The following is a 72,089-nucleotide window of genomic DNA, read 5'->3' as shown; positions in this document are numbered from 1 at the left end:
GAAGAGAATTTAGGTAATCTGATGGAGAATGCTTTGATATAAATGAGGGTGGGGGGGAAGCTATCTACAGAAGGTGGGGGTTGTATTTATCTTTTCTATTTATCATTTACAGGTTAACTCTTCCTGTTTGTTCTCTATTGCAGTTACAATGTCTGCTGGGATTTACCTTGAATTAAACTACACAGAGCCTGGAGAATTTGTACCAGTTATATACAGTTCTGAATAATTCAGCAGCTTTTGTGCAGTGCCTTTACTGAAATTAGAAATTGGAATGAAAGTTCTCATACAGCCCAAAGGAATGTTAAGATTGGAGAATAAGCTTTTTATGGTGCCATTTTTGTGTAAGCAACAGAAAATGGCAATAAAACTGAAAAGTCTAGCAAAAAACCCAAACCAAAACCATAAAAAAACAACTAAGAAATGAATCTTTAATGTAGCTGAAGTTCAGGAGGTAAAGCACAGGTATTACAACTGAGGCAGTCTTAGAGTCAGCTGGGAGTACAAACAAAACAACTTTTTGTTTTAATGGAAGTACCTTTTTCAAACATTTCTTGTGTTTGGTTTCCAGCCAGCCCAGAATATCGCAGTTGACTGATAAACACTCAAGCACCAAACACAGCTGTCAGGTGGCTGAAGGAAAGAGGCCCAGCAATTTGGGTGAGCATGTCAAAAGGTTTCTCCAAACATTGTTGTTCATAACTTGACTGTGAATCTGACTTGACTATATTTGCCATTTTGGCTAGAATCAAAGTTTTTAGACTGATTTAAAGATTTCAGATAGGTTGGGTTTTCTTGCTTGAGACCTCACATCTTTATCACAAACACAGGCCAGATGCTTTGGACACATGTAGCCAATAATTCTCTCAGGCTAGGTTTTCTTTTAGGTATTAGCAATTGCATCCTGATGTAAGATTTATAGAAATTTGCTGTGTACTTGTCCCCAAATAAAACTAAATTAACAAAGTGTAGACATGAATTCATGTGAATTCATTGGTTTTTGGAAACTGCTTGACCATAAAGTTATTAAAACAAGCTGATATTTCTATACAGCAACTTCAACATCCAGGCTCCAAAGGGTATTTACAAACATACAATTCATCGTGCCTTGACTACTACATTCAGAAGATGGTTTATATCCTTGAAAGCTTATTTACTTCCTTCAGGAATGTAATTTGTTCTAATAAATTACATTCTCTATTTAAAGCCTATCTGCACAATATATTTATTTTACTCTGACCGTGACAATTGTGTCTCTGTCACCAGGGTGGACTTTGCCAGTGGAAACTGGAAGTCTGCTCTGCAGCAAGCAGTATTCCTGCTGTTTAAACCATGAGTCCTGTAAAGAGCCAGCTGGCCTTCTCTTTATGATTTCAGACATGTATAGAAACATCTGCTACCAAAACATAACCATTTGTGGATGGATTAAAACAAAGTCTCAGTTGTCAGCAAATGTCTATTGATCCCTTCCTCTGGCTTCCAGACACTGTAAAGCTGGGGCTGCCAGATAAGACAAAATGAATGGGGACTTTTTTTCCCAATGTTAATAGCACCGTGAGGTGGCAGACTTGTTTCCAGCTACTCACTCTTCTTATTCCTTACATCCTCTGCCCCACCTGTTGTTTTTGGAGACTTTGCTATCACTTGTAATGCTTGGTCCAAAACCAGTGCATGCAAATTTGGCACCTTAATGCAATATGGAGCAGGATGCTGAAGCCAGAACTGAAGGCCTGCCAGGGAACTCTTGTCCCTGGCATGCAGGAGGGCAGTGAGAGCAGGCCTGAGTGAAGAACTGGTGGTATCCACCACTGCTTGGGTCCACTCAGAATGAGAGCCAGGCAAATGCTGAAAGGAGCATCTCCCATGAGTGAGCCAGAAACACTCAGCATGTTTTACCCATGTGCTCCTGAAGCAGCTGTTCCTGTGTTTGACTCTGAGCAAGTGCTGTGGTGGTGGGGAGAGGGACCTGGCAGATGCAGAGCAAATCCCAACATGGAAAAAAACTAAAAAAAACCCAAAACAACCCTGTCATTGCTTTAGTTTTTCTTCATTACAGATTTACCAAGTGATCACCACGCAGCATTTTCCAGTTCTAAAATGTGGTATTAACAGTGACACTGGTGCTCCCCTTCTGCAATTGTATTAGTGTGAAAGAACATTTGTTGTATGAGAAGGTCAAGTTATTCTGGTAATAAGCAGCTTTACATTGGAGCACCTGTATCTCAGTTAAAACCCAGAGTGATGGTAATATATCAATGTGGCTGAAGAGTCCTCACTGCAATGGATAGTGGTAAAAATATGCAGTGTAGTCCAGTTCTTAACTGGTAATTCTTCAGCACATCCCATCAGCTTTAAATCAGTGCATGTTCATTTGACCTGGGAAGCAGGTGGAGGAGGCCAAAGCTAGGGACCATGACATGGGAAAAAGGAAATATTTTCACTTTGGCAAGATTTTGAGTCCTTGCAGGAGGATTCATAGATATGTTAGCAGTGGCAGGACACTCAAAGCTGCTGCTCTGTGAACAATTGAATCAGTGTTTTCCCTCATACAGCGAGTGCCATGGTCCAAGGCAAGATAAAAGAAAAATAATCAAATTTTGTGATCTAGTAAAGAAATTAAGTGAATGAGAAAGGCACTGGTAGTGACAGCTAGTTTTGTTTAGGCAAAGATTACTTGTGCTTTTTGTTTTGTTTGCTTTTGTGCTGTTTTTCTGGTTGTTGTTTTGTTTTTCTCCCCCTAAAAGACTTTTATTCTTCAGTTCCTCACATGACAGTACCTTTCTGGTGGCCACTCAATGTCCTTTTACAGTAAGGAATTGGTGTATGAAACCCTGTTGTGTGCTTAGGGAATTTATTGTGCTGCAGAAATGTTGAGACTGTAGCACCTGAATGTTCAGGGAAGATTTAGACAATAAAATGTATTATTATGCTAATGTCTGTGCACCCCCAGATTTCCTTCCAAAATAGTGCTGACGACATATAATCTGAGAAAAATTAAAAATATTACCAAATAATGGATTTGTATTCTTAGGCTAGAAAAACTTCTCAAGCTTAATCTGGTAAAATAAATCTCTTTTCTTCTAACTATCTTTTATTTGTTGTTTTCCTACATGAGAGATCAGACACACACTAGGAAATTTACTGCTAGTTTCAAATAGAATAAAGTTGCTCACCTAGTGGTAAGAAGTGTACATATTTTGGGAAGGATAAAATGTGTGCTTCATGTTTTTCAGTTACTCATAAAGGTTATTTATAGATCCACAGCAGAGAAATTATGTTGTTCAACTGAAACATCCCAAAACTGACAGAAAATATCAAGCTTTACACTTTTAAAAAGAAAAAAGCTTTCAAAATAAGACAAAAGAAAATTTCTTTCTCTAATGCCCACTATGTGTGGGAAGACAGATGAGAGATGTGTGGGAGCAGAGTTTATTTTGGTGATTTTTCCTTCCTCAGGCACCTGTGACAGCTTCTGCTGGGAGCCTTCAGGAAGGCTGCGGAGAAGGGAGATATTCCCTGGGGTGAAATATGGAGAAGGAGGTTGTAGTGAGTCCTATGTATTGGATAAGTGGGTCCTAGCTATTCTAAATGAGCTACAGCTGCAAAGTCCTTAGTTGGGCAGCAGCTGTGGCTCGTAAAGATAACTGGGATAAAAGGGGTGGGTCGAGAGCCCAGGAGGAGCCCATGTGAAGCCATGAGGAACTGCACAGCAGAGAAGAGTGGCATGGTAGAAAACCAGCTAGAAGGTATGGACTTTAGATATGATTGTAACAGTATGGGTCTCTAGAAATATAATAATAACAACAAGATAGCGACAGTTGGTGACCCCAATGTGATGGAGGTATGCAGCCTGAGAGCTCTAGCAGCCTGAAGAGCTGTGGAGATGGAGGCAGGAGCCTGAGAACTGTAGCAGCCTGAAGAGCTGTGGAGGTGGAGATGGAGGTATGCAGCCTGAGAACTGTAGCAGCCAGAAGAGCTGTGGAAGATAGGTGTAGCAGCCTGAGAGCTGTAGGACTGTGGGAAAGGCAGCCTAGAGCTGCAGAAAAACATAGCTATTGAATCAAGGAGCTGTGAGAAATATGGCCTTTGAGCAAGAAGCTGTGTGTGTTGTACATGACCTTTGAGTCATGGGGGAATGTGTGTATTGTACTTGTGTGGTGTACGAGGCCTTTGAGTCTTGGGATAAAACATGTAATGAATATATTGTATTTGAATATCTGTTTGTAAGAGAAAAAGGGGAAATGTAGCGAGAGTCCTATGTGTTGGATAAGTGGGTCCTAGCTATTCTAAATGAGCTACAGCTGCAAAGTCTTTAGTTGGGCAGCAGCTGTGGCTCGTGAAGATAGCTGGGATAAAAGGGGTGGGTTGAGAGCCCTGGAGGAGCCCCTGTGAAGCCATGAGGAACTGTGCTGCAGAGAAGAACTGCATGGTAGAAAACCAGCTAGAAGGTATGGACTTTAGGAATATAATAACAACAGTATGGGACTCTAGAAATATGAATACAATAAGATGACAACAGGAGGTGGTGAGCTCAGCAGCTGACCTGTTTTGGACTCCAGGTGGGGTCAAAGGACACATACAACATAAGGTTGAGTCTTCTTCCTGCCTCTATCCTTCTACTTGCAAGAGGAAATCAGTGATTTCTGTTTCCTTTTGGGGGAAAAGCTCTCTTGTTTGGTGAGTGTGCAGAGCAGTGGCATCAGTCTGAGACACAGCATCTCTGTACCACAGAATACATCCTCAGTGCTAATTTTTCTTCATTGCAGTGACATGAGACATCCCTTTTAAATGAGGACCTGTGTTAAAACATGAGCCTTTGCAGAGCCAGATCATGAGCCTGGCAATGAGTGTGGAGGCTGCAGCCTCAGGGATACTGTGCTGTCCCAGAGGTAAGTTCAGATGGGTATTTTCACTTTCATTCTCAGAACCTGGAATTTCTAGTGACTCAACAGCTCTAAAATGAGTAGTGTTAGTGCTGGGCTTAGGGGTATTTATTCATTCAAATTTGTTTGATGACAAAGAGCCATTGAAAATAATCCATGCATCTCCCCTTGCAGACACACTCACATGAGTTTTGTTTACTGCTGTTTTTCATGCAAAAAATATTACAGGTTACCATGCAGATAAAAGACTTTAGTGCATGAGTCATGAGGTCATATAATACCAAGTGGGAAGGGACACCAAGGACCATCTGGTCCAGCCTTTCTTGGCAAAAGCATGGTCTGGACAGGATGGCCCAGCATCCTGTCCTGCTGAACCTTGAAAATGTCCAATATTGGGGAATCCATCATTACCCCAGGGAGATTATCTCAATGCTTGATTGTTCTGAAAAACTTTCTAATTGTGTTTAATTGGAACCTCCTTAGGAGCAGCTTGTATCTATTTGTCTTGTACATTGTCTTTTCCATGTGACTCCTTGGAAAAGGAAGTCTCCATTTTCTCTGTAGCCATGCTTTAAAAACTGGAACACAGTGATAAAGTCTACCCTGAACTTTCTTTTCTCAAGACTGAACAAACCCAGTTCTCTCAGCCTTCCTCATTTGGCAGGCTGCCTGGTCCTTTTACCTTTTCTGTGCCCCTCTCTGGATCCTCTCCAGCCTGTCCACAACCTTTTCTGCAGAGCAGGGACCAAAACTGAACAGTGTGCCAGATGAGGGCTGACAATCACTGAACAGAGTGGGACAATGATTTATTTCTCTCTGCTCTGATGTCCCTGAGCAGCGTCCTGTCGGTTTCCTTTGCTGCAGCAGCACAATGTTCACCCTTGAGCTGTTGTCCCTCAGGGCCCCCAGGTCCCTTTCCCAGACAGGGAGATCCCAGCCTGTGCTGCACTCCTGGACTCTGCTCTCCCAGGACCTTACACCTGCCCTTGTGGAACTTCACACGGTTCTTGTCAGCTCACTTGTCCATCCTATTCAAGTCTTTCTGCAGGGTGTCTCTTCTGTCTTGTCCCTGTTTTTTATTGCTATGCATTCCTGGCTGCTTCTTGCTCATTGCTGGAAAAATTTGCAACTACATCAAAGAAACCCCAATGGTTCAATGGTACCTGTGTGTGTGATTGTAATACTGGTAGATAGTAAGTAGAGATAGTGCATATATTTGAAGAAAAACAGAATCATCTTGCAAGAAATTAGTGAGCAGGAAAAACTGCAGTCATTTTGCTCTAATATTCTGTATTTAAATTGAGAGAACTCTTTGTAATAAGTATATGGTAAACAGACAAGGGAACATCCCTTCTTGAGTTATTTGAAATATGCAGTGTGTTGTGAAACACTGTCTGGACCCATTTGTGTTTACATTCTGTACTTCTAGTCTACAGATTATTTACCTGCTTTTTGAAATGCTGATTTGGAAGCTTTTTTATCATTTAAAAACAACTTACTCTCATCAACAAGTAATGTGAGACAGAGTTCTTGCAGAATATAGCACCACATTATTAAAGTTGTTAACTTACAAAATGACTCAGTTTAAGGGAAGAGTTTTCCTCAATGCATGTGCAAAAATTACATATTTGATAAGTTTGTCAAAAATCACCCCTTTTGATGGAATGTTAAATTTTAGTCTAAAACCAGCTTGTGACAACTTCTTCAAAATCAAATTTGGGGGAAAAAAAAGGAAAGAGGAATTAACAGCATTATTTCAATTAAGGAATGAATACAGAGGGAATTTAAAATATACTCTATCCCATTACCCTGTTGATCTGAAATGCAGGGTTGTTGCACCATTCTTCTCTTGTGCTGTAGAAGAAATTACTTTCCAGAAGATGAAATTCAGATGTTCTCATAAAAATATATTCATGCACAAGGTGTATAGAGATGTGTCATGTGTGAGGTACCTCAGTTTTTGTTCTGGCCTTACAACTGTAACATTTACATACTGTAAATATCAGGTATTAATGTTGCAGTGCTGCAGGTAGAAACCAGTTGTGGTTGGAGCAATGATTTTTTTTTTATAGGATCCTAATTCCACTTTTCTTTGCACTTATTCTGACAGAAAAGGAAATATTTTCATTGGTGTTTTACAGATTTTTGGCCACTTTTGAGATGAGAGTTCATGCACGGTGGGTGGATCGGCTACATTACTGTTTGATTGGTGTAAAGAGCTCTTCCATTACACCCATGGGTCCCCAAAGGTTTTATTAAGTACATTTTCCTTTTGAAAAATGTACTCAGGAACAACAATTGAAGATGATTCAGGCTTAATAAGATGAGAAGGGCTACAGAGAAAACAAAGGCAAAAGCTAGTGAAAATCGATGTGGAGAATGTTGACTTGTTCTCGTGCCCTTGGGCTATATGTTCAGAAAGTATCCTTTTCTCTCACAAATCCCATCTGTCATTTCCAATTTCTAAGAGAGGGTCTGGCAAGGAAATGTGAAGAATCTCATGAGTGCTAGAATTACTGGTGTTGTGCAATGGAAATAGAACAGATAATTTTTTGACAGAAGAGATTCATGTCAGATAAATGCAGTTCAGTTAAATAGAAAGCTGCCAAAAATGCAATAAAAACGTTTAATCAAGATATGTCCATGTGTTGAAAGAAACTGTTTTCACAATATCAAAATATATTTACCTCTGTGTCTAAAATGTTTAGTCAAGGTTTGTAATTTCAATTTTTTTTCCTTATTTTGGCTTTGTACTGCACTAGCAGCATTCTGATAATACAATATCAGAATGTAATATTTAGCATACAGTGTATAAACATTTTCACAATGTGAAATTTTAGTGTTGCTAAACTAAAGATTCCAATGTCCTATATTTAGATTTGACACATTGCAGGGAAGTTTCTAAAATGCAGATTAGTTTTTCCTTCTTCCTGCATCTCAACAGAATGTCAGGATATCAGAAATTCCTAGAAAATGTTATATATTTTGTAAAGGTCTAGTTAAAATTAATTCAAGTTAGTCAGTTTTATCAAGGAAAAAGACTTTAAGAGATGAGCGAAGGCCAAACAGTAAATGGTTGATTATTAAATGAATTGTGATCAGCTCTGAAACAGAAGTCCCAAGAAGATTTTGAATCAGGGGAGCTGAGTTGTGGTTCCCCACCTATGCAGTGTCACCATTTTATGCATGTACATCACAAATTTGTTGCAAAATATACACAGTACCTGATTCTGATTTCTGTACCAGAACCAGTCTAAGACCAATATGGAAGGAGAACTCAGCCACGTATTAAACAATGGTTGATTATTTATCATATTCATGGTGCTACTGGTATATCCAGCTCTGTTGTCAAATAAACCAAACCCCCCTGTAATGAGATATTGACAACTGCTTTTAAAACTCCAACCATAAGGTGCAAAACCATTTCCAAATACAGGATAAAATAATTAATTCCTTTATTATTTGTATGTATAAGATCTGATAATTTTGCATTCTGGCCACATTTATGGGTATGTTTACAACTACCACCCGACCTCACATGTATGGTAGTACCCATACTTACTGCAAAATAAAGGAAATCTGCTTTGAGATTTGAGCTATTTTTGTAAAAGTAACTATCTTTTTATGAGACTAGTGAAATACTGAAGTATTTCTCATGACTGGAGTAAAGTTTTAGATTTGAAGAGCCAGAGCCATTATGGTTTCCACTCTGATCTTTAGTGCAGTGCTATTTTCGGTCAGGATAGGAATTTTTATGCTGATGTGTAGGAGGTGTCCCAGTGATTTGTGGCCAAGTGTGACTGTGGATGTTCTGACCAGGGAAGTGGTTCCTTTTCCTGGTGGTTCTGCTACTGTGTAGTCTCAATAATATGCACAGAAGCTTAAAGAAAACAGTAGGGAGGACTGAGCAGGTAAAAGAGCATGGGGGAGATTAGATGAAGGTAAATGTTAGCATCATTGATGTCATAGGCAGGAACTCCTTTCTCAAGGTCACCCAAGAGAAGTCCCAGGGTGGTTGAATGTTCTGCTGCTGCCAGAAGTGAGGAGCCCCTGCCTGTCCTGTGATTAACCTGTGTTAGTTACAGCAGCACCTTGCAGTGGAGCTTGCAAAAGCGATGAAATCCTCGTTACTCATCAGGACAGAACAATTGAAAACTACAGAGAATGGTAATAAAGGTTTCAGCAGCAGCATTTCCCATTCATCACTGAGCTTCCTTTCATCTTCTTAGCCCTTATTTATTTTGCCCAATGGGATATCTTGGATTCTGTAGTTTCATCTTTGAGGACACTACTAGTGCACACAATGGATGGTGGTGTTCTTTTCACGTTGTGCAAATGGGCTTATGACTCCGTCCTGAGCAAAAAGTGAATTAGTATGCAAGATGTCAATACAATGTTAAATTAAACAGCACATAGTAATGAAAGGCATTTAGTAATGTTCAATGAAATCTTAACTGAGCAGAACCGATTATTGTATAAAACAGAATGGATAAAAGGCTTGACTCATCCATTGTCTAGACAAATCACTTAGAAATATGTGGGTTAGCTTTAGAGCCATTCAGACAATGTAAAAGCTTATTTGTAATCTGTTTGTCAAATTAAAAATGTTTCTTCATTTTACTCCTTTGTAAGCTATGAAGAAATACAATGTGTTGCCAAACAGCTTAAAATAAGTAGCAAGAAGGCAAAAGACTTGCCCAGTGGCAGATGACAGATCCTGAGTAGGGCCAGGAAATAATTTCTGGCAGGTTGTTTGTCCTCCAGAAAATGTAGTTTTGATTGACTTAAAACATTTTGTAGATTCCACTCAAATTCAGCAAACACTTTTGCTAAGCAAAGCTAAAGAAGACAGGCAAAGAAGGAGATGCTGAAAACAGTTTGTCAAGGTAGGGTCACACAGAGGTTTGGTCTTCTTTTTTCAAAGGCAACAAGAGTAAGACCACTGTCCCATCACTTCTGAAAGCAGTGATTTCAGCACATTTGATGAAGAGGAAAGCACATTTGATCTTCTCCTTTCTCTGATCTATAGTGGAAGTGTTTACTGATAAAAAATTACTTTCATCACCACAAATGTGCATACTTTAATGCTTCCACTCTATGCTGGCTGCGCAAGCAGGATACTGGCTGGGAAATACCACATCCTGCAGTGCCTGACTGCCTTCCTGGCCACAGGCAGTACTGTCACTGTCCCAGGAGATGGAGGGAGCAAGTCCAGAAAGGCTTCAAGCTGAGGGAGTCACTGGCAGCAAGGGGCTCTGGGGCATCCTCCCACAGCTCTCAGTCCTGCAGGGTTTAATGAAGTCAAATGTCCACAGGTTGCCTCTGTGGGTAATTGCAGAATTGTGAAAATATGAACTCTGCCTCTGCTTCTGCCTACACGCCTTCCTCTCCTTCATCTTCTACCGCTCACTGCAAGAAGGAAAACTATAGCTGCATTCACAAGAGCTTCTGAGAATTGCAGGCTTTGCTGAAGCCTGTATTTTTCTCTCTGCTGCCATGTTTTCTAGAATCGATGAAAGTTTTTTATTTCTGTTTCAATGCACTGCTGAATTGTTTTCTTCTTTTGTTTCCCAACAAGTGTTCTTTACAGCTTTTTAATAGAAAATATTACATATTCTTTTTTCTTCATTAAGCAAACATATCGGAGTACTTTTGACCATAGCAGCAGAACAATGAATTATTTTATTATATTCCTCATTTTGAGTTGACACAAGAACAAATATTAGTTTATATGAAAATAACTTTTATTTTTAAATGGTACACATTGAATTGCTACACATGCTCCTCTTTCAAAGAATTAGGAATGATAGCTTGTAGAGAGTATTATTAATCACCATTCAAACTCCAAGCACAGGGGAGGGCTGCAGGGTTGAATTTTTAAAAAGAAAACACATAAAACAACATTAAAAACCTCTGCCCCATCAGCCTTAGATCTGTCTTTGTGTCTTGGCTAACAAAACTTAGGAGACAGTCTGCCCATTTCACCTCCCTCTCTGCTGCCACAGTCTTGGTCTTTTCTTCAAGTCAATTATTGGTAACAAAATCATTTGGTAGTGATGGGAGTGTTCACCTTTGGGAAGGCCAGGCCCATCACTTCACCAGAGCCACCAGCAAGACCCTCTGATAGTACCATTACCTTTATCTGCCTACTTACCCCAGTACCATTTAGATTTTTCTGCTGGGTCTCCCACACTCGAGCTGGCTCTGGGGAAGCTGCTGGGGAGCAGCACCAGGATGTTGTGGCTCCTGCAGGAAATCACTTAGAGCCAGTTGTGATAAAAGCCAACAGTGGAAGTACAAAGGCAGACAGAGCTGAGAAATGCCAGAGCTGAGATCACCCATGCAAACTGCACTCAATCACCTTGTGCCTATTGACTATGATACAGCACCTAATTACATGTGCATGTGCAAATTTTTGGATCATTTTTGGACCATAATGTATATGCAATTCCTAATTTTTAAGTCATTGTCTCTCTGCAACTGTAGTAAGTCTTTTCACCTCATTTTTTGCTTTTCTTTGTACATGCAACCACATTCAAAGCTTTTGATGGCAGTGTTTAAGAGCAAGAAACAGAATTCCAGTCCTTCCTCAAGAGACAGTGATGCTGTAAACAAGCCAAGGTTCTTAAATCTTTTACAGCATCTCCAACTCCCATCCTATTCATGGCTCACTGATATGCTTAATTTGAACCCATCTGTTTGCTGCTTAAAGGGAAGGTTGCATTTTATTTATTTGCAGTCATTTACATTAAATCAGAGATTTGGCTGTACTCCTGAGTGGTCACTTAAGGCAGGTCTAATTGTACAGGAAAACAGACTTATTAATGTCAAATGGAAAGCAAGGCCAATTGAAATTTGCAGCAAGCTATTACCAGCCCTTTAATAAGGTATTAATTAAAAGCTCTGATACAATAAACTGACTATGTATAAATTTTGAACTTTAAAAAAACCAAAGTAGCTAAGAGAGGAAAAATAAACTGGGAAAAAAACTACTTTGAAATAATAGTCTTGGAGAAATATATAAATATGCTGGAAACAGAGACACATAAAACCAGATTTGCAAGGTGAATGTACCTGTTACAGTCCAGATACCCATCTCAGTTCAGATATTTCATAATCTCTTGTTCCTAATATACCAATCTGAAGGAAGTTTCATGTATTGAGAAACATCACACAAAGCACGGAGATGTAATAAAAGAAGTAGACAATTTGTTTCTCTAGCTTTACAGGGACCTTTCTTTTACCATATTATTGGAATATGTATCCCAATATTACCAGTTAGATTGTGCCTGGGCCAGTCTGACCCTTGCTGCTGGGCCAAAGGCGGCAACTGTGGTGTAATCACCCCAGAGATACCTTGGCTTGCTGGAGATTGCAGCTGGGCACTGAACAAGTCCAGGCTTGTTAGGAACTCCGTTTACCTCAGGAGGAATGGCTTCTGGCGGTGGTGAAGAGAAAAAGAGATGGATTCTGCTGGAGGGTTTAAATCCAGAGGTTTATTCCATGGTTACAGAGGTCTGAATGTAGGCAACTGCTCCAACAGAATCCGGCCGCATGGTCCGATTCACCTTTTAAGCTCAGGGACAGGGGGAGGGGAGGTACAGGTGAGCCACCAACCAGGTGAGAGGGGCAGGGTCTCAGGGGAAGATGACACCCAGACAGGCCAATGACCCCTGGGCCTGAGGGGCATCCTTTGAACTTGACCAACCACACGACACCTTGCTGGAATGTTAAGCCTGATTGACAGGACTCACTCAGCATGGGGGCAAGGGGGAAGGGAGAGAGGTATAGGCACACCTGGGGAAGTGACCTGGAAGTCCAAAATGGGACATTACAGCACACCACAGCACCATATCAAGGGGTTTAAAAGACTCATCTGTTGCTAGAAATAGCAGCAGTGGGCAATGAACATCTTTCATGCTGAAGCTCAGATTCACTCCAGCAGCTCATAGCTACACACACAAGACACACAGCAGTGCTGGGACCAGGAGCTGCTGCCACTGCACACAGAGGCTTCCTGCAGGCAGCCAGTGCCACAGCTCCTCTCCCACAGGCCCTGGTGCTAACAGCCCATGATATCAACTCATGCCCTGCTGACCTTCAGGTATGCTGGGGAGGTGCATGAGGTTGGTGCTGGTGCTATGGCAGCACCACCAGATCCATGCTGGGAACCACAGTGTCCAAGGGAAGGCAATCCATGTGTTCTTGATGTGTCAAAAAGCTGACTTTATTGTAAAGCATGTTACAAGGATAAAAGAAGGTGTGATTTGAAAACAGATTTGAAATATTGAGCTATAAAGGATAAACCAACATGTTGCAGTAGCTGGATTAATTTGCCAAAGAGAGTGTGCTGGATCTTCCAGTGTGATTGTGATGTTGCTGCACTAACCAGTAGAAAACTCCTTAGATTTGGAAAGCCTAAAGGATTCTTTCAGCAAAATCTTTCTTGAACTTACTAAAGCTGGCTGTGGTAAAGCATTCAGAATAGCTGCTCAGACACCAGTCTTACACTGGATGACTTGCTCTTTCTGAAGTCCAGAATGACATCATTAATTGCTTCCCGTCCTTCCAGGTTATCTGCTTCCCATTTCTTGTGATTGGCACAAAGTAATTACATGGTGCTTTTTCCAAACAGAACCTTGTACTGCCAGTGAAGAAGTGATGTCCATGCAACTGGCTGAAAACTTTGACCCCACAATACCCAAGGAAGGGAGAAAGAATAAGATATTTCCATTCTCCATCCTCCTTTAGGTCCCTGATTGACTTTTCTATAGGACATTTTGATGATATGTTCCTGTCTTAAATGGCTTTCCATAGTCTGTATCTAGTCTAAAATAAGTGGTGAAGCGGTGTGTTAGATGCTGAGATCTTTTGTTGGATCTATCACAGGTCCAGTACTGCATGTGTCATTTAAAACCCAAATATGACACAACAGAGAATGTGTGCTTATACTGAGTATAAGCAGATTTACATGTGCTCAAAGATGTCCCTGGGCATTGACGAAAACTGACAACTGGCCTCCCTCTCTTTTAAGAAGTCCTTTTAATCTGCAGTACTGGTGCTGCCTGCAAATGCTCTGTTGGGAATTGTCTCTGATGGCCACATGTGGCTAGGAAATGTCCATGTTAGCTGGTCATTGTGGGCTGGATCTGTGCCAGACATGCTTTAGCTATTTCTTATTTGGTCAGTCAGAGTCAGGCCCCTAGACTTTCTTGAGCTTGCCTGTGATTTTGGGAGAAGGGAGAGGGCAGATGCAGGGCTGTGCTCAGTGCAGGCAGGGTCTGACTGCCCCACAGCCTGCCTGCAGAGAGGCTTCCAAGTCCTGTCTCTGTACTAAGCACCCTTCTCCTAGTGGAATCCAATCTTATCTCCCTAGGGTTGGCTCCTAACCCATTCACAGTCCTTCAAGCACCACTACTGCCCACAGCTCTGTGGGGAGCAGCTCAGTGCATCTGACAGGAGGACAGAGGTGCTGGCTGGGGTTCAGGAATGTAGTATGAGCCAGAGTAGTGCTCAAGAGGAGCAATCTCTCTTCCCAGACTGGCACAAAGCCACTCAGGGGTAAATGCCCTTTCCCAAAAAGTGATCAACAAGGGAGGCAAACCTTGAACGTGGGCATTTCCTGGGGACTGTGGTTACTGCAGGTCCCTGTGCGGCACTGTGGGTGCTCTGTGCCACCCACTTCCCTCAAAAGGAGCCAGTGTCACTGGGGACCCACTCTGAGCTCCACCTACACTTTGTGGACCAAGCCCTGTTGGGGTTCAAGCCCCACCCCGCGACATTGGCAACCCCACTAAATGCAGCCCCTGGCCCAGCAGGGACGCCCAGCAACCCAGGAGCCCTTTGCTCAGGCTGCAGGGCTTGGTGTCTGGCTAGGCCTCCTCCTCCACCTCCTCCTGCTTCTCCTCCTCCTCCTCCCTGAAGGAGCCTGTCTGAACCACAGCCAAAACTTAACACAACTGTCAGCTCAAATCCATGTGTTGTTCTCTGAGCCAAAGCACTGACACAGGGAAAAAAACCCTCTGTGTTTCTTGTTGGGTCTGTAGGAATTCAATTGCCATCACATATTGCTTCCAGCAGACACAGCACAGCTTGACCTGTTCTCACAGGCAACAGAAGTTGAATTTAGGAGCCCCAATAATTGCAGCAATCTGGTCATAAATGAATTATAGGGCAACAATTAGCTACTGAAATTTTTAGATTGGAGAAGTTTTCTTTTTGTGGATAAAAAATGAATTAATGGAATAAATTATTGCTGCAAGTTATTATTTCTGCTCCCGTTGTTTGCCGATCTGGGAGACATCTGATACAAACATTCATCAAGCAAGCCTGTGTCACTCTTTTCAGCTACAAAAACAAAAATGCACTGCGCATTTAATTCATTATGATTTCCCTGACCATTCTTTGGATCATTTACGTTTGCCCAAGTGGATTTAAAATGCTACCAGATCTCCTCTAACATTTCACAGGCACACTGAAAGGTGTAAAGAGCTCTGAAAAGGTGCAAGACGAGGGAGAATAAAGCACAAGGATTTTAGCAGCCACACTAAGTAAAGTCTTTATAAGGACAGATCTGGCATTTCAAAAATAGTTTCTTCTCAACCTTTTGAGAATGTGCTGAGATTTATCATCTGAAAGGAGCTGATTTCACCTTTCAAACAGAACAATGTCCTGTGTGCCTTTTTGTAGGTATTTGTTCTGTAAAATGGACGGGGAGGGATAAGGGAGGGAGAGAAGCCTTTTTGGAAACAGAGGTCTTTGTGTTGATCGTGCTGGACCCTGTATTGATTTCTTATCATTACCTAGAAAAAAACCAAAAGGTCACTGGAATGAATTGTTGATCAAAGAGGGTAGGATCTGAGATGGTTAAATCTGAGGATTTAAATCTACAGAACTTTTCCCTATGCATATGCAGTGTGACAAAATTTGAAGCCTAACTTTTCCAGATCTTGATTTTGTTTTGTAAGATTGGGTAAGTAATCCCATCTGCATTTTCCCCCTGTGCAAGTATGTTACTGCTATTAGCATCTTAAAATTTATTTTGCTCATGCCAAGTTATTTAGCAAGCAGGAAAGCCTTATTGATGAACACAAAATACTGAGGGTTTTTCTAGGTCTCCAAATATTTATTTTGTCTCAAGAAGCTTGCAAGTATCAGAAAATTTATATGTGCCTGGAAAAAAATTCAAGGGACTTCTTGTATTATACCCAAACTATGCAGCACACTCAGGAGCACATGAAGGTGACACTGGCCTCCAGATGTTCACAGTATGACACTGGGTAGATTAATAGATATCACTCTCTTCCTGGGACCTGATATTCCCTTTTCCTGGGTATGTGACACTATGAGCACATGCCATGCCAAGATGAGGTCTGGTGCACAGCCCCTCATTAAACACCCATAAGCTTCTGAGACAGTGTAGCAGGAACACTGGGTACTCAGCAGGCTCCCCTGGCTGTGGGACACCAGCAGGAGGACAGCAGGCACACCACAGATCTCACCTTTCTCCCTGCATGGACACAAGCCTGGAGGAGCAAACAGTCAGCTGGATTTGCTCCTCTCTATTCCCTTCTACTGAGAAGCTTTTCAGAAGCCAGTAAATTTGAAACGATCATAACTTGCTGGTGCAGATAATTCTGCTGTGGCCAAAAACAGTTAACTTATGAACTGTAGGTTTTCCTGGACCCACTAAAATGAACTGTAGAGTCAGATTTAATAATTTAAGGGTGGTAGGTTTCCTGCCTGTAGAGGTCTGGGGGGAAAATGTTCTTCAAATCCTGGAATTCAGAGAAAACAAAGTTAAAAGGAAATGCTTGTTATTCTACTTCTACTTTTAAAGAGCTGGATGTAGTACAAAGCATTGATTCTGGTAAGTAGCAGTCACTGAGAAATCATAATAGATGTAAATTACTCAAACCCTCCTCAGACTCAGCTGACTACAGGTCACAAAAACATAGCTAAAAGTGAGGACCCAGAGCTTTGGGAAACATGCACAGAGTGTAGGGGAGGTTTTGCTCCACATCTGCAACAGAAACTTTATGGTCTCTGCTTCTTTCTCAAAGACACCAGTACAAATCCAAATTAACTCAATGTCCTGATGCAGGACAGAGATGCTCTAGAGTTGCTCCAGTCTCACTGAGAGCAGGATTTATGCCATATGTTTATTCCCAAAACACAGTATTGCTTCTTCTGGTTTCTGCCTGGAGAAAACATTTGTGTGTCTCTCTGAGCTCTGGATGACTTTATACACGATTAAGCTTTGCATGTGATAAAGAAAAATGTTATAAAAACTCCTTAAAGTTCCTGTCAGCATAGAAACACATCACTGTACCACTGGGCAGGCGTATAAATAGCTGAGAAGTGCTTTCCGTGCAGCTGGTGCTTTGCTGCGTTTCACCAGGAGAGGGTAGAGTTTGGAAAGGACTCCTGGCAGCCCAGGCTCCCTATTGTGCTGGGAAACAGCGAAGGGAAAACAAGCACAAGTTTCTCCTCTGCCTGTTTGCACCGACTGACTATGTGCGAGAGTCAGCAGATGAACTCTGGAAGACCTTAAAGTAAACAGAAAACGGAAAGAGAAACAAAATTCAAAAGCAGCTTCCTAGGGAAGTCGGTGGAAGCGAAGGGAGAAGCCGCGGCAGCTCCCGTGGGCTCGCCCCGCCGGCTGTCTCAGAGCTGTCACTCACTGCACCGTGCCTTAATCAGAGCTCGGGATTTATTTCTCTGCCGTGATTTCCAAGCTGTGAATAGATATCCCGTTTAGAGACAGAATGGGACCTGAAAAGACTCTCGAGCACTGAACAGAGTGGTGAGTTTTATTAAATGGTTTCTTCTCTTTCCAGTCTGCTGGAGCTTTCTAACACCCTGCTTGCAGGCACAGCAGCCCGATGACTTGTCTTTTCCCTGCAGCTTGTTGCATTCCTCACCAGGCTTTCCCGACCGCAGGTTTCTGTCAGTAACCTTTCCCATCAGGACTCCAGGGCAGTTTGGTGACATTTGTAACAGAGCTGGCTCAGTGCTGATTTGCTTTCATGAGAGATTAAAACCCCAAAGCTGTGAAACCAAACAACGGGCTAAAAATCAACCAAAATCCAACACAATTATAAAATGGCAGGTGACTCTAGGTTTCCAGATGTGGACAGTGATGGATCAGTAAAAAGTGAAGAAATGGAGATTGTAGTCAATGTCGGCGGGGTAAGGCAGGTGTTCTACGGAGATAACCTGAACCAGTACCCAGAGACACGGCTGGCAGAGCTGGTCAATTGTTTATCGGGGGGATACGATAGCATATTTTCCCTCTGTGATGACTATGATCCTGGAAAGAGAGAGTTTTACTTTGACAGAGATCCAGATGCTTTCAAATGCATTATTGACGTGTACTACTTTGGGGAAATTCACATGAAGAAAGGAATATGCCCCATATGTTTCAAGAATGAAATGGAATTTTGGAAAGTGGATCTGCAATTTTTGGATGACTGCTGCAAAGCTCACCTAAGTGAAAAAAAGGAGGAACTGGAAGAAATAGCCCGAAGGGTGCAACTCATTCTGGACGACTTGGGAGTAGATGCCTCAGAAAGTCGCTGGAAAAAGTGCCAAAAATGCATCTGGAAATTTCTGGAGAAACCAGAATCATCCTATCCAGCTAGAGTGATTGCTGTACTGTCCTTTCTGTTTATTTTGATCTCCTCTGTTGTGATGTGTGTGGGGACCATCCCAGACCTGCAGGTGGTAGATGCAGAGGGGAACCGTATGGAGCACCCGACCCTGGACAGCATCGAGACCGCCTGCATAGGCTGGTTCACCATGGAGTACGTGCTGAGGCTGATCTCCTCTCCCAACAAACTCCACTTTGCCCTCTCTTTCATGAACATTGTTGATGTGCTAGCAATACTTCCTTTCTACGTCAGCCTGACCTTGACCCACCTGGGAGCCAAGCTGATGGAGCTGAGCAATGTCCAGCAGGCTGTCCAGGCGCTGCGCATCATGAGGATCGCGAGGATTTTCAAGCTCGCACGGCATTCCTCAGGGCTCCAGACCCTAACCTATGCCCTGAAACGCAGCTTTAAGGAGCTGGGGCTGCTCCTCATGTACTTAGCTGTTGGAATATTTGTCTTTTCTGCCCTAGGTTATACCATGGAACAAAGTCACCCCGAAACTTTATTTAAAAGCATCCCTCAATCATTTTGGTGGGCAATCATTACCATGACCACAGTTGGATATGGAGACATTTACCCTAAAACAACACTAGGAAAACTGAATGCTGCCATCAGTTTTCTTTGTGGAGTGATAGCGATCGCCCTCCCCATCCATCCCATCATTAACAACTTTGTCAGGTATTACAACAAACAGAGAGTTTTAGAAACAGCTGCCAAACATGAATTGGAGCTGATGGAACTAAACTCTGCTGAGGGGAAAGCCGCAGGCTCCAGAAGTGAACTGGAGGATCTTTCAAGGGAAAGCAAAGAGGGTCCTTTTTATAGCAGCCGGATAAAAGTCTCCCACAGTGACACCTTTATTCATCTCCTGTCAGAAGAGAAACACCATAGGACCAGGCTTCAAAGCTGCAAATAAACTGTGAGCTGTTGTCAGCGCTAAGCTGCAGATCGGGACAACCTGACAATCAGCTATGGAAGGGACTCACAGATCTGTCAGAGTTGGGAGGGAGCACTGCTTTGCTTTTCCAACATGAATATAAATTAACCCCATGGCTTCTCCATCAACAGTTGGTAAGACTTTACCATTATTAACCCAAAATAAAACAGTAGGACTCCAGCAGTCTGAGATAAGACTGCTTATATTGAGTGTGTTCTGACAAAAACCATTTGTAACCATTTCAGAGACTGAAAAATCCTTCCTGATCCGTAAATGTTCAATGACCCGAATGTGCAACATTGCCACATCAGAACTTTGTACCTGTGACAATAAAGAGCAGCATCACACAGATTGTGTCTTCCAGGCTCTCTTCAATGCCTTTGCAGCTAGGGGAACTGCTCCTTAAAAAAATTAAAGCAGCCTCTCATTTGTATAAGATTCAGGCTTACCGCAAAATGTTACAAGCAGTCTGAGCCTAGAGATACTGAAGGTATCAGCATATCGTGTGCAGAATAATAGAGTGAATAAATGGCTTTGTTTTGTAAAATGTGCTTTGGGGTCAACTTTTTGGATAGGTTTCTGTTCCTATTTCCAGAAAAAGTGTCATTTTCAATGGGACATGAAACTATATTTTGAGCAGAGATACAGAACAGATCAGTGTATTTTCAGGAGCAAATTTAAAAATATTTGTTCTAGCTATTAATTGCTGGGTGGTTTATATATGCAGGGATCTTTCAGGAAGGATTTATAATTAAGTAGCTTTTTAAAACTGTAAGTTAAATCATGGTATCTTAAATTCCCTACTAAATCAAGGGAAGTTTATAAGGAAGTTAAATTGAGTAATTCTAAATAAGAAACTAACTCTTTGAAAGTAAGTGCACAGAAAGTTTCAGAAAAAATAGTATAGTCTCCAACTGATTTTTAGTAAAGATATGTAGCTGAATAAAGATGTTATTTTTTTAAATGACATACTCATCCCCTACAATAACTGCAAACTCTGTAAACATTAGTTTACAGAAGCAGTAGGTACTGATCAGTATCTTATTTATTAATTAGTATACTAATGAATCAACATCAGTGTATAAGGTACTATCCTTTTCAAAAGCAAGTGCCATCTACATAAGTCTAAATTTGGTTGGTGTAAAAACTGCATGTGTAATAGGTCTGGTGCCAGAGAAATCCATTGAAACTAGGAGTTTTGCCAGCTTGGAGGGAAGGGGAGCACTGGCACACAGATATATTTATATAAATTGGAAGCAGGATCCCAAATGTTTAAAGGGCTAGAGTAGCTATCTGTATTTGTTCCCTGTTGTGCTGAGCAGCCCCTTGCCCAGGTGAAATGCAGCAACACCAGCCATGACCTATCCCTGGGCACCTCATGCCCAAGATCCCCCTACAGGTCTTTGGGACATTTTTCCTGGGACATGGGCAAGCAGCGGGCCTGTGGCATCCACCCCACAGGAGCAGTGGCTGGAGGGGCGCAGAGCTGAGGGATGGGCTCTGTGCTCCTTTCTGGCTCCTGGTTTGTCCCTGTTCCCTGGCAGAGTGGTATGTGTCTGCTGGTGGGGAGCTCCCTGTCCGTCTGGGAGCAGAGAGCAGTGGTGGCATGTAGGGGTGGGCAGGTGTGCAGTGAAGGGCAGCACTCCTCAGGAACATCAGCCACCCTGTATCTCTCCTAGCATGGAAATCAGCCCCTGCTTCCCCAGGCTGAAGGCCTTTCCCAACATTACACCTCAAATTGCTGATCTCCAGGGACACCTACTTGGTACCCCCATGTCCCAGCCCTGTGCCTGACCTAATGTCCTTTCCCTCAGTTTGTTACCCTGTCCTTTCTTACATACCTCCATCAAGGAAGATAATTTAAACAATGTCTAAACATTTCTGTACCCAAATCCTTCCACCAGCATTTGTGCCAAATTCTCTCCTGCCTAAGACGAACAGCCACTGTAAGTACCTCCTCAGCCCAAGCACCCCTTCACATCCACCTTCCCCTCCACATCCCTGCTCTTGGCCTCTAGAACTGCTCTCTCACTCTGCCTCACTTGCTGAGACCTGCTCCTTGCTTGCCAACAGCATCAGCTCCTCTCCCTGGCTGCCTGGCCAGGACCACAGCTGGCTCCCATCTAAGGGACAGGATCCTGTCCCTGCACAGCTTAAGACTTCCAGGTTACAAGTATGGGCTGCAAACCAGCAAAAATTGACTCAGCTGGGGTGCTGAGGGTAGGAGAAGAGGGAATCTAACACAGCTGTGTGAGCCCAGCTTTATCTATCAGCAGGAATATTACACACTCCTGACTTTGCTGGTGACATGCAAAGGGTAGCTGAGAGTGAGTTCAGTTAGCAAAAGCACTTTCTTGAATGAGGAAAGCACTGTGTTAAAACTAAGCTATATGGTTTAGCACTGCAAGTGCTAAATCTTCACTGCCATGCTTTGTCATTTATTTAACCTGACATTAAATTTTAAAAAACCCTCTCTTTTATCAGAAATTATTTTATGGGCTAATTTCTCCAATGAGTTATGCCTTTGAGCACTGGGCTCTGCTTATGCTCTGTCAGTGTGGAAAGAGTTTAGAGACAACCTTGGTGCTGCTGTAGCCCAGGCAGGTCTCAGTGTGTCTTGCTGCACTAGGGACCTCATTTGTTGGATTTTTTGCTATAAATTATGTTTTCTTAAAAGGCTGTGTGTGGGCAGGATGGATTCCTGCCTATTTGCCTTGCTCATGGTGTGGAAACCCTGCAGGAGCAGGGGGAGATGTGGGCAGTGGTGGAAGGACAGGGCAGGCTGGCAGCCCATGGTGAGACTGGAAAGGAGCAGGGGGTCTTGAGCACACAATCCTGATGGTGCAAAACAAGAGGCTTCCTGGGTCCCTGGGGAGACATCTCTTGCAAATCAGGAAACTACCACAAACCACTGGCTTTGAAATCAGGGCTGGACAGAGGGCTCTGCTCCTTAAAGAATGGAGTGATCTAGGGGTTGTTTGTTTCCTATTGTTTTAATATCCTACACAACTCAGCAGAGCTGATTTTCCTTTATTACAAGGCAGTATAGAAAAGAAAAGGATTTAAAAATCTGGAAGTCTCCAGGGTTGAAGGGGAGGATTAGAGAAGCCCTTTCTCAGAGAGTAAGCAACACAATCCAAAGGGTCTGGTGTCCCCACTCTTTGACACAGGACTTGAGAAAGTCCAGATTTAGGACAAGCTCTGAAGTCTTTCCAAAGGGGAAACTGCACCATGCTTGTTGCAGGTTTCATTTCTGTGCTCTGGGTGAAGTGGGCACAGGCTGTTCCACTCAACCCAGCGGTGCCTTCCCCACATCCAGCTCTTCCCAAGCACTTTGCGGACACTTTGGCTGAGTCTACTCAATTCAATTAAGGAATGCAAAGCATTCCAAGTGAGACCATCTCCAGACACAAATGGGAAACTGTAGCACAACTGTCTCTCAGGGGAGCCCTGTCCCTAGTGTTTAATACCCTTCATCTGGGAACCAGGACTGGGATAGCCAGAATGCATCCAAGTGCGGAAAAATCCCAATAAACTACCTGGGTCTCTCCTTACTCTTGCTGCACAAGGACTCTACTTTGGACTCACGGGTGTATAAAGGAAAGGGGTCACTGTTTCCATAAGAAATTGGGAGTCTGGGAAAAAAAAATGTAGTACTCTTCTATGGAATGATCTTCAAAATTCTCTTCTTGACCAGAATTATGGAGAACAAAAGAGAGCTACTGTAATTTTAGGTGATATCCCTCCTCATACAGAAGTTCCTCAGCTCACCATTCAAGCAATTTCAGAGCACAGTGAGCAGCTCAAACTGTCCTTTGGAGAAGTTATCCTGTGGGACATCTGCCCTAGCAGCCAGTCCTGGCTGCTTCTAGAAAACTTTGTATCTTTAAAACAGCCTTAAAACTCTTTATAGAGTTAAAACTTGAAGTGAAAATCTTTTAGTTCCTGAATAACATCAGTCACAGTTGTAAATTCAGGATTAATTCCAGGTTTGACATCAAATAGCTGCTAGCAGAATCTGATTCAATAGCCTTTATTTAATAACACAGCCAATGGTAGATTGGTGAAGATTGCTAAACTCTAGGTACAATGAAGCCTGTTTCTACCTTCCTGGACACCATTAGCAGTAGAATTTGATAGAGTGGAAATTGCTGCTAGAAGCGTGGGAGATGGCTGGAATATTTAGTGACACACAGCATTAGTCTTAGGGAAGTGATGGGTGTTTAACACACCAGCCCACAGCACACTCTGGCTGGCATGTCACAGCCACCTTCACTTTGAGCCAGGCTCAGGCTCAGGCAGAAACAGCCATCAGCAGCTGGGGTTTCACTGCTGGATTGACATGTATATATGATTTGAAGAGACTTTATAAAAAAACCCACCAAAATGATGGGAAATAGTAGAGCACCACTGTTTTCTGCAGTTGTGCACGTGGGAGAGGCTCTCAGTCCTGCAGATGTGGCAGTGCCACACAAGGTTAATTGCAATGGCCCCTCTGGTCTGTGCATGGGTCAAGATGAACATGTGGAGGCAGAGGCAGCTCCTATCAAAGAGAAGGAGGGCTGAGGACCAGGCACCATGGCCCATCTGTCCCTTGCTGTGCTAGGGGCACTCATCACTTTTTGCAGGTGAAGCTGACAGCGATGCTGTTTCAGTAACCCTCTGGGCAGATTTGTTTTTGTGTTATGTACTATTTGAATGTAGCTGATAAAAATGCTAAAGAGGAGAAACCAAGACTGTTTTCAGTCTCAACTACTCTCTATATATGGATTTTTCAAATAACTACCCAAAATGCTCACCTGAGACTGGAAAAAATAGTCACAAACAGGTGTTTTTTTGAAACAGAACATTCAAATATCCATAAAAAGTAGAGGTTAAGGAATAGAAATGAACAATTAACTACACTGAAAGACAAAAATCCGCTGAGATTAGCTCAGTTGGTTAGAGCAGGGTGCTAATAATGCCAAGGTTGTGGGTTGGATACCCATACAGGCCTTTCACTTAATAGCTGGGCTTGATGATCTTTGTGGGCCCCTTTCAACTCACAATATTCTGTGATTCTGTGAAAAAACCCCACAACCCTCTTCCAGTCACACCTGCATTGGCAGATATGCTCAAACAGATAGAATAGAGTCCCCTGTGAATGATGCCAGGCAGAATTACTTCCTCCCTTTCAATGCAGCCCTCGGTCCTATATCCACCAAATCCCCTTACAATTCCTTACTTACACAGCTACTGGGCACAGGCACAGGAGAATGCACTTGTTACCCCCCCAGGTTTCTGAGGAACTGGCTTGCTCTCCACTCAACTATTTTATCTAGACTGTCCATTTGCGAATATCAGTGTTTCCTTCCACACCAGTTTGCAGAAGACATTTTCCCTTTGAGACAGAGGGCTCTCAATGATGTGGGTAATAAGTTCTGCACTGCCTGTGTAAACCAAACTTCACTGCAAGTTGCAGGAACATAACACTAGTGTGAGAGTCAGCTCAGGACAATATATCTTAAATACACTTGCTTCAGCTGTAGATATCTCACTAAAACCAAAATTGGTTTCCCTTCCTGCAGTGAACCGTATTAGGCTTGAATTCAGTGGGAGCTTTGCCTGCCTTAGGAATTTTATAGGGGATGATGGAGCCAAGCAAGCCAGGCTACTGTACAAGGCAATCTTGTATAAATTGCTAAGAGGAATATAAAAATGATGGAAAGGTCTGAGAGCTCCAGGAGAAGCTGTGCCATTTAATTGTTTCTTTTCTTGTTGCTTTCATATGTAGATGAGAAAGCTGGCAGTGTTTTAAAGTTGCTTTTTTTTCTTCCCATGTAAAGGTAACCTTGAATATCTTTTTAACATGCTGAGAGCCAAGTACTGCTAAATCCTGCTGGTCATTTAAAGATATATAATAAAAGCAAAAAGGAAGGGAAATCTTTAGAGGAGTATAAGTTGACAAGTTTGTTTTTTTTAAAAAATAATCTCAAAATGGAAAGAAAGACTGAATGTTATGCTGTATGTCCCTACAAAAACTCTCTTATTTTCAGTGAATCCCTTTACTGATTTAATTGACAATGATGCACACAAATGCTGACCTCAGTGCTTTGGGTTTTAAGTACAACGTTCTCTGATTCCCTATTGTATAAGGAAGTAACTTGTACACTCCACAACAGTGAAATGTCTTAAAAATAGGAATTATCTATATTCATTAGAGTCTGTGCTAGAGCTCACAGGTTCTGTGGTAGGGCTCTCAAAGCTGTGAAAACTCAGGTGAGCAGTCAGTGGAAGAAGGCAGCAAATTGCTCAGCACTGGAAAGGGAAGTTTTAGTGAACCTTCTGCCAGCCTCAGACTGTTTTACTGTGCAAGAAACAAACTGCAGCTTCAATTACTATAAGAGCATTACAGGGAAATTCTTTATCAGTACAATGCACTCCACTGGTCCCAGACAATGTTTCCAGTGCATTACTGTTATCAGCTTTACAAAGTCAATGTTTTCCAGGCTTACTAGCATAGTAAATAATGGCTATTTTACACAACATCCAGAATATGAAGTAGTTGTAGCTAGCTATTGGTCTCTGTTGATTTTTTCCTTACTATTACTTTTGCAGCAAAAATGATACACTACAAATGTTCCTTCCATATTCACATAGATGATGTATTCATTGTCTTACTGATTTTAACTACTCATATCCCTGAAGTCTCAGCTTGCCCATTGTCAACCAGAAAAGAATTCTCTCATTTGACTTAGTCAATACCAGATTAACCACCATGAAATGCTGCATGCCATTTTGGTTTCTTCCCTTGTTCCATCCAGATTACTCTAAAATCAGACATCTCTCCTTACTGGCATGTTTTTATTTTCATTCAGCCTCATTTCTTATACTTTAATTTCATTCTATTACAGTCAATGTTTTGTTTCAGAAAATGGAAATGATTCATCTGTCTTGATGCTCACACCTCTGACACATCTGTCAAATGACTTGTGTGATCCCACTGAGTGCAGCTCTCTGAACGGTGCCAGTTCAGTGGGGCTGGCTTAGAACCTGCCCAGGAGAGAAAACAAACTGGATTGAAACTCCACTTGGACATTGTCCCCTCAGCCCCCAAACCCTGCATCAGAGGAAAAGTCTCTCATACATGAACACTCAGAAGATGTGAGGCCCACATGCAGCAGCCCTGTCTGAATGCTCAGCCCTAGGTGAACATTTTTGCACATGTTGAAATGCCCCTCTCTTTGAGAGGACTGAAACACTGAGGCATTTGGCTGGAAAGAGATTGCTTTAAATGTACACTTACATGCTTTGCTGATCAGAATGTGCTCGTGTTAAACCTTACATGGCAAAAAAATGGAAGTTTCTGAACTGCATCCAAGCAGGCACCAGCAATTTTCTGCTCATGGCCACCAATCAGGCATCAGCACAATGGGACCTTGATTGGTCCTTACAGGGGCTGCTGCAATACGAATGAGAATTATTTTCTGCTCATGAATAGCAGATAAAGTGTCATCCTACTGCTTGAGAAGTGAAATATCAAGGAGACAGCCTGACTTTTACCTCCCCCTTACTTACTCACTTTGTAGAAACGTTACTAATTACAAGTCTGGTTTTGTACAATTAAAAAAAAAAAAAAACCAAAAAAAAAAAAAAAAAACAAAACAAAACAAAAAAAAAAAACCAAGAAAAACCACCCTAATTCCATCACTGTTTAGTGGGCAGAAGTCAAGCAGAGAGGAGATAAAACTTGCATCCTCCCCATGGCTTTTGCTTGGCAATGGCCATTGGCCAGCTGGACACTGCTCGCTTGTTTGCAAAGGAACAAATCACACCCTTGTCTGCCAGCAGGTCCTTCTATTTCTACTCGTTGTCACAGTAATAAATCAATTGTTGCTGCAAAACACAGCTCCTCTCCAACTCGTGGGGAATCTGCAAACTCTCTGCAGCCCAAATGTCAACCAATTGCTGGCTGGGCTTTCAGGCTGGAGTGGTTATTGTTTGCCAGTTCCTTATTTACATTGGAACAGTAAATTCCATTCGCACAAGCCTTTACCATTTGAACTCGTTTGCCTTAGAAACAAATTAATTGCTGCCGTACAACATCATCCCTGCTGTGACTCACATAGGGCACATTTGTACTGCCTTGGCTGGAGGAGTGAACCTCAGCTGCCAGCTGGACTTCATCCTTGCACACTGGAGCTGCTATTGTACTCCTCATGTTGGGATTCTTACTGTCACAGCTGCTCACATGAGACCTGAGCATCTCAAAGGTGCATCAAAGTGAGATCTCCCAAATCTGATGCAACTCAGCTGCACAAACGTTTCTGAGTTGGAAAAGAGGTGTAAAGAAGCTATAAAGATCTTCAATGAGCATCTGGGGGCTAACTGGGGAGGGTGCACGCAGGCTGGGCTCGGAGCAGAGCTTGGCTCTGTTGCCACCCAGGAGTCATCAGGAGAGGCATCCAAGGCCCTCTTGCCTCCACTCATCTGACTGCCCCTTAAGCATTGCTTGGCAGTGAGCAGGTGGGTGGCAGAGGATGGTTTTGTCTGATATTCCCTCAAAAGAGGTCTGTTGCTTCCTACTCCCCATACAGAAAACACTATTGCCCAAAATTCCATGAGGTTTAAAGTACAAGAAATATCGTAGGAGGTTAGTAGAGCAGCCTTGGAGACTCAACATTTTTCCCTCAGCTAAAACTTAGGGATGCCTAAGTTTACTTTTTTAGAATGGAACACTTTTTAATCACAAGGTTGCAGACAGCCCCAGTGTGATAATGCTTGGATCCATGAGTGAGACTCGCAGGTGTCAGAGCCTGTGACAGTGACACTTGGCTTTGCTGCCTAAGCTGTCACATGATATCCTCTGCCACCCTGGAAAGCTCATGGCTCTCTATCATCAGGAATCTTGGAGGGAAAAATAAAAAGCCTTGTTAATGTGACTAAAGAAGTTGCAACCACTTGTAAGTAAACTGTCTGTTTGCTGAAATCCCCACATTGCTTTGAGACGCTTAATAGGTCACGAGATGTTCTGTGACATCCACCAAGGGAAATAAAGGAGATAACTGGATTCCTCTACATTTCTTACAGTTCCAGGGTAAATGAGAAAATAGTGATGACATAGTTGTGGGGGAGAGGGAGATAATTTGCTGGTACACTCCCTTCTGGGCTGAGCTTTCTCATCCAAATTTGTACATTTTGTGGACTGAAAAAATTTTGATCAACAAGACAAAAATATTATGGTGCAGTCCAGCACCATTGATTCTTGGGCAGCCTACAGTTAGAAGTGGAAGTAATCCAAAATCCCTGATTTCAACCTAATTCACTGCTACATCAATCCAAGACGTAGGATGCAACAAAACACAAAGGATCTTCTGTAATCGGTCCTGTAATCAGTGGGAAGGCAAGGATCTTGGCAGTGGGCTGCAGGATTGGAAATGTGCCTTACCCAAGGACCCTCATCTACAATCTGGTGCTGCTGCTCTTCTTCTGCATAGGGAATATATGGGACATTTCCCTGTGCTGCACTATCACTGTGTCAGAAAATGTTTTTGTACCAAAAAAAGAGATTTCTTCCTAATGAGAAGTCAGTGAGGGAGGGTGACATTTGGGATGTCTCTAGTTATTGCTTCATTTATAAACGGAGACTAAAGTGAAAACAGTTTTTTTCATCGTTAATTTGATTCCACTGCTTTTTCTCCTGTACAGACTGAACCATTGCTACAATTTAACGGGAAACAATGCTTCCTCCAGTGAAATATCACTGAATTCAATTGCTGGCTCATCTGCCTCGTTCCGATCAAGTGACAATAGACACACACGATCAGAGTAAGCCATGTCCTCTAGCATCCAGGGGATCTTCCAACACTTTAGTATTTAATGACTCAAAAAACTTTCATGGTAAAGGCTGCAGGAATGAAAGGCTGCAATGTGAAAGATCTGCCATAAGTAATTTAAAAAAGACAATTTTTGTTTTGTTTTGTTTCCTAGTTTGCTAAAGAATACTTTTAGAGACGGCTTGATCAAGTACCAGCATACAATGGAAGTTCCAGGTAGCTGAGGGCTTGTTAATGTAACAGACAAAAGCATAAAGTGCTAAGTGTAGCATACTCTAAGGAGATGCACAATATCATAGCAAGAAATTATCTTACCATGGAAGGAATTAATTTTGGATGGGAAGATTTTGCCATCTGGATTCTTGACTACATAAAATTTCAAAAGAGGTGACTACTGAGAAGTCAGTCACTCAAATTTAGTTAGTACCCAGTGTACCTGAGATGGTGAGGGTGTCCCTCCTGGCCTGGCATGAAATTATGCATATTTTCCATAAGTGCTGTTCTGGCCCAGAGAGGTAAAGGGAAGGAAAAATAAAAAGCCTTGTTAATGTGACTAAAGAAGTTGCAACCACTTGTAAGTAAACTGTCTGTTGAAATCCCCACATTGCTTTGAGACGCTTGATAGGTCACAAGATGTTCTCATGGGGTATGACACTCCTAAACACCCTCAAATGAATCAAGCTGAATCACTGTCAGTGGATTTTGGCAGAGCAGAACTTTCAGGTGCCCAATGAACTGGAATTTGTTTCCAGCTGAAACCACAGAATCATTTAGGTTGGCAGAAATAATTTGAAATTCCCAGCTCAATCCCTCTGCTCAAGAACAGCCATGTGAAGCAGGTTGTCCAGGAGCATGTCCAGACAGGACGGGCTGTCTGAGACATCTGCAAGGGATGGCAAATACACTCTAGGGAGCATATGAGCCTTCCTGAAGTGCCTCCAAGATGCCAAGAAAGGTCCTTCACAGCACCTGAACTGATAATAGATGTCTGTGTTTGGGCAAATGAATCCCAGCCCTCGTGTCTGCTTGAACATGGTTCCTGGAACTTCAGCTGCCTGCTGGGCTCCACCATCAGCTTTGAGCTGATCTCAGCTGACCCCAGAGGGATCTGAGAGTGCAAAGTGTCAATGCTGGCCTGAACCTTCACTTCTGCTGTCTGCTGTCTGCTTCCTGAGTTTGTGATCACGTCGTGAGGTACAGGGCACTTTGCTGAGGAAAAGCAAAGAGAATGGTCTTGTTTTACAAAAAACCCCATGCAGCTGAAGAGTTTTCTGTTACAAAAGAGTCATAGAATTAGTTTCTCCCTTGCTGCTTGGTCAGAAAAAAACAACCTCTCAGGTATGAATAAAGGTACCTAAATCACATGGTTTTAAGGATGGTCCCACAGTCTGTGGCACAGGTTGATGGTATGATGGTATTTCAGGCTTCCTGTTAGATCAGGACATGCCTGGATCTGGCTGTTGGATCCCTACCTGTAAATCATAGAATCACTCAGGCTGGAAAAGACCTTTAACATTGAGTTCAGCTGTACACCTAGCATTACCAAATCCTGTGCTCAAATCATCAAGCTGAATTACCCAACATCTGTTTCTGATCTCACAGATCAAAAGAGGACTTGTGTCAGTAGAAAATGAGATAAAAATCAGCAGTTGGCCATGTGCTCTGGCACTGGATCAGAAACAGCCATGGGAGCAGAATGGTGACTGTTTTCTAAAATTCAAGAGACATTCCAGCAGCTCCTGCAGCCTTGACTCCTGCACCCCATAACCCCAGAGCAGCCACTGCTCTGCACAGCTCCCCTTTCTGTTCTCCCACCCTGAAAAGCCTTCCTCTCCAAGTGCCTGATCCCTCATGTAAATGGAGACAGCATTATAAACTGTGCTGTCATCTCCTATTCTGGAAATGTAAATTCAAGAGTCTTTCAACAATGGCTGGGAACAGTGTGGTTCATGTGTTCCAGCTGATGAGGATAGATCAAGCCAATTAACTTTGTTTCTTAGTCTGCAAGGAGATTTACCTTCCAGGTTTTAATATTGATAGTGGAATGTTAGAGTGGCATTTTCATAAACCATGTCAGTACAAAATTTTGCTCTGTTACAATACTTAAAGATTGCTTCTAACTCCACAAGTTTCATAGCCTTTCAACAGAAGTGTTGTCTTGCCTAGCTTTCTCTAGACAGCTTCTCATGCATATTCAATTTGAACAAACAAAACTCTGTGTAATAACTCTGATGTTATTGTCCTAGGATTTCAAAAGGAGTGAAGATCATTTGGGATAGCTGATGACCACAGTCAGTATTCTTACTACAGACTAAATAACTAAATCATGTGATTTCACATAGAGAATCATCTGAATAGAAATAAAAGGCTAACCACCCACATAACTCAATTAACAAACTATCAAGATGCACTCTCATGTTTATTATTGCAATAAATCTGTGATTTAAATTCAGTGGCAAAATATTTGCAAACATTTACTCAATTGCTGCGTGCTCATTTTTTTATCATAAGATGAATCAGCTGAAACTCAAGTAGTGCTGTAGCTCCATGATGTTTAGTGCCACACATAAGTTTAGCATCATGTCTTTAGTCCACACTGTGGCCCTGCATAGAAGTGGTGTGACATCATCTCCTGTTTATTGCAGATGGAGTGACAGACACAGATTTTAATACTGTCAAAATAGCATTAACACTTGGTAGCAGTCATGTAGTGAATTTATCCCTCCATCAGACTGCCTGGTATGGTGTTATATTGCAGAAAAGATATCGTCATTGACATGTTACTGAGAAGAACAGAAACATCAAAGCTGTAGTGCAGTGACTGGAGAACAAAATGAGTCTGATTCATCACCCTGAAAAATCCCATCTGAAACGTCTCGAAAAGCTGGCACAGTTGCACCTTTTCAGCCAAGAACAATGAGAAAAGTCAGTGTGCATGAGAGAGAGAGCATTTGCTGCTTGTCCAGGCTTGATGGGAACATGAAAGGATGTGCTGCTAGTTAGTATGAAAGCAGAGGAGGAGAATAGGTGGGCGTAGCACAGGATTTAGAAGGGCAATAGAGAGCAAAAGAATAAAAAGCAGTACAGAGAAAGATACTACAGAATGGAGAGGCAAAAGGGAAGGGGGTGAGAAACATTTGGTGAGAGACATTTTACATTTTTTATTCCATTCTGTCTTCTCACAAAGCTCCATTTTCCAATTTCCTTTGTGTGACTTTGATTCAATATGATGAAAGTCCTTTTAATACTTTTATCACTGCCAGTCATTTGCTAACAACAGAGTGAGGGTGAGTAGTGATAGTGCATAAATGTGTGTATGTTTTCATATACTCATGTATGAATACAGTCAGTCTTGCAGGATTGATGAAAAATATTTTTAAGTACTTTCAGAAAAGTTTGCTACAGCTGTAACAGAATAATCTTTTAATAGTTACATTTACCATAGGGTATATCTATAACTAACATATATTTAGATGTTTCTCCTTTGAATTTGTCCTAAATATTTTTTCTATTACTAGTTACTTTCTGTATGGTGCTGAAAATGCTTATTGGTACAGTGTCACCCATTTACAACCCAGAGGTTGACAACTATGAAGCTATGAAGCCACCTCCTTAATGAGCTTCAATCTATTCCCATATCCCGGTTTACCCATTTACCTCAGAATGAAATTGCCATTCTGTTATTTTTTCCACAAACTGCACAGAGTTGACTCACTTAATTGGAAAAAAATGCAGCACAGAAGGATATTTCATATTCATGAAAATTTATGGCTATATATCCTGTCCCTTTAATTTCCAGTTGGTAATTCTTGTTAGTGAGTCCTACAGAAAAAGTCTCAATGAAATGGAAAACACCAATAATTGTAATGAAATAAACCCACTGTATTATTCTCATTGATATACTGCTTTTCTGTGGTTACTTCTGATGGGTACCTGCAAGAAAACCAAGGAGATTGCAGTAAATTTGTGGCTTATGAATTAAAAGAATATTTTTGTACAGGACATGATGAAAAACCATTCTTCCATTCTAACATATTTCCTAATAGTTCAGGAACTTAAACACATGGTTTAATTGCTACCAAGTAATCCAAGGTCAGGGATGGCATTATAAATCACTGCAGTGAATGCCTATTATTTAAAACCTCTGTGAGATAACAACTGACTTCTGGTTTCTGATCTCAAAGTTAAGCAAATGAGAAAAGAGTTAATTGCTTTTAAGGATTTGTGAAATAAATGGAGAGGAACATCTGTGCATTTATTTAATTGGTTATAAACATATCTGTCAATGCCAAGTGCTCTGAAGTTCATGGATGTAATGCTAAGAGGTATATGTAAGCATTATTACTTTGCCTTGAAGAAAGGTGGATACTAAGAGACTGCATGCCTGGATTTTCACAGATGAGTGTTGAAAATGCTTTGGTTTCTGACTGTCCTGGTGGTGGAAGGGGGACCCAAGCTCTCCACCCCCTGCCCTGAGATGGACATGGATGTGCTGGTGTCTGATGCTGGTGCCTGCACACGCACAAGCAAAGGAGGTGGCAGGTGGCTGCACAAACTGCTATAAAACCCTTTTACCTCTGCTCTCTAAGCAAAATCACATTCCCAGCAGACTCATCCTAGCCAAATCCAGCCTGCTGACTGGCAGCAGGAGAGCTCTGCTCTATACAGGGGATTAGTCCCCCATTCAGCTCTTGCCCCTAAAGCATTGACACAAATCGCCTTTCAGGCTGGACTGCAGGGGTGTCCCAGCTTTCCCAATGTGCAGTTCCACTCTTGGGCAATTCCAACAAAGCTAAACATCAAACCAAATTGCCTAAGGGAGAAGAAGGGAGGGAAAATGTCCTAAGAGGCTGACCTGATAATTTAGTCTTCTGTGAAAAAATAAAAAAGACTGTCAAGAATGAACCTTCTTTATTTTAGACACAGGCAGAAATTAAAAGGCAGCTTTTCCTGCAAGGAGAGAGCCCTGGGTGTGATACAGGGCTATTTTTAGCTGCATGGAATAATGGAGCTTTGCTTCAAACTGTCAAGGAAAAGCACTGGAGAAAGGGACACATGTGAAGGACCTGCCTTGCTTCTAAACAAGCAGAAATATTTCTTTATGCTGGCATGGTAGTTTCTTTTTCTCTGATGTTTTAATCCTACTTAGTGTAGAATTTACAGCTCCACAGCCTAAGGTGAAGGGATGCAAATGGCTGGAATGAGACATGAGTATTTTGCTTATGCCAGCCCAGCTTGTCAACTTCCACATCATTTCCCACTTCTTCAATCCAATTTACCCCATTTTTGAAGGAGACAGAGTGGTTCAAGGTCTTTATGACTAGCAGGACTGTACTCCAGTGTAGTGACTGTTCCTCTGTGTTTGGTATCATCTGCAATTACTCCTTCATTGGTGATGGTAAAGTTCAGACATAATTTTTCAGATGTCAATTAGAAATAAAGACAGAGAAGGCACTATCCTTTCCATGCAGCTTGCCACCCTGAGTTGAAAAGAGACCTCTTCTGCAGGTCAGCCTGGAAGTAGCACATGAAATGTTCCTGTGTCTTGTGTGTCCTTGTATCCTCTCCTGACAAGCCTCAGCTGCTGTTACACGGTGAGACAGAGATGCTCACCCTCCCACTGAGGGCCTTTATTGACTTGTTAGAGACAGGAAGCAATTTAATAGCCTTTTCTCATTTACCTATTGACTTTCACATCACTCCTTTAAAGGATTATTGGATCTTGAGATAGTGACTAATGATGTTATCACTATTCATTAATCCTGAAAAGCGTCTGCCATCCATGGAGCTTGGCAAAGAAGATGAAAAGAAGACACTGTAGGAAAAATGATTATAATGTCTTTAATGAAATTCCAAGAGGACAGCTATTATAAGCAATGCATCTTATGGAGTGATAATAGATTTTGCTTTCTTAAAAGTGGTGACAGGTTCTTGCTCAATGAACAGCAAGAGAAAGAATTGGTGTAAAAACATTCAAGTGACAAACACAAGTTCAAGATCTTGTTTCTGCAATTATTTTTGCAGTGTTTCTGGCCTGGTATCTAAAGTCACTGACAAACTTGCAAAAGTCTAGTGGAGCTGGTCAGGGTTGGTCAGGGCTGGAGGACTTGTCCTGTGAGCAGAGCTGAAGGGAGCTGGGCTTGTTCAGCCTGGGTAAAGCACACCTTCAGGAAAGTCTCAGAGCAGCCTGGCCCTACCCACCTGGAGGGTTATGGAGGAGCTGAGATGGGCTCCTCACAATAATGCACAGTGGGAGAAGGAGAGGCAGGAGTCATAAACTGAAATAGATTCCAGCTGGATATAGGAAAAGAAATCTCACTGAGGACAGTCAGGAGACCAGACTGCCTGGAGAGGCAGTCCCACTTTGGCCTTGGGGAGTTCAAGACCCACATGGGTAAAGCTCTGAGCAGGCTGGCCTGAGCTCACATATGACCTTGCTTGCAGCAAGGAGCTGGACAGAGGGTCCCTGAAGTCTATCCCAAAGCAGTTGATTTTGATTCTTCTTCCATTTTTACAACAGTTTGTCTGGACTTCTAAAGAATATTCAGAGTCTAAACACAAATAAAACTATCTTCATTCTTATTGCTCTAACTGCATCTGTCCTTACAATGAAATGACCTGATTGGTCAGTCTATATTCATATATCCAGGTGATAAGAACCTAGAGACCACCATAAAATCACCAGAGAGAAAAGCAAGTCATGCTGCTTACTGTACAAGACTAAATCCTCTCACAAGCCCATCCTCTAGCAGAAAGATAGGCTTTTACATTAAGTGGTGCAACACCCTGGAAAATGAGTAATGACTACAAGTAATTCCTGCAAATGGAATGAAAATCCTTCACAAGTCTGTCCAATCTCTGCTTCCAAAGTGCTCCCATTCATATTAATCTATTCAGAAGATCACATTACTCCTTCAGTGCAGGCGCCTCCATTCACACAGGCACTCATCCAGAGTTATGCTAAGAACATATTGCAGAAGTGTGGCATTTCAGAGCTAGAAAACATGTGTTAACCAGACAGACATTTCCAAGAAGAGAGCACATGCATGAAGTTTATACTGCTCCGTACATGGTAGAAAAACCTATGCTCTCCACAGGGCTACATCCCCAATCCTTTTGCAGCCACATCTACAGGGTGAAAAGCTTCAGGCCATCAGAAAATTGGTGCCTACAGAAAGAGCATATCACTGTCTGTAAGTAATGCAGGTTGTTAAGAAAAAGAGAATATTTATTTAAGCACAAATACGGTTATGAAAGTTTTTTAAATAGCACAGTAATGAGCTTGAGCTGGCTATGTATATTACATTTTCATGTTCGTTATGAAAATTAATGTCAGCTTAAATACATGCATCCATTTAAAATGTAGAGAACTTTTTGCAAATGAAAAATATATTGAAAAAAAGTAAAGATAAAATATTCTGTTATAAATGCACAGAAGAAGTCTTATCTGAATTACTGACTCAAGTCAATGAGGCAGAGAAGAATAGAAGCCAGTAGAATCTTGACAATAAGAAGTTTGACCTGGCTTTCCTTCAGAATTGGAAGGTCATCGAGTCAAATATTATACTAGTATGGTGATCCAGTGTATTTTCAAAGGCAGAGTGGCTTGTACAAATAAAGGAATAGCTATCCATAGAGTAATGTACTATTAGGGGTTTTCATGTTGGAAGACTTTGTTTTATCAAATTGATTGATACAGATTTCATAAGTGCTCAAAAAACATAAATGTTCTTGGGATTCTCTAGCTGCTGTCTCTTTCACTCTTCTAGTTTGTGGATAAGCAGAAAAAAAAAATTCATTCCTAAAAGCAAAAGAAAATTATTTTATCCAGAGTAATATGTTCAAACTACCAGAGCAAAAATGAAAACCTAAATGGAAAAAGAACAGCAGTGATTCCATTTTTAGGATGGAACGATCTTTTCATGACTGAACAATTTAATACATATGACTTGCAATTTCTGTACCTGGATCTGTCATCTTTTTAAATGCCATTAAACCTCAGTGTCAAAATACCTATTAAGAAAGAGGCTTTTATTGAGGAAAAGATAATAAAAATCAGGTACATTAATAAGCTGTATGAGAAGCCTCCCTCCAGAAATAATGAAGCTCATAAAATGAGTTTTGCCATTTACATTCACGTCCTAAAGCAACCAAGCACTTTAATACACCCGGATCTGACCAAGAGAGATTTACTAGCCATGGAACTCATCAGTCAGAACTTAATAAAATTTTGTATACACCCAACCTGTGATATTAGGTCACCTATAAATAGAACAACAGAGTTTCAAACTACATTACTTCCTTCAGAAACACTGAATGTCTAGAAAACAGAATGCTGGATTTTGCGTTCCTTTAAGTCCTCAGAAATCCCTAATGAAGCCCACAGAGCCCATGAGTACAAAGGATCATTTTCAAATAACGACTGGGAATGGGATTTTGTGCATGGTAGGAATATGCACTAAACAGCAGAGCTGAAGTTATAGGTCATAAATAACCTCATGGATCTACAGCCGCTCCAGAGCCTGCTAAAAACTGTTGCTCCTGAACTGCTGGAGCTTCCCAGCCCACCTCCTCCTCAATGCCTACAGCTGACAGGTCAGTGTCAGGGCAGTGTGAAAATGGTATTACCTGTGTCAATGAGCTCCACTCAGGATACCATTCTGGAACATAAATTTATTTCAGTTATTGGATTTTGGAAAAGAATTAAGATGATAAGGATCTGGTGTTTGAAATAATCATTTGAGATGAAAAACAGGAGCAACAAAAAGCCATCCATAATATTCATGTCTATTTTAAAGCAGTTTACTTGGTTACATACAAATACAATAAATGCATTCTTAGAATTTTTATGTCTCATATTCAATAAGTGATTTTCATTTGCTATAAAATTACTGATCTCTTGCTCAAATGAGAGACCATTTTGAATTCAATGAATTCTAAGATTAGCAAATTTAGGAAAAATAGAAACGTTTTTGGAATATTATTTACTACAAAATCAAAGGATTAAGGTAGCTGGAGCAATGCGCTGCAACAACCTGTTCAAACAATAAACTCTCAAATATCAATGGAACATTGAAATAGAAGACAACAAAACTAATTTTATTTTTGCTTCTTCACTCTGCTAAATTCCATGAGACAAATCAGCACTCCATTTTAAACCTACATCTAATAAGAATTAATAAAACAACATTAGGAGAAGTATTTTCAGAATCTCAGAATAAAATTGCATCTTTGCATAAATTAGCACAATTTTCTTATATTCTTCTAAATAGTCTATCTTTTTTCCACACCAATAATATTTCAGAAATACTATCTTGTTTGTTTATGAGTGAAATACTATTCAAGACTGGATGCTGAACTGGCTGAAGCATTAATTTATAAAACTTATTATTTTAGAGGCTTGTGCTGTAAGAGATGCCTTTTATTTCCACTCAGATAACTCCATTAGAAACTATTAAATTATATTCTGCTGAAACAGATGAAATTGTGAGGATCTCCAGCAACCCACTCAGGCCAGTAGAATATTTGCCTTCTTTTCAGCTGCTTTCAGAGCGAAACCCAATTCCTGAAATCCTGAGATCATCCCCACCTCCTCTAGTGACCCATTTTTCATGTGATTCTCAGTCCCTATCAGCCATAGGTGAATCCTTTCTCACTCAGGAACAAGTACTACAGGTTGCTCTGTGCTTAGTAGGAGCATCACCTGTTTCAGCTACACACTTAGTGCCTCAGTTCATTAATTTGCTAAATGAGAAATAGTGGCATCTATCCTGGAAGTAAACTGAAATGTTTAATGATGCATGTAAACAGGTTTTAAATGGCAAGTTAAATGAATAGGCAAAATTACAAAAGAGACAATGAAATAAAATCCTTCCAAAATTCTGTTTGCATCATTCAAAGTGCCTATACGGCTGACAAAGATTTTCCCAAGCTCTCAGAAAACAGGCAGCCCAGTAAAGGAGAATGTAGCAAGCCTGTCATGAGGAAGGCTCACCCATTTCTAATAACAGGAATAAATCAAATTTGAGAGGCACTGTGAGTGCTTATCCAGGCTTTGCTCTTTTACAGCCCTTATGGATACACCTATCTTTTAATTAAATTTACTAGTTCAAAGGTAAAACATTGGTCTTTACATATCTAACTCTAATTTTACCTTTGAAATTTATTTCCAATTTTTCTTATTAGATTTAAAAACCAATTCTGGTTTCTCCAGTGCCATACAAAAGAAAAGAGAGTAAATCAACATTTCCAGAGTCAAATGATGCTTTATGGATGAGATAATAACCCTTTTCCACCTTCTCTTTCTGGGGTTTCTGCTTTGTCTCAAGAATCCCACCATTTCTCCACAAAATTATATTTCTAATCTTGTTCTACAAATGGAACCAAACATTTTCTTCCCCACAGAACAGGAGCAAAATGCTTGCAGTAAGAGAAGATCAGCTTCTCACAAAAAGCTTCCACACAGACATGAACTAGCTGGTAATGATTTATAAACCACTGGGAACACTATAAAAGACTTATTGTATTTAGACAACTAGTTTCATTTTTTCTGTACTCAAGTTTAATTCCACCCTTATTAAAATGGCCATTTTTTCTATTCTCTCCCTTAATGAATGGAGATAATCTGGCACAAATTTCACATCAGATTGCAGCAATATCCATCTCGAAGGCTGTGCCCAGCCTGCAGCTGCTCAGCTGAGTGCTGGCAGGTTGATTCCCGGCTCTCAGCCCATGGCATTCCCCAAGCTATTGCTGATTTGGGTGGCTGATGGCCAGTGCAGGTTGTTGCCAGGCTGCTGCACTGTGGCCACCTCTGCTGGCTTGTGTGACCTTGTTGCTGGTCCCTGTGTGTTGTACATGAGCATGAAAAGAGGAATGACTAAGCCAGCCCAGGGCAGACCCCCGAGTGGGACCCCACCCAGCCAACAGTGGCCTGACACTATTCCTTTTGTATTTATAAATACAAACAGGTGACAGCTCTGCTCCTGCCCAAAGCTGTGCCCCACCAATGGTACAGTGTGCCTGCTGGTGGTTGGCAGATGTGGCAGATCTGCTCCCTGGCACAGGGTGGCTGCCCATGGCTGAGCCTCTGGCTGTGCTCCAAGCAGGTGTGAGATGTGAAGGGGATGGAAAAACGAGCCGTGCTGCCTACAAAAATAACTGCACTTCAGTACAAATAGTGCAGGCTCAGGGTGACCTATTGGCAAAGCAATGATTTTAAGGTAACAGGTAACAGTGGTAACAGGTTTATGGGCTGTGCTTCACTGACACACATAGGGCACCCTGTCACAGTAGCTCTGGGAACAGTGGAAACAGAAAGAGTCCCAGAGAAATGGGTTATTCTACATCATCAGTTTGCAAGGACTGATGCTGTAAAGCAGATATAACTTTAGAGCTCTCTTGTGTTCATTTCCTCCAGATTACTGTGACACATAAAGATAAGGTTTGGTTTCAAGGGAGCTGTGTCTGGCAGGACCTGTACCAGCTGCTCTATGCTCTTACTTAAGAGTAATGTGGTCTACATTAATTTCTCAGAGGCTCATTTCCCATTGCTGTTTTATGTGCATACCACTGGAGCCCTGTGCAGAATCACCAAGAACACTGAGAATACCAAAACCAAAATGCAAAAGGTGAAGTGAAGGCAGATCTTTGCCCCCCAAAAAAGTCAGTGCTGGTTAACTGGCATTTTTCAAACCGACAAAACATATAAGACCATTTGCAAGAAAATTAATTCTGAGCCTTCTTTCTGGAAGAGGCATGGATTTCTCACTGCCTGTACAGAGCAGGAGTTACTTTTATTCCTTAGTTTCACACATCAAGCAAATTTGTGTCAAGAAGGTGATGGCAGAAGGCATAGGAGAAGTCAGAATGGTCACCTAGTTCCATGCTCTAGAAATCAGGGCTGTGTGTCTTCAGTGAGGTGTGCAGAATGCTGCTCTTTCACATGGTCAGACTGGAAGAGTAAGTTGTCCAGGCTGGTATTTAGCCCACACATCTTCAGGAGTGTGGATTTATACACAGACTGTCAGATTTTAGCTTTGAGAGCCAGAGGTGATTTGGCTACAGATATATCCTTGGCTGGGAGAGCTGTGCAAGGCAATGGAAACAGGTCAAGTGATAATATCAAGAGGAATTCTCTCTTGGCTTGTCTCCTGTACCTCTCTGTTCAGAATCACAGCATGCTTAACTGGATCTTTCCACCCCAGAGCAACAAACCAAATTTATAATGTTCTTAATTGCTTTTTCTTTTCTTCTTCCCCAGCTGGCAGATGGACCTGTACCATATCAGCATTGCTTTCTGTCATGCTTTCAAGAATGATAATAGAACCAACAAAATTATTTTATTTTCTGCTCTGTGCACACTGCAGAGAAATTTCAGTAAGCAGCACTTGGTCTTTATTTATTTTCATTTTCAGTTCTCGCTGAGATAAAAAAATTATTTCTGCTGTATTTTGTTTCCTTTTATTATATAGTGTTCCAAACATTTTCTTTTAATTCTCACAAAGGATGCTTTTTGGAAACAAGCCAGGCTTGCTGAATCTTTGGTAGGGATGTTTTGAGACAGAAAGCAGGAAATCATGTTGTGTAGTCTATGGACACATAGGGATAAAAGATGACTCCTACCACATGCATCAACAAGAAACCCATCTGGGGCTGAATACAGTAAAGATTTTAGTTACAAATGCCTGCCTTTACAGGTAACCTAAAGATTCAACTCAAAGGAGAGACACCCTCAAATATAACCTTGCATTCAGTAAAACAATTCTCAGTTATAACATCCACAGAATCAGCACAAGTCTTTTCTGGGATTTTATTTTTACTAGGATGCAGAGAAGCATTTCACAGTCTTATTTGTGCCTAACATGTGAAATGAACCTGCCGTCATTTTGGAGTGTAACTTTACACACACACACACACACACACACACACACACACACAAACATATGATTTTACTGTCCCCCTGAAATGGATGTCTGACCATATGAGGTATATTCAAATTCAAATTTAAAAACTTAAGAGGTGGTTCAGGGGACCTGCTGAGTATTGAAGAAAAAGAGAGATGGTATTGACTTCAAGAGATTTTTGATATTTTCATGAGTTACTTTGAACTGACTCTACTAGTTCTCTTCCAGAAAAGTCAGGCTGAATAGTCCCTTCTGATAAGAAAGTTCATTAGCCTTTAATTATTATTTAATATTTTATAAAAAAATAACAGATTTTTTCCTGAGGTAATTTTGGTATTGCATAGCTGTATGCTTCTTAAACTTTATGTTGTAGAAGGAAAAAAATAATTTTCTCCTTTATAACCCTAACAGTTTAAGGCTGCGTGTGAAAAAGCAATGCACAAATACTTGAAAAGTTTGGCTTCTCCTTGTAGATGAAGACTCAAGAAAACTGCTATTTTCAATATGATGACTTTGATTGTGGCATTTTCTTTTCCACTGAGCAGTCTGTTGAGGAAGCAGCCACAGCAGACAGCACAGAGTGCTATGCTGCACCACAAACAAGGCTGTGAGAGAGCAAGAAATTAGTTCAACCAGTGTTTGTGCCAAACAGCATTAATTTAAATACACTTTTAGTGTGGAAAAAAACCCCAGGCTGGAATAATTTCAATCTTTGAGCAATGCAAGTGATTATGGCACTGCTTCTGGAGCTGTGGTTGAGTCAGCTAAGAGAACCTAGGGTTGTGGTTTTCAGGGCTGTCCCAAGAAACAGTAGGGTTATTATCTCCTGTCAGGGGGTGAAATGGTAATGAACCATCCATGCAGACCTCAGTGATCAGGAAAAAGCCCCATGGGGTGCTCCTGCCTGCCAAAGGCATCTTGAAGTCACCAGCCTGTCTTTAGGGCCATCAGCTTTTTACAAGTTCTGGGTTAGTGAATGGTGAATTCAGACCTCTGCTCACTCCATATAGTTAATTACGTAAATGCCAGTGCTTTGGTATGGCTCCATTCTCAATCAGACAAACATTGAGTGTCTCTATGGGTCAGATGAGCCAGAGCTCAATTTGAACCACGGGAGATTGGAAGCATCAGATTCAAAGCTCATGCACAGACCAACTATCAAGCAATGCCAGGTTATTTCATGGGGGAGTGGATTTTGGTTTTAAACATCCACCACTTCCTTGCCCAAAATGTGTAGGTCTCTATCTGCATTTCTCCTACATAATTTGTGGGCACCAATCAATCTCTTTGTGAGTGATTTCTCCCAAACTCAAGTAAACATAGACAGAAACTACCCAGTGGAATCAAGAGACCTGTTCTTGCTTCTCTCCTGAACAGTGCTTGAGCCTATTGGTTTAACTTCCATAGACAGAGAGGATACAGATTTATTAAAAAAAACCAAAAACAAACACAACAACAACAACAAAATACCAACCTAAACAAACAAACAATAACCCACAACACCAAACAAAAAATATTCTATTATTCTGGGTTTTTTTCTGGAGCTGTTTTCCTGCTTACCTTAGTTGGGAACAAGGGTAAGAGGATTAAATGAGAGGATGACAGAGCAGCTGTAGGGGTTTGCAGCTGCTCAGAGACTGCCACCCTGCAGGCAGCACTAGGCAGAATGTCCTGGGCCCTCGTTACCACTTTGCACAAACTGCAAGGGCTGCAGCCTGCAGCAGCCTTTTTAGTCCCCCTGCTACATCTGGAGCTCACAAAACTCCCCTTATGCAGTGGTGAGGAGAAACTCAGGGTACTTTGAGCTCACATATTTTCATGCACTTTTTCAATTCACAGGTCTGGTCCCAAACAGGTCAGATAGAGAAGATCTTTGTCAGATCAAATTTTATCAGCAGAAGAATCTGGGAATGGCTCCTTTCACTGCCAAGTTTGTCTGTCTCAGGGACAGAGCATTTGAAAGCACAGTTAGCAATGGACATTGCAGTACTGTAATAGACCTAGAATTCATCAGGAATGGGATCAGAGAGCAGGGATTTCTTCAAAAAGAGGAAAATAAAGCAATCTAGTGAGTCCCACAAAATTACAGCATTTAACTGTCAAATGCAAATCTTGCAGTTAAAGAAAATATTAAGGAAAAAGATTTTGTGTGTTCTGATCCTAACATTGTCATTTCATCACTAAAATATGTCTTGCACAGTTTTCTTGACATCTTGTCTTAGGTTTATCTCAAATTACATCATTTTTGTGCTAATAAAGTTAAGTGTTTTCCATTCTGCTACAGAATGGTAAACATGGACTTAAATCCACCTATCTCTGCCAGTTAACTATTTTGCAGAGTTATTGCTTAAGTTCTATTGCATTAAATGGGAGATGAGGTTCGTTTGGTGGGATTTATAAACAATTCAAAACTAAATCTAACAGCCTCCAAACCTTTAGCCTAGGCATATACATATTTTACTATTTTTGTTATTTTAAAATAGTGGGAATTCCTACCAGATTTATCTATATCAAATCATCTCAGTGATTTCTTTTCCAAAATTCCTAAGCAAAGTGCTCAGTCTCCTCTGCAATGCATGGCATTGCCAATCTCCACAAGGACTGGTAGACACACAGATATCTCCTGCTGTCTGAGGCATTTGTCTCACACAGCCCTTCACAGGAAGAGAAATTTAAGTTCTTCTGGTTGACTCTCCTGTGAAAGCGCCTGTGCAGCAGGGAAGCTCATAGAAAGGGTGAATTTTCTGCTCCTTGTTACCTAAAAATTCATAGTGGTATTGAATATTCATATTTGCTGGTAGGATGTGCAGAGCACATTGGGTAGAATGCATCTCTTAGCAATTCATTCTCAGCTACCCCAGAAATGAGACACTTGAAGCCAGTTGTTAACTAAGGCCTTTATTTTAAACATATTTTCAGAAAAGGCAGTTAACAATTCACTTCCAGTGTAATGAGCACCGGATTCATTAAATAAACACTAGGTTACATAAATCCATATTTATGACTCTCTGCAGCAAACAGAAATCCAAAGCTGTGTTTTGAATGAAGTCGTGGGAGGCTGGACAGACACTGCATGGGGACAAGGTAAATACACACCACAGAAAGAGTGGTGACTCCATGCTTGTCCTCATGATAAAAACATGTGGGAAAAAAACCAAAACAGTGAACTATTAATGAGACTGTTGTGTTGATGTAGACAGGGTGAGGAAATGTCATAACATCTTTTGTAAAGCACTCTACATTAATTGACAAATATGTGTTCCATTTCTCCACTACAGTCAAAGGATTATCATTAAAAAAAACAATTGAAAATGACAAAACCTATTACCAAAAATTACTTGAAGACATTTTCTTCCTTGGCTCCATATTCTGTCTGTCTCCCTCCCAGTAGGATTCAGGATTTGTAAAATCCTTGGCAAAAGGGCATTTTTTTTTGTTACTCTCTCCATTTGGAGGTGATTATTTGGACCACCATAAATAGTGGTTTGGCAAACAACAGCAGTACTGTGTGATTGAAAATTTAAACCAAGAGATTTGAGGAGAAGGACTGTTTGCTGAAAATGTGTTGTGCTCAATTCAGCCATTGAAAAGATTTCAAAATGGACTCTTTCTCTCTTTCATCTGAAACAGGAGGAAAAAGAATCACTGTGATTTTATGCTCAAGGAGTCGAAAACCAGAAATGCAAAATGAGAAAGGAAAACAAAAGAAAACCTGACTAAACAAATGGTTGATGACCAAGCCTTAAAAATTAGCTTGCTCTACAGAAGGCCATAGCAAAAATTAAGAAGTAAGCTGCAATCAAATCTGTTACCACTTCTAATCTGTTCATTACATTTATATACAATATGCTGTGCAAAACATACCTGGAGCAGTTGCCTCTTTCAATCCTGCTTTGTTTGTTCTGTTCCACTAGTGCTGTTGAACATGAAATGTAATTCTCTGAAGAAATGACTAGAGGCTCATTTTTTTTACCATGTAAATGCCTTGTGTTACAAACGCGGCCAGACACAGCTCCTGGACTCTCCTGTATTGCAAATGGTGTATGAGTTTCCAAAGAAAAATGCAGAAATGTTTTCCTGTTCCCTAAATTGTGCATTGAGTTTATGATTTCCTAGAGATCCGTAATCAAAACCCAGCAGGGTCTGCAAATGGGGGGCATCTGAGAAACATGCAGTAAAACCAAGATTCCTCTCCTTTCATTCAGCTATTTTGAAAGTCCTAAATATGGGGAAGTCAATAAAATATTCATATTGAATAGAAGGAAGGAAGGAAGGAAGTGGCGGAAGGAAGTGGCGTAAGGAAGGAAGTGGCGTAAGGAAGGAAGTGGCGGAAGGAAGTGGCGGAAGGAAGTGGCGGAAGGAAGGAAGGAAGTGGCGGAAGGAAGGAAGGAAGTGGCGGGAGGAAGTGGCGGAAGGAAGTGGCGGAAGGGAGGAAGTGGCGGAAGGAAGGAAGTGGCGGAAGGAAGGAAGTGGCGGAAGGAAGGAAGGAAGTGGCGGAAGGAAGTGGCGGAAGGAAGGAAGGAAGTGGCGGAAGGAAGTGGCGGAAGGAAGTGGCGGAAGGAAGTGGCGGAAGGAAGTGGCGGAAGGAAGGAAGTGGCGGAAGGAAGGAAGTGGCGGAAGGAAGGAAGTGGCGGAAGGAAGGAAGTGGCGGAAGGAAGGAAGTGGCGGAAGGAAGTGGCGGAAGGAAGTGGCGGAAGGAAGTGGCGGAAGGAAGTGGCGGAAGGAAGGAAGGAAGGAAGGAAGGAAGGAAGGAAGGAAGGAAGGAAGGAAGGAAGGAAGGAAGTGGCGGAAGGAAGGAAGGAAGGAAGTGGCGGAAGGAAGGGAGTGGCGGAAGGAAGGAAGGAAGTGGCGGAAGGAAGTGGCGGAAGGAAGTGGCGGAAGGAAGTGGCGGAAGGAAGTGGCGGAAGGAAGGAAGGAAGGAAGGAAGGAAGGAAGGAAGGAAGGAAGGAAGGAAGGAAGTGGCGGAAGGAAGTGGCGGAAGGAAGGAAGTGGCGGAAGGAAGTGGCGGAAGGAAGTGGCGGAAGGAAGGAAGGAAGGAAGGAAGGAAGGAAGGAAGGAAGGAAGGAAGGAAGGAAGGAAGGAAGGAAGTGGCGGAAGGAAGTGGCGGAAGGAAGTGGCGAAAGGAAGGAAGTGGCGGAAGGAAGTGGCGGAAGGAAGTGGCGGAAGGAAGGAAGGAAGGAAGGAAGGAAGGAAGGAAGGAAGGAAGGAAGGAAGGAAGTGGCAGAAGGAAGTGGCGGAAGGAAGTGGCGGAAGGAAGTGGCGGAAGGAAGGAAGTGGCGGAAGGAAGGAAGGAAGTGGCGGAAGGAAGTGGCGGAAGGAAGTGGCGGAAGGAAGTGGCGGAAGGAAGGAAGGAAGTGGCGGAAGGAAGGAAGTGGCGGAAGGAAGTCGCGGAAGGAAGTGGCGGAAGGAAGTGGCGGAAGGAAGTGGCGGAAGGAAGTGGCGGAAGGAAGTGGCGGAAGGAAGGAAGGAAGGAAGGAAGGAAGGAAGGAAGGAAGGAAGGAAGGAAGGAAGGAAGGAAGGAAGGAAGGAAGGAAGGAAGGAAGGAAGGAAGGAAGGAAGGAAGTGGCGGAAGGAAGGAAGTGGCGGAAGGAAGGAAGTGGCGGAAGGAAGGAAGGAAGGAAGGAAGGAAGGAAGGAAGGAAGGAAGGAAGGAAGGAAGGAAGGAAGGAAGTGGCGGAAGGAAGTGGCGGAAGGAAGTGGCGGAAGGAAGGAAGTGGCGGAAGGAAGTGGCGGAAGGAAGTGGCGGAAGGAAGTGGCGGAAGGAAGGAAGGAAGGAAGGAAGGAAGGAAGGAAGGAAGGAAGGAAGGAAGGAAGGAAGGAAGTGGCGGAAGGAAGTGGCGGAAGGAAGTGGCGGAAGGAAGTGGCGGAAGGAAGGAAGGAAGGAAGGAAGGAAGGAAGGAAGGAAGGAAGGAAGGAAGGAAGGAAGGAAGGAAGGAAGGAAGGAAGGAAGGAAGGAAGGAAGGAAGGAAGGAAGGAAGGAAGGAAGGAAGGAAGGAAGGAAGTGGCGGAAGGAAGGAAGGAAGGAAGGAAGGAAGGAAGGAAGGAAGGAAGGAAGGAAGGAAGGAAGGAAGGAAGGAAGGAAGGAAGGAAGGAAGGAAGGAAGGAAGGAAGGAAGGAAGGAAGTGGCGGAAGGAAGTGGCGGAAGGAAGTGGCGGAAGGAAGTGGCGGAAGGAAGTGGCGGAAGGAAGTGGCGGAAGTGGCGGAAGTGGCGGAAGTGGCGGAAGTGGCGGAAGGAAGGAAGTGGCGGAAGGAAGGAAGTGGCGGAAGGAAGGAAGGAAGTGGCGGAAGGAAGTGGCGGAAGGAAGTGGCGGAAGGAAGTGGCGGAAGGAAGTGGCGGAAGGAAGGAAGGAAGGAAGGAAGGAAGGAAGGAAGGAAGGAAGGAAGGAAGGAAGGAAGGAAGGAAGGAAGGAAGGAAGGAAGGAAGGAAGGAAGGAAGGAAGTGGCGGAGGTGGCGGAAGGAAGGAAGGAAGGAAGGAAGGAAGGAAGGAAGGAAGGAAGGAAGGAAGGAAGGAAGGAAGGAAGGAAGGAAGGAAGGAAGGAAGGAAGGAAGGAAGGAAGGAAGTGGCGGAAGGAAGGAAGTGGCGGAGGTGGCGGAAGTGGCGGAAGTGGCGGTAGTGGCGGAAGGAAGGAAGGAAGGAAGGAAGGAAGGAAGGAAGGAAGGAAGGAAGGAAGGAAGGATATGATCAGGATTTTTCTTTTATATATTCTGTGAAATCTACTTTAAAGTCATCCAGAACAGAATGAATCCTTTTCATTTTATTTAAAAAATATACCAAAGCAATAATGAGCAGTTTGATCCCAGTGTGAACATTTTACCTCTTATTTTATGTTAAATAATTCCCTTCAGTTAATAACAATCCCACTTTCAAAGCATGAAAATAGAAATTCTCTGTGTGACCATTCTGTATAAAAGAAAAGTTTGTTTTTATTTCTGCAGGGACAATAAATTAGAGTCTTTCATCAACTACCATTTATCTCCTCTTTTTTATGAGGATGCAAGTAAGTAATTATCAGTGAAGTTCAATGATCAAGCCACTGCATAAATCTGCAGTAGAAACTAATCCTGACTAATTAATCTGACAAAATGTATGGTTTAAAATAATCCTCAGTGCCAGTAGTTCCTTCTCAATAATTTGCTTTTATGTTAGAATTTCATCTGTCCTTCATGCTTTTTATTTGAAATTGCACCCAAGAGCCAGTTTTACCTGGAAATTTCATGATTTGTAAATACAGCCTTGGATACAAAGAGACAAAAGTAAATACTCTATTACTGTAGATGAGAGCATGATGAGAGTAGTGAACCAATGGCAAAAAACTTTAGGAAATCTGGTGAAGATAACAAGGAACAGGTTGAGGGGTGCAATGGACAGAACAGAATCACTTTAGGTCTCTGCCACAGCTGTCAAGGAATACAGACATCCAGGAAGGATGAGTTAGCTAAATAAGTTCCAGTACTTTATAGTAAAAAAAAAAGCAGTGGACATTCTTAATTCTTTTCTTTTTCCCTGAATGCCAATAAACTTAAATTTTCCTTGTTGCAGATTTGTAACAAATAAATATTTGCTTTTGAAAAAAAAAATTAAAATTTGGTTATAGCACACAGTTACTTATTTTAATATCTTTGTCTTCCCTAAATTTGACCTAAAATACTCAGGAAAAATCACAGTTTCCTGCAGCACTGCTTCTCTCTAGATGACAAGTATGGAAAAGAATGCAGTTAAGGGACCCAATCGTGCAAATTGCAGGATGTGTGTAACTTCTTTAGCTTACATGGGCAATACAAATTCCAGTACCTGCTTGTACAAAACTCACAAGCTAATAAAGCACAGATAGTTCCCACATGAGCACATTTCAGCATCTCTTTACGGGAAACTGAGGGAGGCACTGGTTGGAAATAGTGATTTCTCAAGTCCAAACCTCAAGTCTTAATTCCCTATTTGTGTTCAAGAAATATCTAAATGTTAGAAATGAGAAGTCACAGTCTGTTTGCCATTACTCCTCCTTAAAGACAATAATGAGGGTGTTTCCATGTAAGAATTTATAGGCTTTTTTCTCTCTAGATCTCTTCCTGCAGTAAAAGATGCAGTAAAGGAAATAAAAAAATATTTACTAGTTGGAAATTATTTTCCTGAAAGGGAACTTTTTTTTGGTAATTTTAATCACTTTAGTACTGACTAAATCAAAAATATAATGTTATTTCTAAGCTTAACAAGTTCACTTGACAACCACAAATAGCTGTGATTTTCAGGACTTGGATGAGAATGGGGCACTGGCTGACTCTGCAGCATTCTGTAGAGGGATTCTGTACAGTAAATGCACAAAGCATTGCCCAGTAAGACAGAAAATTACCATGCTATCCATGCTGTGTGCTTTCCACATCAGCTCAGAAGAAACAGCAGGTAATCCACCTGGTTTAGTGAAACTTTAGCCCTCTGAAAATCTCTCTAACCAAAAAAATAGTTTCTACTCTTGAAAAATCCTTCTCAATCCTGCAGAACATTTACTACAGGATAAGCATAATGTCCAGAACACCACATTGATAACATGCACACAGAATTATTTTTGTAATATTCTTCAAATAACCAAAGTCATGAGGTTATTGCCTTATTCTCTGAGATTTGCACCATTTCCTGGTTTTGCACAGCCTGGTTTTTGGTGGGGGGGCCACAGAGGTGGTTTCTGTGGTGCTGGAAGCTTCCAGCACATCCAGCAGAGCCAACCTCTGATGGCCCTGAAGGTGAACATGCTGCTGGCCAAGGGTGGGACAGTTAGAGAGGTTGGTAATGCCTTTGTGATGACATATTTAAGAAGAAAATTAAAACAAAGTCAACAAAGTTTTTTTCTTTTAGTGAGAGAAGAGGAGGAGGTGAGAGCATGTGAGGGAAACAACATGGAGACACCAAGGTCAGGGGAGAAGCAGGGGGAGGAGCTGCTCCAGGAGCCAGAGCTGAGATTCCTCTGCAGGCTATGGTGAGACCATGGTGAGGCAGCTGTGCCCCTGCAGGCTATGGGGATCCACAGGGGCTGCAGAGATTCACCCACAGCCCCTGGGGATCCAGGGGGATGCAGAGATCCACCCACAGCCCATGGGAATCCACAGGGGATGCAGAGATCCACCCACAGCCCATGGGGATCCAGGGGGATGCAGAGATCCACCCACAGCCCATGGGGATCCAGGGGGATGCAGAGATCCACCCACAGCCCCTGGGGATCCAGGGGGATGCAGAGATCCCCCACAGCCCCTGGGGGAGTTTCCCATGCCAGAGCAGGTGGAGGCCTGCAGGAGGCTGTGATCCAGACCCGGTGCAGAGAGGGGTCCCTGCTCCCAGGCTGGAGCAGCCTGTCCTTGGGGGACTGCAGCCCGTGGAGGAGTGACCCACGCTGCAGCATTTTTGGGAGCGCTGCGTGCTCGTGGGGGGAGCTCACACTGCAGCAGGTGTGGTAGGATTGCTGCTTGTGAGAGTGGATCCATGCTGGAGAAGTTCATGGAGAGCTGTCTCCTATGGGAGGGACCCCACGGCCCCACAGGGGAAGGATTCCTCTCCTGGAGCAGCAGAAGAAAATCTCTGTGATGCACTGCCCAAACCCCCCTGCCCTGCCTCCCTGCACTGCCGGTGGGAAGGAGAGAGGGGCTGAGGGGAAGCAGTGTTTTTAAGGGCTTATTTTACTTCTCATTATCCTCCTCTGATTCTGTTAGTAATAAACTCACTTTGTACCTTTACTTTGAGCCTGTTTTGCCTCTGAGTGTTTTCTCCTGGTCCTTATCTCAACTCACAAACCCTTTGTTAATTTTTCCTCTCCTCTGCCCAGCTGTGGCAGGGGAGGGTAAGTGACTCTTGTGGGTGCCTTGTGTTTGGCCAGTGTCAAACCATGACAGATGGCTATAAATGGCTGGGGAGATAATTCAAAGATTTGGGAATCTACAACAGGATTTATACTACCTATAGATGTTTTTCAGCCTGTTTTTACCTTGCATGTACTGTACCTTTATATTTCCAAATTTTATAAGTAAAGGTATGAATGTTAATAAGACTGTCCTTCTAATTTCTTCCCTTTGGAGAGTCTCATAAGAAATGCAACCTTACAGTAACTCTAAAGCAGACTATGCTTTACATACTATGACTCACATTTCTGGTCCAGTCTTGCCAATACAAATCACAGCACAGAACCTATTCAGTAGGATAAACTGCTCAGACCTGAACGGTGCAGGCCCTAAATGATATACTGTCTCACCACATCCTTTTTATAAATCCATTTTGCTGTGTGTGATAAAGCAGTAGTCAAAAAACAAAAGCTCAGCTGGAGACTTATAGTTAATTTGGATACACTTTCCCAGTTGTTTGCTATGCAGAAATGTATTTCCTATGGTGTCTGAGTTACAAAGGCATTACTGGTACTTAAGGGATGAGCAGAAGAGGTTGAACCAGTTGACAATTAGTGAAGCACAAGTACTACTTGTGATTTGCAGTCCCCAAGATATCAACTTTTCCTCCTAGCAGCTGTCTTCTGTTTAAAGAATAAAAGCTAATTTTGGTTGCTATATATCTATCACCTTCCAAGAGTTTGGGGGATTTCCTTCATGCAAGCTTCCAAGCTTCCTCAATATTTATCTCATGAGTTATAGATACATCACATCCACACCAGAAAGTTCAGGGTCCTAGTTCACAAACAGGATTTAAGCAAACAAAAAGAAGAGCTCTTGGCCTGAACACAGACACCTTTCCATCTGCACACAGCTCTGAGGCTGTGACCACTTCAGTGCCTGAGCTCAAGGGAGTGTGGACAGCTCAGTCTGCCACAGGGCTGGCAGCAGTCAGATTTAGGTAGGGATCACAACACTTCTTCCCATGGCATCTGCAGGGAGCCAGGAGCTGAACCCTCAGAACAAATCTTCTCAATTTCTTACATTCCCTTGGACTTAGAGGCCATGGAAGACATACCACTTAACTTAGGTACTTATAAGGTGCTATGAATCCACCCCTCTGCATTCCCCTGCCAGCTCTGACTTCATCTCTCAAGTGGTTACACATCCCAGGCCTCTGCACAGCCCCGTGGAGGTCCCTGAGCCTGGAGCTCCCCTGCCAGGGAAGTGAGGAGGCTCTGAACTGCAGCCTCGTTCTTTGAACAGAGCTTGGGGAGCAGAGCTGGCCGTTGTCTTGTTGATTGGACCAATAGCAAGTTAATTACAAATTCATCACACATTACAAAATGCAAAGCTGGTAATAAAGAAGATTGCTGTTAGAGCAATTGTTGCTCTAAATTGTTATGGAGGATTTGGGGAAAGAGTCTGTGAGAAGAACTAACATCAAAGAGTAAGCATGCTATGGTTTTTTAGGTAGCTCTTATGTGACTGTGCAGATATCTGTGCACAGCAGATACTGGAAAAACACAGAGAACCTTGACTGATCAGCCAACCTTTAGAGAACAAGGCTTCTGTGGATAATTTATCAAAACAAAGCCATCTTCCTGGCACAAGTTTGCTTTATCAATTTTGTTTGTGCTAGCTAAACAAACACATTACAAATATTCCATTATCTTTTGCTGCCTGCAACTAGTGTTGCAGCATTTTCAGATAACAAAATAAACATTTATAAAAATTTATAAAGGTGGATCTTTGCGTGAGCCTTTTATCACAAACTTTTAATGAAATGGATTGGCCAGTGGAAATAAGATGGAACTACACAATCAGGCAAGTAATTTTTTAGCAGTATCTGCCCTTGTCCCACAATAAATGTGAGATTATTAATCCCTCTGTAAAACAACAATAATGTAGTTTACATTACTAGGGGAAGAGCTTATACAGAAATGCATTGCTGAATGGGTAAATTGGGGTACATTTCCATCAAGCTTAGCCTCTGGTAACTTCCTGCTGTGCCCAACCCAGCAGCTCACCTCATAATTCTCTGTGGAGGTCCTCCCTGAATCCAGAGACTTGTGGGGAGAGTATGATTTTGTCAGAGGCACTGCTGCACTCCAGTCTGTCTCATTACCAGCATGCCCAGGTATCCAGCAAGAGCTAGTAAAAAACCTGCCACTCCCCTGTGAAAACACATGTAGTTCTGTAACAGATGATTTCCAAACTGCATGATGCCAAAACTGTCTAAGGAACTTATAGGCCCTGTGCTAAAATCTTCTCAGCAAAAAAGCCAGGTTTATGTTATAATTCTAATTACTCACAAGACTTAAGCTTTTCTAAGTCTACCCAGCAATGGGTTTGCACTTCAACAGCTCCTCTGTGTATCAAACTAATAACTAACAACATGTGGCATGGAAAATAATGAGCTGATACTTTATTAATTGCCAAAGTAAAATCTTCATTTCACATTCACCTGTGCTAAGAAGGTCTTCAATAGCATTGAGTGACATGTAAGAAAAACCTTTCCCCTGCCTACCTTTGCTGTGCTCAGTAAGATGCCTGGAGAACATGGTCTGTCCTGTCACTGCTCTGCTCCTCACCTCTGGCTGAGTGTAACTCAGAACAGATCACTGGGTGCCAGTAAATAACGGATATGAGGGCATGCTATCACCTTACACATCTGGAGTCCTTTCTCTGTGTCCTGGGACTGTCATGTCAGGGGTGGTCCTCCCACAAAGCCTCTCAGAGGTCAAGAGCAATTTTTGGCATAGCTGTGTGCTCCTATCCCTGGGGTATGTTGGTGTTTGGGTGTGTGAGATGGCTCCTGGGGTGCTATTCTCTTTCCCCTTGGTGAAAGCTCCTGCACCATGCAGCTGCACTAGTACAACAAGACAAGGAAGGCCTCATGGCAGGGCTCCCCTAAAACCTGTGAAGGATTTAGAGACTTGGTGGTGTGATGTCAAGAGGGGAAGAAGCATGAGCTTGATTAACCAGGGTTTTATTACTGACATGCTAAGTATATAGTTTACTGTGTAATCAAAGCTTCCTTAACAATTCTCTGATTGCACTGCAGAAAATTTTAACTCAGTAATCAGTGAGAAAACCAGTGGTGCTTCTAAATTTACTAGCAGATTTCAGTTCTCCTGTGTTACTACCAAAAGTCTAAAAGGCAGAAAAATGCACTTATCACTCCTTTCCATGCTGTCCCTTGCAGCCCATGAAGATGCTAAAATCTGTCTTGGTTTCTCCAGGGAGAAGATGACAGTTGCTGATGCTGTGATCACTTCATCTATTTTTGCTGATGTACTACTCAGTGCTACAATTTAGTTCTACTAATTGATTCCTCCTACAAGAAAACAGTTGATGAACACCCATTTTAAAAAGTATGCCTAAATAGGGTTGATCTGCCACTCTTTTAAGACTGCAGCTACTTTTGATTACTTAACATAACAATAAGCATCTTAGTCACTCAGTTGCCATAGGTAACGCTGTATAAGACTTGCATATTCTCTCACTTCCTTGTTGTAGCCATTAGGATCTGAGGAAAAATCAAGTTGTTATTCAAATTTTGGATTTTCTTGTATGTTTCTACTTCCACTTTTCCATGCAATGATGGAAGATAGGTGATTAGCTGTGGCTGGAAATAATTTCATATGATGTCTAGTCCTTTTCTTCATCCTAATTCTGTCTGCTGTGATGTCAGAAATATAGAATAAATACAATTGCTCATATAGTAAAGTTTTCCTGTAGCAAATTATTTCACAATTACAGAAGGATGTGTTTTTCTAGAAATTCAGTTGGACTAGTACTGTAGCAAATTTTAAAAATGAAAGGGTAATTGCTAGAACCACATTTTAACAACCAGCAACATATTGTTATCCTGTGCTGTAGGGAGACTGCTGTAGAGAGGAGCTAAATCCAGAAAAGTCCTAAATCATTTGGAAAAGTGGAATGGGAAGCAATGCTTTAATTGTAAAGGAAATAGAAGAATGTTTGGTGTGAGCCTTAACTGGTGAGAGGAGCATCTTTTCCTGCCACGTGGTAACTTGTGCATAGGAGGGTGGCTGTAAGCTGGTAAACTCCACTGCTTTGGGAGAGTGGCTGTGAAAATTCAAGGGTTCAGGAGGTGCAGAAAGATGCTTGTGGAAATGAGAGAGGGTAAAGAGCTGATATCTTTTTTCTAGCAGAGGATTCAGTGACTGGCAGCTCCCCTGCATTATCTCCTGCTTTTTGCTCCTTCTTCAGCCTCTGCAGTCTTTGATGCTCTGTCTGCCATATATTTTATATTTGCAACTTTCCTGATCCTACATTACACAGCAACTCTGCCAAGTAAATAAGAGCAAATCCTGATATCAAAGAGTAATTTTTTGTGTGTGTGTATATGTGTGTGTATACTGGGAGAGATGGGAATAATAAGCTATTTTTCATAAAAGTTTCGTATCTCTATATATATCTCTATAAAGATATGAGGTTAAGTAGACACTGGATAGAATAAGATTAGCTTTCATCTCCTGGCCAAATTTCATCTTAGGTAATTACATTCTTCCTGACTAAATATCTTTATAATTTCAATTGGGTACAGTCTATTTCCTATTTCAAATTGCTTTTCTGTACATAATGTGAGCTCCTGTATTTTCCTAGAAATGGGTATGCTCTGCTAACAGGTGAAGGGATCACTGGTGAGTACACATTAAAATCAATAAAATGCTCTTAAATTACTTTAGGAAACAGCCATAAATCTTACTGTTTGTTATGCAGAGACAAAAGGTTGTGGAGATTTTTTGAGGTGATTGGAAGAAAAGAATTTGATATTAAGCTAGTGATCTCTTCCTCTTTTACCTTTGGGTCAGGGAGTGTCAGGACATTGGTAGGGGATTTGACACAGTGAATTACAGACTTATACTTGGATTCTAGCTCTGTGAGGGGGAAAGAATTGCCCTACTTTGAGCAGTAGATGGATGTATCAGTTAAACTCCTAGGAAGAAAGCATCTGTGCAGGTGACTTGATAGCTCTTGTGTCCAGACCTGAGCACTAACACAGTTGTCAGAAAGGCCAAACTTGGGAAGTAACAGATGGGAACAGGACAGAAGTTCAGGATATGTGAAATTTAACTGATCCAGGTTTATGTTTCACAAAAAGTGATGGAAATGGCTGTGGGATCAGACATTTGCGTCAACAGCATGACTTGTGCCCATTAAATGTCTCTTCAGAACAGAGATCCATTGTATAGCACAATGTGCCTTGTTTAGAATAGAAAGGCCAAGTTTGATTTATGGCATTTTTGAGCACAAAAATCCACAGGAAATGAATTATTACTTCCAGGAATTAGTAGCACTGAGGAGATCCAGGGTCATAACTGTATACCCCAGTGTGAACTGCTTGGGATCATTGTCCTGCTTGTTGGGTAGATCCCTAATTAGAGTCCCAAGTGTTTGAGATACATGAATACAAGGAGCTGTCAGTGGGGAATGAACTTCTTGATAACATCTCCAGTGTTAGGAGCTACTGATTTGCTACACTTTTCAGAATATTAGCCAACTGTGTGCAATGGACCCAAGAGCACAAGCATTTCATGTGCAGATAGAAATTGTAGTTTATTATAGTTATTATAAACTACTATTATTGTAGTTTATTTTGCCTTATTTATTTACCAAGTTAAAGCTGGAAGCATCACCACACCATGGGGTGGCTCTCTTTGTAGAGTATGTCTTGAGGTCTGCCAAGTCTCACTTCATAAATGGAATGGTGACGCACACTCAATGCAATTTCCAGAGCAAACATGTCTTGAAAAATAAGTTAAAAATCTAAATTGCCTAAAACAGGCCTAAAAAATGGGCAAGAATGGAATTTCCTCAAGCCTATGTTACCTGAATTACCTAAATACATGCATCTGCCTTCAAAACTTCATGAGATGGACTTATTTGTAAGATTTAAAAGAAAATTAAATTCTTCCTGGGTTCACCTGGGATTTAGAAGTGCAGACCCACTGTTTCACTCTTTATTCTGTGCAACAGTGAAGTTTAGGAACATATTTTCTATATAAAATGCAATCTGACATGAAAACATGCCTTGATTAATGTTTTGCACAAAGCTCTGCACAGAGAGCTATTCATAGAAAAAATAAATAGAGAAGGATAAGAACTGAGCAAGCACGTGTGATACAGCCCAACTTTTTCCAGGCTCAGGATTAATCACCTCACACAGCCTCTGAATTCCAGGCTCTGGAATTGCAGATGATGATGATAAAGTCTCAAGAGGCCCAAAGTCCCTCTGGAGATGTGTTCTGCCTGTGCTGTGCAATTATAGCAATAATCCTCCTTCACATTTCCGAGGTGCCTGGAAAGCTCCTGGTAGTGTTCAGCAACCAACAGGATTTCTGAGCAGCTAACAAAGCCAGCATGATTCAGCAACCACTTCTTTCCAGCTTCTATTTTTTTTTTTTTTTTAATAAAGAGCAATACTGTGTATAATATAGTTTTAAATTACCTTCCTTCATTATAAGTAAAAATTAAGTATTTTTGGTTTCCATTATACTGTACTCCTAGTTTAAGCTTCTGCTATTTTCCACTGTTGGGTTTCTTTTGCCCTTATTATGCTTATGAATCAAATAAACTGAGAATGAGCTTTAAAGCTGTGCTTTACAGAATTGCCCATTTAATGTTAGAGTGCTTGCAGGTCATTTGAAATTATATGCCACTGAGCCTCTGACTTCTTGTTGTCACAAGATACACAATATGTTTGTTCTTTCAAAAAATCCCACTTTAAGTAGTTGCAGAGTAAACTAGGTCTCCATTTATCAGTATGCCCTGGGTAATTATGCAATGCTTCAAAAAGCTAAGGAAGAAGCATCATCAGTCAACAACTATTACATTACACACCAGCTTCTTATCCAGCAAATGGCCCTGTCCACAGAGCAGAGCATCCATCCTGGGTCTTCTCTGGGCAGAGAGACTTAAAACATTTTTGTGATTTTCTGGGATGTTAAAATGTCAATAACTTGAAAAAAGGTGAAGGTGTTGCCATAAGGTGGGAAAGTGGACCAGTTCATGCTGTGGCACTGAGAGTATTTGGTGCATTAATAAGGCACAGCCTGACAGAGATTTGGGGTGCGCGAATTTCTGGCACCTGCCAGGACAGTATGGGAAGATAATCTGTGGGCTCAGTCACTGTGAACCCAAATCATCCCTGGGTCTGTTTCATGTGGTATTGGGGAATGTAGAAACTCTCTCAAAAGGAGAGCCCTGAACCAGATTGCCAGTTACGTGGTGTGAAGAACAGGGGCACAGGATCTGGCAGTGAGCTGAAGAGTCATTTGGCAGAGACTGTGTGCGCAATATTTTTCTTCCATTAGCTGGCTGATAAAAAGGCAGAAAAAGAATACCATGGTGACAAGATGAAGCCCCAATGACAAAAATGAGTTTCTTTCCCAAGACTTCAGTAGGGTTGGACCAGTTAAAATCTGTGCCGTACATCAGCACCTTCAAGATACACACAAATATTTCATGATTTTACCATCTAGGATATTCATAATGGACAATGAAATAAATATTTTCTGAATTTAGGAAGTATCATGTAACTATGGAAAAAGGAAAAACTTACTTGGCTGGGAATGGCCACATTGCTGCCCATAGTCTTCACAAACCTGATGTAGCAGCAGTTTGTTAATGTCTCCTCACGAAGCTGTACTCCAGGTGACCAGCCCAGCTGACAAGCAAGAACATCTCAGTAGAGACAAAAATGCCTCTGTGCCAATTATTATAAATCTCATTCTTTTTTAAGTACATCTGAAGCTGCAAATCACATGCAGATGCCAAGTGCCAAGTGAGCTCTGAAGTCAAAATCACAGTGCTGGAAAGTGTCTTTTGTAAAACTGTTCACATCTGCAGCCTCTAAATGCTAAACACAGAAGGCAAAAAGATTACTTTCCTGTAAACTTAAAGGGAATTTTCCTCTGCCTGTTCCTGCCTGAGGATTGATGTTGCCTGCAGTTGTAATCCCAAGTGAAAGGCTGAAGAGCCTGGAAGTTTGAAGGGGACAAAGCCTTGTTGTGTGATACAAATTCTGGTCCCAAGTGTCTGCCAGGATGCCAAAGTCTCCCAGTCCAACCACTAGCCACTGCTGGTGCTCAGCCTCTTGCCCACAGCCTTTGCAAGAGTGAAGAGGTATCAGACAGCTTAAAAGGCAGCAGAGCACAGCTGGGGCAGAGCTGAGCACCATCAAAGGTGAGACCTGAGCTGGAATTGTAGAATTTGTGAACTCATGGTTCTCAAATGAGTCTGATTTTGAACATATTTTTCAATAATCCATGTCCAGGGCATGAATGAAAAATATGCCCCCTCCTCTGCCAAAACAGTCTCTCTTCCTACAGCTGAGTTAAAATTTCCCTCCCTGCTACTTGCCTTTACTCATGGCAATAAAATATTTAATAATATGCCAGGATGTAGGTTGGCTGCACAACTGAATGATTCTCATACTTTTTCTCTAGGGAAAACTCCTTTTTGTAAAACCATCAGGTGATGTCCCAGAGCCATCTGGTGATGTCCAGGTGAGGTCTTAAGGCAGGATCTTCTCTTTTAACTTGGTAGTCTGAAGACCTTATGGAAAACCAGAAAAAATCACAGCATGGTGGGTTTTAAAGTTTAGTGAAAAATACTTGTGTTCAGCAAATTGTAAACAGCCAATCAGTGCTGGAAAAATAATTCAAGGAGAAAGAATAGAATAAAGTGAATTGTTGATGACTTCCTCCCATGTTTATGGAAAGCTCTGCAGCTGTTATTAGGCCAATGACACTTTTAATAGAAGTGCATTTCTGAAAAAGTGCTCTTAAGGGAGTTTTTAGTGCAATGTTTGCATGCCTTTGTACTGGTGCCTGATCAGGGTAAGCCGTGAGTGGGAAAGTGGTCCTTACCACATCTGAGACCAAGTGTTGAAACTCCAGCACCAGAACATCGATGGCCTGGGAGCATCTGGGGACACAGAGATTTACTGTGTACTGCATTTAGAAAGTCTGTGTTGCTTCCCTTCAGGATTACAGGATGCGTAAGGTGAACGTTCCTCCAGCAGCCTGCATGCCAATCCATCTGTGCTGCATCCCAGAGATTTACCTTGGATCTAGGGCATGGGAGAGTATTTCCAGTGCTTCTCACACAGGAGCCCTGCACTTTTACATTCCTGTTCTCAATTCCACCATAACAATTGCTGGTCATTTTAATAGTGTTATGACTTCAAATCAAAAGAACAACTAAGTTTTGTTTCATTTCACCTTTTCAGTCATTGGGGTGAGTAGTTACGTATTCCTGATTGAATTGCTCTTTCCTGCAAATGTCACCACTCTATAGTTATAATAATTACAATGCAGAAGGAAGCACTGGAAGCTTCCCTGAGAGAAAAATAATTTTTATAATGGCATGTATAGGAGGAAAAACATCATCTTATTTGTTTTATTAAGCAGTAATCAAGGGAATCCATTAGTTTTGTAAACAGGAAATTTAACAGCACAGCTAATCAAGTGACATATAAAAATCTATCAATAGAATTACTTAGAAAAAGGATGAAGTAAATCATAAGATAATATTCCTTAAATACTGGGAGAACTCACTGAGAAAAACCCTGAGAGAAGGACTTTGGGGTGCTGTGGTGAGAGGCTGGAGGACATGACCCAGCCATGTGCCCTTGCAGCCCAGAGAGCCAAACGTGTCCTGGGCTGCATCCAAAGCAGTGTGGGCAGCAGTGAGGGAGGGGATTCTGGCCCTCTGCTCTGCCCTGCCCTGGTGAGACCCCACCTGCAGGGCTGCACCCAGCCCTGGGGTTCCCAAGAGCCAAGAAAGACATGGACCTGTTGGAGGAGGCCACAAAGGTGAACAGAGGGATGGGGCACATGTCCCGTGGGGAAAGACTGAGAGAACTGGGTTCCTTCAGCCTGGAAAAGACTCTGGGGAGACCTAACTGTGGCCTTCCAGTACCTACCTGAAAGAGGCTTATAAGAAAGATGGGATCAAACTTTTTAGCAGAGTCTGTTGCCCTAGCATAAGATGCAATGGTTTTAAATTAAAAGAGAGCAGATTTAGACAAGCTATAAGAAGAATTTTTTTTTACAATAGGATGGTAGAACACTGGCAGAAGTTGCCAAGGGAAATTGTGGGTGCCCCATCCCTAGAACCATTCAAGTTAGACCAGGCTCTGAGACACCAGATCTAGTTGAAAATGTTCCTTCTCAGTTCCAAGGGGGTAGGACTAGGTGAGCTTTAAATGTCCCTTTTAACTCAAACTATTCTAAGATTCTGTGATTGTGTCTCTCAAGCTGTCTCAGGCGCAAGACTTACCCTGTCTTCAGTTGACTCCAGTTGCAGCTAATTATACTATTAATAATTAAATAGTACCTAAAGGTTACTAAAATGTCTCATTAATGTTAAGGGTCCAGAAACAAAAAGGTAAATTAAAGACTGATACTGAAAAACAATTACTCTAGGTTTGCCAAAGGATTGCAGGGCTGGTCTGGAGCCAGTGTTCACTCCTGCTGTTTCTGTGTCACAGTGTACACAACCTGGGTATTTGCTGTGTAGGAGGAGTCATTGGTACAAAAGCAGAGCTGTAAAAGTAGTAATAGCCATACCAGTGTTTAATTCTTTGTGAGGACAGGTAAGTGTCACCTGAATGGAGCTAAAATTATCTTGCTGTTGAACAGGAATTGGTAACAAAAGTTTCAAAATTGGTACTGTCAATTAGTATTTATCACCTTGGTCTTTCCCTTTTTCTTTTTTTTTGTTTTGTTTTTGTATTGTGACAAAATACAATTGACAAAAAAGTGAAATTAGATGGTTGTTTTAAATCTAACTTAGTGACTAAAGGCTAACCCTTTTTAAAGTTACTAGAAACCAGTGAAACTAAAGAAGCCTGTCATGCTTGAATTTAGGATGTGAATTTTAACAGCTGTTTAACAGTAGCTTGACTCTTCCACAGTGATATGTGAAAGACAATGGCCTTATTCTGATTTCTGCTCCCATTTTCTGCAGTCACTTGGATAGCTTGAAGTTATTTATAACTTTTTTAAAAGCTGTTTAAATGTAGTTAATAGCTGGACTAAAGTAGTTTCATTATTAAACTGTTTTTAAGAAATGACATGTGATTATTTTTGACAGAATCTCAGCACTTAACGAACCTTGAAAGCTAATTATTGCTTCATACATTCTTCCATGGGAAAAAATCTTTTCTTAATAAAAGAAAAGGAATAGAATTTGGGTGTTTATGTACACACAAGGAAGCAAAATGCATGGTAATTTATTTTAACAAAAGTGGAAGATGTCCTCTAACTTCCGGACTGCCTTCAAAAAGCAAAATTAGGGGCACTATATTTTCTTCACCAGTTGTACCTTGTGAGAGCTCAAGTTCTGTGCAGGAGAGGGCACAGTGTCATTTCCAACACACAGCGTCATGCTCCACTAAAGGAGCACTTTGGGGTGATTAGTATAAAAGCAGCTGCTGGGCCAGGCCCATTGGGCACAGGGACAGGATGTGGACCCTCACAGTTCCCCTAAACTGAATAGAAGAGTCGCATGTTTGTATATGTGGAGTCTTTTTTATTCATTCGGACCTTTTGTACAAGCACTTGAGATAGTTATTTCCCCATTCCCTTCCTTTCCTTCCCTTTCCATTTTCGTTCCCTTCCTTTCCCACTTCACTTTACCTAATTCATCTTCTAAATATCTTCACCTTAAATCTTGCTCAGGTCTTTAAAATCTGCTTAGTTATCTAAGATCTGGAACACGGGACAGAGATAGTCAGGCTTCACTTCAAAGAATTGCAAAAGGAGAAAGTCATATGAATTTTTGTCTTCCAGTGCCTGAAGGGAGTCTACCAGAAAGCTGTAGAGGGACTTTTACAGGAGCATGTGGCGATAGAACAGGTGGTAGTGGCTTCAAATTGAGACTAGGTTTAGATTAGATATTAGGGAGAAATTCTGTACTGAGAGGGTGATGAGGCATTGGAACAGGCTGCCCAGAGAAGCTGTGGCTGTATATCTCATCCCTGCAAGTGCTCGAGGCCAGACTGGATGAGGCTCTCAAAAACCTGGTCTAGTGAAAGGCGTCTGTGCCCATGGCAGGGAGGCTGGAACTGGCTGATTTTGAAAGCCTTTCCAACCCAAACCATTCTATGATTCTATGATTCCAGGGCAAAACAAGGACAAACAAGATGCCTGAGGTGCTGCTGGGCACTGCTGGACACCACTCTTGCAGAAGAATTGTCTCCTTGGGATGGCACCTCCTCTCTCTCCAGGGGCTGCCTGCACTTGACTTCAGCACCCTGCTCCCTCAATTTCTTGGCTGGAAAATAAAGAGAGTAGCACTTTTCTGACTCCCTCAAAGATTGGTGCAAGGATAAGTCAAGGGACAGAAAAGGCTCTGGATGCTTAATCATCTTACATAAGCTCTAAATATCAGGAATGCTGTTATCATGTGTTCAGTATGGACTCAGTAACTTGCACTCTTGACATCCTGGATGGAGGAGAGCAGAGCAGGAGGAGCTGCCTCCAGCAGTGGGGATTGCAGGCTAACACACCAGGTTTAGTGATCTACACCACTTCATAAACTTCTGTTGGTTATCTATTTTTAGAAAATAAAGTTATGCTTTCCATGTTCCTTTCATCTGAAGAAATGTCATTTATTCATCTCAGAATTCGTTGTTCTACTAATTTTTTCCATTTGCAGAGTAGATTTTGTAGTTTTGATTGTTCACCAGAGTGGGAAAAAAGGGAAAGCTATGCAGCCTACATCAAACATCTCCTCATGTAAAGAAATATCTATGAGGGTACAAGATTTTTTTTTTGTGATTTCTACATTTAATTTCTTATGTGATTTTATTATATTACTATACATTCTGTTCTGATAAATAGAAAACAGTTAGAAAGGAATTTGCTCATTTAATGAGACTAATAAATTTATTTTCATGTCTGTGAGGATTTCAATCAATAAAATAGTATTCTCACCAAGGACTCAATAAAATCTTTAAAATATATATGAACTTCAATTTATCTTGGAATACATTTACAGAATATAACTGCTCTTAATGTACCATGAAGAGGAGCTGTACTTTGTAATATATAGTTTCTAGGGAGAAGTTATAAAAGGATAGCTATTCTTCTACTTCTGACTTTAGAGAACTTCTCTGGTTGTTATCAAGACTATTGAAACATGTCTGCTCAATGTTCTTCACTCTCTTACAAATAGGGTATTAGGAAACAGCTGAGAATTACCAAAGGAAACAAGAAGGAATCTGATTATTTGGGGTACTTAACATACAACATTTAATAATAAATTGTTTAGAGACTTACTAATAAACTTACTTTCTATGTATACACACCAATGTTTTATTTTTGTGCTGTATTTGGTCTATCACTTATATCTCTCTAGCCCAATTTCAAAATTAACATATCACATGAAAACATCCATGTGTTACTGATGTACGCTTTTCATTTTTCCCACTGAAATAATTCCCACTGGGATTTATGTCACTGAGGAATTCAGCTTCTGACAAAACACACCAAGAACTTCAGAGTGAATTCTTCAAAACACCTCATTTTAAAACTGCTGCTCTCTCTAAAACAGAGAGAAACTTACTGGCTTTCAAAGGCCCAGAGCCTGTGAGCCCTGGTTTCCACAGGGAGTGAACAGGAGGACCTAATCCTGGTACCCAGCACAGAAAAGGGATCAGGACCAGCAGAGCTACTGGCTCACAGACTTAGCCATGAAGTTTGAATCTTAGCATGGTATTCAACAGTGTAGGACTACAGTTTGGTTTGGCCCACTGTATGGACAGGAGTCACTCAGGAACTTGAAATCCAGGTCCAAAATATATTCAGCTTAAGTCCTTATTAAAATATGAGCACTGACAAGTAGAACAGGTTGCATGTTTCAGCATTGGGTTTGGAAACGGATGGCACGAATGGTTTTACCGTGGGACATGTGCAAAGTCCAAACATGACAGAGAATCCACATTTCCAATGCCACTTTCTCACAAAAAACAAACAAAAAACCTCAACAACAACAAAAACTTTCCCTCTTTCTCTACTGACATGACATAAAATGAAAATTTGGATTTAAACTGAAGTGTTTGAATGTTCAAGACAGAGAGAGATGTATGAATAGCCATGGATTATTCCTCATATGAATAGCTTCTGAATCGCCTCTGACAAAGGCAGTGTACCAAACTGGCATTTGAAGTCTGAAGTTTTAATTGTATTCACAGATTGTGTTCCCAGTCCTCCTTTATGGCAAGGTAATTTAGACAATTTGTAAATGAAAGTAATTAAGCAGGTGTAAATAGCACCATGGAGCACTTAAGTGTGCTCTTTTCCACTGAGAACGGCATAGTTAAATGAAGTTGTTAATTTAGTCCTTTGTAGGAATCAAGCATTACAGTTACATGCTAACACATTAATTAAATAGTCAAGATTCTGTCATCATGATTTGATTCACAATATTTCACTTGAGAACAATCCAGATTCATCCACAGATACACAGGCATATTAAAATGGAATATTGAAACAATTATGTAAAACCCAGCATAGATGAAAGATATCTACTTGCCAGCTCGGTTTTATTTGGATAGGCAAAAGGAGTCATTCTTCTAACATATTTTCTAACATTTATTTAGCCAAGCCACTTGGTCACAGCCAAAAGGCTCTGTCAACATATGGTGTAGGATGTTTAAAACAGCATTTGTGGGTGATATCTTCACACATTTGATGTGTTAGATTCAATAAGGAAACTTAGATTAGATACACAGCTTATAGCCCTGATTTGGAGAGAGCTGCAGGATTCTGGAGGGCTGTGGGCAGCCCTGGTGGGCCCAGGTGCAGGCACAGATCAGCACCTCCTGTCACAGCCACAGTGCATGCCCGGGCCCAGCTTCAGGATGGGCTGAGCTCTTTGTTTCATGGAGAGCCCTGCTCCAGCTGGAGGCAGGATGGCCAGGCATTGGCACCCCAAAGCAGAGGGTTTGCCCTGCTTCTCATCCATCCAGCAGGGTGGTACAGTCAAAATCAGCTGGTTGGTACCTCCTGTCAACTCCAGAGCAGAAGAGACACCATGCCCAGCCCAGCACACTGGATCTCCTGGCAAGGCAGCCATAGGAAAAGTCTGGCTGGGGACCATGCACTGAAGAACTTAAGGTACTTAAAGGAGGTTTTGTTTGGGTTTTTGTTTGATTTGTTTGTTATTAAATAGCCTCTTGGGATCTAATCAGTCTTAGGACTTGGAGCTGGGCTGCTCTCCTGAACTCTGGCACCCAAATTGTGTCTATGGTGCAGTGGGGGTCCAGGTATATCCTATAAAATATATCTCACTCCTAATGTCAGCTTTTACTCTTCAGTGCTTTTGGTTCAATAAGTTGGCTTCCTGATCCTGTGGCTATTGGGCTTCTGAGGTTAATTCTTTTGCTGCAGGATGAAGGCATTTTTTATAAGCAATGAGCCCTCAGGGAACATTATCACACTCACAATAAGAGACAGCTAACATTTTTCCAACATACTCTTCATCTGCAAGTATAACTGAACCAAAAACCTGTTTTAAAGGAGAAGCAGGCAGAGACATGGCTTATAAAAATGGAAAGAAAAAAAATTAAAAGTGTCAAGAAGATTTTTGCCAAAGTTTTCTGTTGCAGAATTGAGAATTATGTGCACACAGATTTCACCCATAGCCTCACCAGCTGTGCAACAGTAGGAAAGAATTAGAAGTGCTACATTTTGAGACAAAGTCTTGTGTTCAGAAATCATTGTCAAGTGTGTAAAAGGGAAGGTGTTATTTTTATAAATGAAATGTATTTTGCTCCTCTTCTTCACACTCTCATACCATTTCTTAGCTCTACAAAAGCTAGAAGAGAGTGAAAGTTTGTGAGTGTGGCAAAAGAAAAATCCCTTTTTCATATTTTCATCCTTTTCTCATGGAAAACTTTATAATTTCTCATGGAAAGTACTCCTGAGAAAAGCTCTACTTTTCCAGTTCCACCTATGCATGAAGCAGAAAAGACAGATTAAAGGAACTGTCAAAAGTTTCAATGTTAACAGCAGAGTGAAAAATAGAAACTCATTTTATCTGACTTTTCCTTTTCCTATTATTCTTCTTGCTGTCACTCTCTAAAATGTCCCCTGATGTTAAGTAAGAGCAGGACTTGGCAAAGGTGGGAAAAGATCCTTCAGACTTCAAGACAGGTATGGTATTTCCTGGGTTTGAATAATCTTGAGAATGCAAATAAAGATTTTGTCAAAATAATTTTCTAAACAGTCATTGACACTTTGCAGTTGCTGAACTGCCACAACAAATCCATGTTAACTTTTGCCCATGACAAAACAAAGTTTTTTGGTCTCTTTCTCCAGCCAAACTCTTCAGTCATATTTCTTGAGCTTCTTACAGACCACACAAATTTTTGCATGTCTGGTCTCACCCAGGAAATAAGTTCCCTTGTATGTGCACATCTTCTCTATTGCTATATCTCTAGCCTGCCCTATCAGATCACGAAGCCACACTACTGCTTTTTTCCCATGTCTCTTTCTACTTACCTTGGAATAATTTTCATACCTGTAACTGTAGATCAGCTCCTGCAATCCCCAACTCCTGCTTATGTAACAAGGGTTCATGCTAAAAAACACCTGTGTGCTGCTATTTCAAATGCAGAAGTTTCAGTGGAGAATCTCAGGAAAGAAAGAAGAAATCCCACAAACACTCAGACAGAATGACACAAGCCTTTCAAATGTCTGCCATTATCAAAGCAGAACACCAAATGGTGCCATTTGTCCTTGCACTGGACAATGCCCTTGCTGCTGCTCAGTCCAGGCATTCATTGCAGCGATGCGACTCAGTGAGTGTTGGGTTTGGCTGTGCTTACTCTCTCAGAAATATTTTCAGGTTAAAGAGTAAGGTACAATCAGAAGGCTGACCTGAGAAAATGTTACCAACAAGACAAGGTTAATGACAAGTCCCATGATCTGCTCAGCTGAGGCTCGTTGTCATTGCACTGCATCATTAATGAAATGGGTCCCCAGCAGAGGGCAAATACACTGAAAGTTACTGAAGGAAATGAAAATGTGGAGATGGGGAGAATAAAATGAACTCACTGTTGTTATTATTATGTTCCATATATCCCTGTGAGTACAGGATATCTTCTGCATATGTGGCTTGAATGTGGGACCAGCTCCACAAAGAGGGAAAAACAGGTTTTCTCTGCTAGCACAGTAAAAAAGTAATAAAAAAAATATACTAACCTTTTCAGAACTTTGGACTGCGGCTCTATATACTGTTTATGATGGATTACACATTTTAACTGCACTACCCAAGGAGTTTTATTGCTGACCCACAGAGTATCTTCCTTCCTTGCAGGTAGAACAAGCTGTGATTTACTGCCATTGAGTTCTCCTAAATTAAACAAGATGAATGGGGTTTCTACAACTTTTAACAGTCTCATTATCTTATGGTTTTAATATGTTATGTGAAATTATTTCAGTCTTTTTGACAAATGGAATATTATATAATCTTTTATTACAATTGTTCTCAATATATTAAGTCTAGGATTAGTACCACTGTGCTTTCTGGTGGTTGAAAAAAGAACAAGCTGCCCAAATTCAGATGTGTTAATCACCATGTAGGACAGAAATATTAACCAAGAGTCCTATAGGAAGAGGGGAGGATTCACCCGTGTGATAGATTCATGTACAAACACAAAAATTAAATCTGTCCTAAAAGAGAAATGTTATGGGCTGGAAACAGGACAGATTGCTTCAGGAACCTTCACTAAAAAAATAGATATCACATATCTCAAAAAGCTCTCCAGTAACTTAGTAAAGTAACTTAGATGGAAAAGCCAATTCTCCTTTACCACACACTGGCTTTGAGCAGTCAGTTTGGCTTTCATCAGAGGCAAAGCTATTGCATCACCTGCAGCTCAAGCTATTTTAGAAAGTTTTGTTTTTACAATCAATAGGTTGCAAGCAATTCCAAAGTGAGTACAGTGGCTGGAAAGCATTGCTATAACTGTGATCCAAACCCTTCTTCAGTCTGCTTTCACTTTTACTTGATAAGATTTGGACAATTTGTCTTTTTTTTTTCCTCTGGGGTATTTTGCCCATGTAAATGCAAAACACAGAAGGATGCTCAGTTTTTTAAAACATTTTTGCTATGTGAAATTCAGAAGGCTAAGTGGATAAGAAAACAAATTATGTAAATAACCTGTGCAAGGAACAGCTCCTTTTTGCTATCACTCATATGCTTCTACAGAATTATTACTTTTTTTCCATATTGCATATTCCATTCTTTTCCAAGTTTCATATGTGTTTAGGAGCATAGGAAACCAAGGAGTTAAAGTATATACCTTGGTAAATTTTATCTTGTGAATTCATCCCACACAGTCTGTTTCCTTTGTCCAGTGTTTTCATAACCCTTATTCAAATTAATGGGGGATCATTACAGTAAAGACTAAAAAGCCATTCTTTTCACAACTTTTGAATGTAATGTTTGTCTCTGTACTGTTTCCAGAGTGCCATGTAAATGGAACAGATTACCAGAGACTTCCCTCATGCCTTGGAAGGGAGCAGGGCTGAGATTTTAACATGAGAGTCTTTAGGGATACACATTTACTGGCTACATGTGTTTGTCATGGAAAATGAAGTAAGAGCCCCCAATATGCACCAGACAGGTTAACCTGCTGATGACTTTAAAATATTTTTCCAGCGTAATTAAGAAAGAAATTTTTGGGGACCTCATCACATTCTGTCTCAGAAATTTGCCATGCAGCCTGCAATATCAGTTTCTAATTCGAGGAGTAATTAGGTATCTCCTGGGACTTGCCCTGAACATATTTTCTTCTTCATCCTGTGTACTTCTTCATATAAACTGATTTTGCACTTCTCTTATCAGAGAAAGCACAGTAGAAGAACTCTTAATTTTTGTCATTTAGAATTCTACAGTAATATGATGGCTAAGACATATATTGTCCTCTGTACTCACCTCTTCCCACTTCTTTCTTATCTTAGATAAACACCACTTATGCTACTACTAAAAGTAGCTGAAATAAATTTTAGGGGCCCTCTTTTAGCAGGAATAGAATATTTGCTTCCCTGAGGCAAATAACAAGCACTGTATAAACCAGGCTGGCCATGCTAGGAAATGGTCCAAACTCTATCCAGGTCTGGATACAGCCCAGACCTCAACATTTCAAATATTTGCTTCCTCTCTGTGCAACTGCTTTGGTCTCTCTGAAGAAGGGAGTTTTCTCTATCAGGTCATGGTGTGCGGGCTCACCCATGGAGGGTTACTTAGCACTTCTGACAGAGGTGGCCAAGTGCTCCAGGCTGTCCCAACACTCTGGGGATAACTCAGAGGAGAGTGTCCCAGCAAGGAGGTCATTTCCATGGTGACAGGCACAGGAGAAGCAGCACAGTGGATGGGCAGGCTATGGTTCAAGACACCTAATGTGAGGTGTCAGCATGTAGGTGTCTGAGTGTGTTTATTGCATTACAGACAGAACAGATCCAGGCTGTGGTTCGGGTCCTGAAATGTAAGTGTTGAGCCATCTGAGACACCCTACAGGCCCCCTACATTTTCTGGGCCATACCCCTGAAGCTCACATGGATGTTAGAGTGTCTCAAAAGGCCCCAGGCATCTCCTCTGGTCACTGAAACTGAGAGGCACGTGCCTGCAGGTACTCACACAAGGACACTGAACGAGGGCTTGGCCTGGACATGAGCCTGCTGGGGTGTGTTGTACTGCTCAGGGTGCAGATGGAAACCACCATCCTGAGTTGTTAAGTAACTCTCTTAGAAATCATAGGAATTATTGACACAAAATCATAGGCAGACCCTGGAACTGATGCAAAGCTTTTCAAATCCCAGCCATTTTCCTATCCAGAACATGGACAAGGATACCTACAAAAAGGGAAAGATTAGACAGGCAGGACTTCCTCATCCAGCAGGTTGCCCCGATACTTCAGGCACTAATAAAATGTTGCAGATGCAACCTTTGCTAGGCACCTCATCTTCTTTCATGGATCTTTAAAGTTA

The 72,089-nt window shown here is 41.6% G+C and overlaps 1 protein-coding gene across 1 annotated transcript; it reads left to right on the top strand.

Moving 5' to 3' along the window:
- The first annotated feature begins 17,614 nt into the window (after positions 1-17,614).
- KCNF1 (potassium voltage-gated channel modifier subfamily F member 1) lies at positions 17,615-45,853 on the top strand. The gene is made up of 2 exons (XM_058802537.1): positions 17,615-19,603; positions 45,820-45,853. Exon 1 carries the CDS (start codon positions 17,985-17,987, stop codon positions 19,446-19,448), a length of 1,464 nt encoding a protein of 487 aa, XP_058658520.1. The 5' UTR covers positions 17,615-17,984; the 3' UTR covers positions 19,449-19,603; positions 45,820-45,853.
- The last annotated feature ends 26,236 nt before the right edge of the window (positions 45,854-72,089 follow it).

Source organism: Ammospiza caudacuta, chromosome 3 (genome assembly GCF_027887145.1).
Source record: "Ammospiza caudacuta isolate bAmmCau1 chromosome 3, bAmmCau1.pri, whole genome shotgun sequence".
Taxonomy (NCBI): Eukaryota; Metazoa; Chordata; class Aves; order Passeriformes; family Passerellidae; genus Ammospiza; species Ammospiza caudacuta.
The sequence above is the reverse complement of the archived record's forward strand: the minus strand, read 5'-3'. Positions and strand labels throughout refer to the sequence as shown.

Excerpts from the sequence above, each read along its gene's own strand:
- KCNF1 (XM_058802537.1), top strand. The coding sequence starts at position 17,985 with ATGGCAGGTGACTCTAGGTTTCCAGATGTGGACAGTGATGGATCAGTA.